General features: G+C 43.3%; 1 pseudogene; it reads left to right on the top strand.

Annotated features, from left to right (window-relative positions):
- The first annotated feature begins 17,465 nt into the window (after positions 1-17,465).
- On the top strand, positions 17,466-60,757 carry LOC148148753 (uncharacterized; annotated as a pseudogene).
- Positions 60,758-72,089: the final 11,332 nt, after the last annotated feature.

Below are 72,089 nucleotides of genomic sequence, written 5' to 3'. Positions count from 1 at the left end.
AGATCAATAGCAGTGTGGTTATCCCTTATTGTGGAAGAGTTATTGAGGATAGTGCCTGCATTAGAAAGAAATTTCCTAACACTCTTTTCATTTTCTTGTTGATGATATTTCAGTTTTGCAACCACCAACTCACTGACCAGTGGAAATAAGACCATAGCAGAATTTGGCCCTGTCGTTCGATCGTTTCTCAACTCCATTCTCCTTTTTTTTGCCCCGTAAGCTTTCATCCTGTTACTAATCAAGGACCTATCTGTCTCTGTCTTAAAGGCAAAGTCAGAAGTCACATGACACCAGGTTATAGTCCAACAGGTCTATTTTACATCACAAGCTTTTGGAGGGACGCTCCTTCAACATAGAGTCATAGAGATGTACAGCAAGGAAACAGACCCTTCGGTCCAACCCGTCCATGCTGACCAGATATCCCAACCCAATCTAGTCCCACCTGCCAACACCCTCCCCATATCCCTCCAAACCCTTTCTATTCATATACCCATCCAAATGCCTCTTAAATGTTGCAATTGTACTAGCCTCCACCACATCCTCTGGCAGCTCATCCCATACACGTACCACTCTCTGTGTGAAAAAGTTGCCCCTCAGGTCTCTTTTATATCTTTCCCCTCTCACCCTAAACCTATGCCCTCTAGTTCTGGACTCCCTGACCCGAGGGAAAAGACTTTGCCTATTTACCCTATCCATGCCCCTCATAATTTTGTAAACCTCTATAAGGTCACCCCTCAATCTCCGACACTGCAGGGAAAACCCCTAGCCTGTTCAGCCTCTCCCTAAAGCTCAAATCCTCTAACCTTGGTAACATCTTTGTAAATCATTTCTGAACTCTTTCAGATTTCACAACTTCTTTCCGATAGGAAGGAGACCAGAACTGCATGCAATATTCCAACAGTGGTCTAACCAATGTCCTGTACAGCCGCCACATGACCTCCCAACTCCTGTACTCAATACTCTGACCAATAAAGGAAAGCATACCAAACGCCTTCTTCACTATCCTATCTACCTGCAACTCCACTTTCAAGGAGCTATGAACCTGCACTCCAAGGTCTCTTTGTTCAGCAACACTCCCTCGGACCTTACCAGTAAGTATATAAGTCCTGCTAAGATTTGCTTTCCAAAAATGCAGCACCTCGCATTTATCTGAATTAAACTCCATCTGCCACTTCTCAGCCCATTGGCCCATCTGGTCAAGATCCTGTTGTAATCTGAGGTAACCCTCTTTGCTGTCCACTACACCTCCAATTTTGATGTCATCTGCAAACTTACTAACTGTACCTCTTATGCTCACATCATAATCATTTATATAAGTAACAAAAAGTAGAGGGCCCAGCACCGATCCTTGTGGCACTCCACTGGTCACAGGCCTCCAGTCTGAAGAACCACCCTCCACCATCACCCTCTGTCTTCTACCTTTGAGCCAGTTCTATATCCAAATGGCTATTTCTCCCTGTATTCCATGAGATCTAACCTTGCTAATCAGTCTCCCATGGGGATCCTTGTCGAAGGCCTTACTGAAGTCCATATAGATCACATCTACTGCTCTGCCCTCATCAATCCTCTTTGTTACTTCTTCAAATAACTCAATCAAGTTTGTGAGACATGATTTCCCATGCACAAAGCCATGCTGACTATCCCTAATCAGTCGTTGCCTTTCCAAATACATGTACATCCTGTCCTTCAGGATTCCCTCCAACAACTTGTCCACCACCAACGTCAGGCTCACTGGTCTATAGATCCCTGGCTTGTCCTTACCACCCACCACACTAGCCAACCTCCAGTCTTCCATCACCTCACCTGTGACTATCGATGATACAAATATCTCAGCAGGAGGCCCAGCAATCACTTCTCTAGCTTCCCACAGAGTTCTTGGGTACCCCTGATTAGGTCTTGGGGATTTATCCACCTTTATGTGTTTCAAGACATTCAGCACTTCCTCCTTTGTAATGTGGACATTCTGCAAGATGTCACTATCTATTTCCCTACAGTCTATACCTTCCATATCCTTTTCCACAGTAAATACTGATGCAAAACACTCATTTAGTATCTCCCCCATTTTCTGTGGCTCCACACGAAGGCCGCTTTGCTGATCTTAGAGGGGCCCTATTCTCTCCCAAGTTACCCTTTTGTCCTTAATGTATTTGTAAAAACCCTTTGGATTCTCCTTAATTCTATTTGCCAAAGCTATCTCATGTCCCCTTTTTGCCCTCCTGATTTCCCACTTAAGTATACTTTATACTCTTCTTAGGATTCACTTGATCTATACTGTCTACACCTTGCATATGCTTCTTTCTTTTTCTTAACCAAGCCCTCAATTTCTTTAATCATCCAGCATTCCCTACACCTACCAGTCTTTCCTTTCACCCTAACAGGAATATACTGTCTCTGGATTCTCATTATCTCATTTCTGAAGGCTTCCCATTTCCAGCCATCTCTTTACCTGCGAACATCTGCCCCCAACCAGCTTTCGAAAGTTCTTGCCTAATACCATCAAAGTTGGCCTTTCTTCAATTTAGAACTTCAACTTTTAGATTTGGTTTATCCTTTTCCTCATTATTTTAAATCTAATAGAACTGTGGTTGCAGGCCCCAAAGTGCTCCCCCACTGACACCAACAGATTAATCTTTCGTATTCCCCCTCATCCTTTAAGTTTTATTGAGTACAGACCCAGAGTCTTCAACTGACAAGTCCTTCACCCCCACGATCATGCTTGTTAATCTTCTCTGGACACTGCTCCAAGGCCACAGATCCTTTCTTCAATATGGGGCCCAAAACTGCTTGCAATATTCCAAATGTGGCCTTATACAGCCTCAGCAGTCAATCCTGCTTTTGTATTCTAGTCCTCTCCAAATGAATGCTAACATTGCCTTCCTAACCACCAATTAAACCTGCATATTAATAAGTTTGCCCCAATTAACATTGTTTAAAACCTCATAGTTTTGAACACCTCTCTCCGTCATCCTCTTAATGTTCTCTGTCCTAGTAAGGTATCACAAGAGAATAAATGATTAACTGTGTACATGCTATCCTTTATGCCACTCCTTCTCTGCATATTTGGGACTCCTCATCACTGTGTTCCAGCATAGTGTTTACTGCTGCTTTTACTGCTTAGTAATTGACATGCAAATTCATTAGCCTTTAGTCATTTTCTGACATAGTTATGTATTCTACATTCAGATTAATGTAACTCTAGAGATTTATCCCACTTAATGCTTAATTCGTTGTTTCAGAAATATTAAAGAATCATTATTACAGAGGCATCAACTATTTGACCCAGAGAGGTTATAATCATGGAAGAAGAATGCAGTCCCCCCACCTTCAACCCCCCCACACACACACACTCCTTATTTCTACTTACTCAATCCCTCTTCTAAATGTGGCATGCACAGTCACTAATGTCTTCTTGGTATACATTTCTCCAAAGCCGGCATGGGTATGTGAAGGTAGCCATACTTTGGTCTCACTGGAAGAATCCTTTGAAGTAAACAAGATAGAGTTTTATTATAGAGGAGAACCTTGTCTCGAGTCTGACTCTTTCAAGGTCTTTAACTACTCTCCCTTTCAACTTTCATAATATCTAAAACTCTCTTTCAAACCCATTTACAACACCCATCAGACAAGATTGTTGAGCACTAAGAAAATTGCCACTCTGTCAGTAGGCATGCCTGCAAAGTAGATAAATTGAGCAGTCTGCTTGTATCATTTTCCAAATTGTGAACAAGATGTATTGCCCTTATTTGAAATGTTGCACGCCAGGTTCTGCTACGACACCTGGATGGATCCATCTCAAGATATTAATTGGCAGACATGAAATAATAAATACTAATCTGCTACTTCCAAATTTCAACTTGAGCTTTCTATGTTTCCACAAGTGTCAAATACTGTGTTGCCATAGTCACATCATCTGCCCATAACAAGAATTAATAGGAATTATTAAGAATTTACCATTCAAAGCTGCATGGAATGGATATTTCAATTTAACAATTGAACTGTAGAAGAACCTTATGACTTCTCTCATGGTTTCTGCATGGACAGAGACAGGCATGTATGTCAGAACGTATCTGTGGAAAATGAGACATTTGTTGACAATCCACCCACAATTTCAATGGAAGAGACTGAAATGGCAATGGCTGCCAGACATTGGAAAACTTTGACTTTTATTAAACAGCAGAAAAACAGAGAAAAGAACAAGAAAATAAGCTTCATTTGTTTCTGGGGTAAAAACATGCTCTCTTTGTAATCGGCAGATCATGAGAGACACTGGGAGTAGTGAGCTTAATTTGACTGTCAGATTCCTCCATGTCCCTTTCTACCAGTGACTTCCCAAGCAGCTGATCTTGACTGAGCCACTTACCCACCACCTCAAACTGAGACCCCAACTTCCTTCCTTCCCCTTTATGCCCTGTCACTGCAGCTTGGTGCTCCCCACCATTGTACTGTGGTCCCCCTTTCTGTGGTCCCACAACCGTAGAAGGACCAAGCTGTCGCGATGGAGCACAGATGGTATGAAACCCCTCTCTCAACATTCTTCTGTCCTCCTGTGCACTTCTGGCTCTCTCGCCTAAAATATCAAGATACCTCTTCCTCATTGTCTTTGTTCACTCCATATTCCAGAATGCTGTCTACCATTCCCAACATTGATCCTCTCCACATGCCTATCCCTACAGTGCCTCCTGTTCACTGTGCTTTCCACGCCAACCCCATGTCTCCCAACAATCCGTAAGACCATAAGAAATTGGAATAAAAGGAGGCCATTGGGTCTCTTAAGCCTGCTGGACCATTCAGTGGGATCATGGCTTTCCAACATACCTCACGTGCATTCTCCTGCCCTTTCATCGTATCCTTTGATTCTCCTAACAATCAAGAATTGTTCAATCCCATTCCACTAATGGCCAGGAGCAGCAGTCCCTTTGACTCAAGGGAGGACTGCTCTCCTTTGACATTGAAGCATGACCACTTTGTTAAAGTGTGTGAAGTGTTTGCCGTGTGGGCAGCTGGTGCATGTTATAGGAGTGAGAAGTAGCTCAGTACGGTACAGGAAAATGCCCACCACAGCTTCTTTCTGATCACTGCTGACCAGAAAAACAAGCGGCCTGGCTTTGTCCCTGCTCAAAACAACAAGGTGAGCCTTCAAGCTGTGTCAGAGACCTCATGAAGGCAAGGCCAGGTTGTTGTGAGCAGCCAACTGGTCATGAAGTAAGACAAGAGCCAGCAGTGCTGAGATGCAGTTTTGTCCAATCAATGGACCAGCAGTCATTGGACCAGTTGTGAAATGGGACCATGAAGGGATCATACCCAGCTGATTCTAAAGGAATTGCAGGAAAATTGAAAATTCCATTGATATTTTTCTTGTTTCTGGAATCCTCCCAAAAAGCTCCCAAAAGACAAGGATTTTCCAGGGTTCTGACTCATTGAACTTCATAGTAACCCAAGGAGCATGGGAGGATTAAATGCCTACTCTAACTCTTCGGTATCAGCTTAAATTATTCCCCCAACTCACATTGCCCACTACTTTCCAACTACACCTGCTCCCCACAACTGCTACTGCATGACCCAAATCCCCCATCCACTAATAGGAACCTCCCTTTCTGCTGGACCCAGCACACACCACATTCCCCAGACCTGATACCCCTATTCCCTGACTGGATCCAACGTCACTAGATCGTGCATCTTCCCCACCACCCCTTAACAACACCGGAGTCCAGTGTAGCACCATCTCCTGCCAGGTCCAATCCTCCACAACCCGATACCCACAACCCCAAACTGGCCTGAACCTATCAGTCCGGATGGCACACTCCAACTTTCTAAGTCCCAACCACTCATCCACTGACCTGATCTGACCTCAACCAATAGCACCCAATCCCTGCCTGCCCACCCCCATGCTCCAATCTGTCCCAATCCAAGCCAACTCCATTCCCCTGACCTGACACATGCCCTTGTCAGCCTGACCCGAACATCAAAGTCAACAGATCCCATGCCAATACGACCCAACAATGCACCAGTGCTGAACACACCTCCCACCTCCACAAGCTATCTTTAGTGCTCATCTACTTAATCTGGCACCCTACCCCTATTGCACACCTGGCACTCTACACCCTCACCTACCTGGCATATTACACCCGCACCTACCTGGCACTGAATCCCCTCACCCCATTTACATCCAGTCACCCCTCAATCAACTCTCACCCTACCCAGCTCAGACATACATACTCAGACATCTTACATACTCAGACATTTATTGTAGCTTTCCAATCAGACATGTAAACTTCAGGATCTGAAGCTCAAGTGTTGTAGAAGGCAACATGGCTTCAAGCATGAACATTACCTTTGGTGGATTCGAGAATTGCTGATCTATAACAGAAGAGCTCCATCTGGGAACGTTCATTGCAGAAGTCATTACAAGGTAAGTGGGCATATTTTAATTTGAATAATGTCAGATATCTTGTTTTATCAAGCAATATTGATATTATATATGATAATATGGTAGCAGAGCTCCCTGTTCAGCCCTACTTTAGTTCCAATCTTCTGGCAGAGTCTCAATAAAAACATAAGAACTAGGAGCAGGAGTAGGCCATCTGGCCCATCGAGCCTGCTCCACCATTCAATAAGAACATGGTTGATCGTTTTGTGAACTTAGCTCCACTTACCCACACATTCACCATTACCTTGAATTCCTTTACTGTTCAAAAATCCAAATATCTTTGCCTTAAAAACATTCAGTGAGATAGTCTTAACTGCTTCACTGGGCAGGGAATTCCACAGATTCACATCCCTTTCGGTAAAGGAGTTCCTCCTCAACTCAGTCCTCAATCTACTCCCCCTTATTTTGGGGCTATGCCCCTTAGATCTGGTTTCACCCACCAGTGGAAACAATCTCCCTGCTTCTATCTTATCTATTCCCTTCATAATTTTATTTGTTTCTATCAGAACACCCTCATTCTTCTATTCAGATGAATATAGTCCCCATATACTCAATCTCTCTTCTTACGTTCAACTCTGGAATCAACCCAGTGAATCTCCTCTGCACCCCCTCCAAAACCAGTACATCCTCTTCGGGTAAGAAGACTGAAACTGTACGCAGTACTTCACATTTGTATTTGAAATTCTCTCTCTCTAGCTGGCTGAGGGATGGAGCAGCGGATCCAAAAGCTTGTGGTTTCAAATAAACCAGTTGGACTAAAACCCGGTGTTGTGTGATTTTTTACTTCATCATTTCAGTAAAACTGTTTTATTCCTTCTCCAATCATTCTGTGACCTTTTAAATATAATGCAGAGACCAGAATTACTCACCAAATTCGGTCCAACTATGGTTTTATGCAAGTTTTACCTCGCAAGTTTAACATAACCTAACTTTCTGTCTTTAGCAATGACCCCTAGTGGTTTATAAAATTTGATACAAGGGATTTTTTTTTAAACACGTGGATGGTTTAACCTGCCTATGTCAAATCATGAAATATTTACGCAACACAAATTCCAAAGCACTCTCAGTTAAGTGCAACATTGGTGAAGTCACTTGCAAACAGATATTCTGTCTAACAATGTCTCGTGTGTACCTATTAGAAAAAAAACCCTAGGACATTGTATACTGTGACTAAATGTTACGACATATCAATTTGCAGGTCACTCACTGGTTACAATATTTGTTCAAAAATTGACCTTGCTGAATAAGGACCAAAAAATACAATTGTTTATCTGTTTTTTTTTTAGTGCAACTATACAGATAAATATAGATCCTTTGAAATGCCATAAAATTTTTGAAATCTTAGAAAACAGTGATAAATAATGGTACATGTGTTGGCAGTTTGATAAAATGCAGCACACAAGATGTATTAGGTGGTCCCAGTGTTTCATACATTAATTTATGGCCTCCGACTCGTCAAGTCAGAGTAGATCTTGTACAGCATTAATGCTTTAAAAGTGGTGATTGCTGTGAGTGAGTGTTGATAGTGTCAGCTCAATCGCCCCTGCACCGAGACAGTGTACTGAACTGTACCTTTCATGACCTCAGGAGCTATCTAAGTTCTTCACAGCCAATGGCGTGATTTTGGAAGAGCATTTTCAACACAGGAAAATGGGCAGCCAATCGCGCACAGTCAGCTCCAACAAACAACAGTCAGATAAATGCCTTGGTATTCTATTTAAATACAGTCAGTTTTGCTACAGTGCATTTTTCATTAATTCGAATTGGCTGTAATGCAATTGGGTGAATAGGGAAGGCTGTTTCTAAAATGCGAACTTTTAAAGTGTGTCTTGGCTATAGTGTGATTCTATTGCCAACACCTCCTGTGTTATTTGTATTGTGCAATTTTTGTGTAGTGCAGGGTTGCACAAGAATGCAACTATGATTAGATTACTTACAGTGTGGAAACAGGCCCTTCAGCCCAACAAGTCCACACCGACTTGCCGAAGTTCAACCCACCCAGACCCATTCCTCTACAATTACCCCTTCACCTAATACTACGGGCAATTTAGCGTGGCCAATCCACCTAACCTGCATGTTTTTGGACTTTGGGAGGAAACCGGAGCACCCGGAGGAAACCCACGCAGATACAGGGAGAATGTGCAAACTCCACACAGTCAGTCGCCTGAGGCGGGAATTGAACTCGGGTCTCTGGTGCTGTGAGGCAGCAGTGCCACCGTGCCACCGTGCATAGTTCTATAACTATCACATTATAGAAAAAATGCCTGTATCTAAATGGAGGGCAGTTAGCTCCAGTGGCTGTTGCTTAGAGCTAATAAATTCAGTATTCATTAGCTGACTCTTTTTCTAGAGTAGTGCCCATTGTTAACCAACCAACAGGCTGGAAGGCATCCTTCTCTCTCCCAAAATTTATTCACTATTTGTTGCCAAAACAGTCTGTAGAGCCTCTTAGTCATTATCGTGGTGTCTTTGCACATACTTGCAAAGAAAATGCAAGAAGTACTTCAAACAAATGCTATTCTTCTCTAGTACTGATTATCAAGATAATGGATTAAATTTTAACCTGGTCATCCCGGGTAGATTGGCAGAATCTACAGTGGGTCAAGAACCCACCAATGTCTCCAGCAACCTATGCAACAGCTCTTTTACTGAGCCCTGACGTTCCCAGAGGCTAAGACTAGTAATAACTGGAGGTGAACTAGTCCTACTGGTCGTCCATTTTGAAGTGTAGACAAGGAGCCAGACCTGTTTGCAAGTTTTATTGACTTTTTCCTTCTGAGTAAGCTTAGATTTCTGGGTTGCTCTCCTAATCGCAGAGGCTGAGCATGAAGAACATCGGATCTGTGGAAAGAAGGATTTTGGCTCTCTTCCCGTTGGGTCAGAAAGGTTCAATTGGTCCTGAGCTCTATAGCTACAGGATTTGAGAGGAGTGCTTGGGAAGGTTGATCCTCCAGCACAGGGGCAAGATGACCTCTCCCCAGAAACCAACTTTAGATTTGTAGCTTTTTAACTTTAGATTACTTCTATCCAAAAGTTTCCAATATGAGGAGTACCTGCTCAGCTGGTTTAACTAGTGCTCGTCAGGTATATGTTTGTGGAGTAGAGGAATAAAGCTGACATCCACAAACAGAAGCAAATGAAAAGGCAAGGAGCTTGTTTCTCAATTTCTTCAGGCTTGCTTGGGAGAGATTAAAACAAAGCCAACAAATGATGTTTGTTCCTTCTAGCCTGGCAGATCACTTTAGGAACTCATTGTGACCTCCCTGCTGAGGTGGGCCGGTACAATGTTAATCACTTTTACCTCACAGCACCAGGGATCCAGGATCAAGTCCAGCCTCGGGTGAGTGTCTATGTGGAGTTCTCCCCATGTCTGCATGGGTTTCCGCTGGGTACTATAGTTTCCTCTCACAGTCCAAAAATGTACAGGTTAGGTGGATTGGCCATGCTAAATTGCCCACAGAGTCCAGGATGTTCAGGCGTGGTGGTCATGTTGTGGAGGTGCCGGTGTTGGACTGGGATGGACAAAGTTAAAAATCACACAACACCAGGTTATACTCCAAGAGGTTTATTTGGAAGCACTAGTTTTCAGAGCACTGCTCCCTCATCAGGTGGGTTAGCCATTGCAAATGCAGAATTACGTGGATAGGGTGGGCTGCTGTTCGGAGGGTCAGTGCAGATTTGATGGGCTGAATGGCCTCTTTCTGCACTGTAGGGATTCTATGTCTCTGAGATATTACCCTCAAACACATAATTACCAGTGGCATGGTTCACCCTGACCCTCTGGTAGTTATTCTTCGAGCAGATACCATGACCTCCCATGGCACTGCTGAGCACAAGGGCTTCCAGATTATAATTGGCCAGTAGCCCTTAATAGGTGAGACGTTTGCCCTTGGGGAACAACCTGCTACTGGTCTTACAGCTGTCTGATAGTCTTGAGGTTCAGTTGATCCTCCTTGGAAGAGGCAGCGAGTGTTCCTCATCAGCTGGCTGGCCAGCAGGTGAAAGCCCCAACATCATAACAGGATTTCACTCTCCCAGTAGGTTTCTGTGCTAACGAATGACAAAACAGCTGCCAGGGTCATATCTAAGCCAGCATTTATTGCCCACCCCCTCATCAACAGTGAGACAATGGTGATGGTTAAACAATTGACATGACAACAAGTAAGGTTGGATCAACAGCTTTGCCGGTTGTAACAGTTAAGTAATTTTTTCCTGACAGCAATTATTAAGACACCCCTGTGTGAGGCCCAAATGTTTAGCTGGGCAGATTGACAAATATGTCTCATTGCATTACAGCTCTTATCATCAATAACTTTTAAACACTGGCCCTTGAGTAACTGTTAAGAATATTTAAAGAAACCCTGGTACTTAATAGTTAATGCATGTGGGTGGGAAACATTGGGATTTTTTTCAAAAGTATTTCGAGGGTTAGGAATTCAAATTCCCCTTCGATGAATTGGGAAACTGAATTCGGAAAATCTGGCAAAATAGTACCGAGTAAATTGACCACGAAAGCTGTTGTAAAAATATATTTGGTCCTTCAAACCTGCACCTGATCTGTATTTGGATGTGACACCAATAAACTCATTATTGTAATTGGGAATAAGCCTTCTAAAAACACAACTATGCATTTTGGACAATGTACCACATTACAATAGGCGAACATTGTTCAAATGAATGATCATCACTTTCTGCTATTTTCTTTGGCTTGCCACAGAAGGAAAAAGAGGCTGTGACTTGAATGAGATTATACCAAGGATTTTGCAGTGGAGATGAATTATTGTTTAAATTCTAATAATGTCAAGATTGAACATCTGCATTCATAAAGGGAATAATGGACTCTTGAAACTAATGAACTGTTGGAAAATAAGAAGGTAAAGGACCTTGACAATGGCTAAAAGGGAAGTGAGAGAAAGTAATGATTGAAAATACATGTCTGCAATGGTGCCATTGACTGTTTGAAAGAGGCAGAGATTTGCAGTAATGGGTTTCTCTTCTCTTCAGTACAATGCTGCCTCCAATGAAATCATTAAAATAAATTGTTGCTGTGAACTTGATTAACTGGCATCTGAACCCAAAGTCTTGGTAAGGTTGCAGGTGCCCAAACAGCACTGTAGTTCCTCAGCACAAGGACTGCAATGGTTGAAGAGACGCCAACACTTTCTCAAAGGATGAGTAACAAATGCTGGCCCAGCCAACAACCAAAGAAAAGACATTTACTGGAATGGTACGAGGGATGAGAAACTCAATCATTTGGAAAGAGTGGAGAAGCTGGGATTGTTTTCTTTGATGGTTTATGAATTTATGAATAGTTCTGGTTTTGGAGTGGATAAGGAGCTATTCTTCAAATGGGAGAATTGTCAGCAATCAGAGGATAGTGATTTAAAATGATGAGCATCAGAAGTGACATGGCGAAATAATTACTTTCACACGGTGAGTTATTGTGGTCTGGATTAATGGTGACTGAAAGGCTGGTGGAAGCAAATACAATTATGACATTCAAAAATAAACTGGATATACACTTGAAGGGAAATATGTCCATTGCAATGAAGAGGAATGGGATTACAAAAGATGAAGTATTTATGATTGGTATTGTATAAGGTAATGGCTCTGAAGATCTTAATGATGGAAGCTTACATTAAGCTCCACCTAATCAAATGATGTTATATAGTCTTAAAGGGGGAGATAGGAAGAATTTTTGAGAAGATTTTGAGAAGATGGGAAGAATAGTCCTGGATCTCAAAGAAGATTGATGCATCATCTATGTCCCCCAACAGTCTCAGTACCAATTTCTGACTAGCTAACATATGTTGTACTTAGCTGCTGTCATGTAATAAACTACAATGCAGTTAAGACAAGATCCTCTCCTTGTTAAGGCACACTAGTAGTTTTTCCTCTATGATTGTAAACTAAATAGGCTCCAGTCAAGGAAAGGGAGACTGTGGCTGTAAAGAAGATCACTAAATCAATCCAGAACCTAAAGTGTTAAATTTAAAGCAAGCCCGAAGATCTCAGATTGTGGAACAGGCAGAGGGGATAACCTGAGTAACTATGTGCCTGTGAGGTTATTCATATCAAGCTAGACCTCTTGAAAAAGTAGGTTATTGTGATCCATCAAGAATTTCTTTCTCTATAGGTTCTAACAATAAACAATGGCAGTGTGATTTTGAAAGGCTGCAATGACGAAGGTATTAAAGCTGAAATGAAATATAAAGAACACGCATTGCAACAACTTGTGTTGATTGAGTAGAGAGTTGAGGTCATTGTGATTGTCCTCTTAAATGTTGAAACAAATACAAATTGTTTGATCAAGAAGGAAAAATGGACTGTGGGTAATTTTGCCTTTATATATTTGTTTGAATATTCAATTATTTTATCAGGTAAATTTAAAGAATGCATGCAAAACTAAAACAGAAATGTTACATTATAGCTGTACTTAATTTTCATATCCTCTATGAGAGAGTGTAATCCAAAATCGATTATTGTAATAAATATTCAGAAATAGGCATTAAATATTTGTAATCAAATACTTTTTTTTTCAAATTGTGGAGGTGCCTGTGTTGGACTGAGGTGAACAAAATTAGAAATCACATGACACCAGGCTATTGTCGCACAGGTTCGTTTGAAATCGGAAGCTTCCGAAGAGCTGCCCCTTCATCAGGTGAAATCGCTGGTGTCATGTGACTTCTATTTTCTCATGAACTCACAAGCAAATAACAACATTCAATCTTTGACCAATGTGTGCAGGAGGGCTTCCTGATACAGCATGTAGACATGCCAACAAGGGGCGAGGCCACATTGGATTTGGTACTGGGTAATGAACCTGGTCAGGGGTTAGATTTGGAGGTTGGTGAGCACTTTGGTGATAGTGACCACAATTTGGTTATGTTTACTTTAGTGATGGAAAGGGATTGGTATATACCGCAGGACAAGAGGTATAGCTGGGGGAAAGGCAATTACGATGTGATTAGGTAAGATTTAGGATGCATAGGATGAGGAAGGAAACTGCGGCACAATTGAAATGTGAAGCTTATTCAAGGAACAGCTACTGTGGGTCCTTGATAAATATGTACTAGTCAGGCAGGGAAGATGTTGTCGACCACGGAAGCCATAGCTTAAGAAGGAAGTTGAATCACTCTTCAAGAGGAAGAAGAAGGCTTATGTTATGATGAGACGTGAAGGCTCATTTAGGGCACTTGAGAGTTACAAGTTAGTCAAGAAAGACTGAAAGACAGAGCTAAGAAGAACAAGGAGGGGACATGAGAAGTCATTGGCGGATAGGATCAAGGAAAACCCTAAAGCTTTCTAAAGGTATATCAGGAATAAAAGAATGACTAGAGTAAGATTAGGGCTAATCAAGCACAGTTGTGGGATGATTTGGAGAGGCCGGTGTTGGACTGGGGTGTACAAAGTTAAAAATCACACAACACCAGGTTATAGTTCAATAGGTTTAATTGGAAGCACATTAGCTTTCGGAGCAACGCTCCTTCATCAGGTGGTAGTGGAGGGCTCGATCGTAACACAGAATTTATAGCAAAAATTTGCAGTGTGATGTAACTGAAATTATACATTGAAAAATTGATTGTCTGTTAAGCCTTTCATCTGTTAGAATACAGTGATAGTTTCACTTCTTTCATGTGTAAATCACAAAACATTTTTTTTAAAGTTGCATTCTTGGGTTAGATGTTAACAATGGTGATAACTAGACAATATGTTGAAGGCGTTGGCCCCCTGTGTTCTCTGTCTATGCCATGATGTTTAGATTGATTCTAATCTAAAAAGTGAGATAACAGAGTTTTACATAAATTCATGCAGTTTTTGAGCTCAGAGTTCTATATGAATGCATGCAGTTTTTGAGCAAAGTACAATGTAACTCTGCAAGTACAAATTCACCCCACAAAATATATGTGTGCATGTGGGTCTTTGTCTGTCTCTGTGTGTGTGTCAGTCTGGGGTAGGGGTTGTGAGTGTGAGAAAGTGTGTGTGTGTAGTGAGTGCAGAGTATCTTAAGTCTGTGCGGGGGTGCATGTGTGAGTGTGGGAGTCTGTGTGTCTATAAGGGTGTGTGTGGGTGTCTGTGTGCGCGTCTGTGTGTACCTGCGACCGTGTGTATGTGAGAGTGTGTGTATGTAGGAATATCTGTTTTGTGTATAGTGCAATGGTGATCATCTGTAATGTGACATGAACCCAAGGTCCCGTTGAGGCCCTCCCTATGGGTACCGAACTTAACTATCAGCTTCTGCTCGGCCACCTTTCTCTGCTGCCTGTCCCGAAGTCCATCTTGGAGGATAGTCACCCGAAGGTCCGAGGCTGAATGTCCTGGACCACTGAAGTGTTCCCCAACTGGGAGGGAGCCCTGCTGTCTGTTGATTGTTGTGTGGTGCCCATTCATCCGTTGTCTTGGCCGTTGCTCAGTTTCCCCAATGTACCAAGCCTCTGGGCATCCTTGCCTGCAACGTTTCAGATAGACAACGTTGGCTGAGTCACATGAGTACCTGCCATGTACAAGGTGGGAGGTGTTCCCATGTGTAATAGTGGTATCTATGTCCACAGTCTGACACGTCTTGCGGAATCCACCGTGACAGGGTTGTATGGAGTTGTCCTGAGAGCCGTGCAGTTTGCTACGAACAATGATCTGTTTGAGGTTTGGTGGTTGTTTAAAGACAAGTAGTGGAGGTGTGGGGAAGGTCTTGGTGAGGTGCTCATCCTCATTGATAATGTGTTGCAGGTCACGAAGAATATGACGTAATTTTTCAGCTCCTGGGAAGTACTGGATAACGATGGGTACCCTGTCAGTTGCAGCACGTGTCTGTCTCCTGAGGAGGTCATTATGGTTCCTTGCTGTGGCACATCGGAACTGGCGGTCGATGAGTTGAGCATTGTACCCCGTTCTTGTGAGGGCATCCTTGAGTACTTCCATATATCTGTCATGTTCCTCCTCATCTGAGCAGATCCGGTGTATGCGTAGGGCTTGTCCATAGGGAATGGCTGTTTTAATATATTTTGGGTGGAAGCTGGAGAAGTGTAGCATTGTGAGATTGTCTGTGGGTTTGCGGTAGAGTGTGGTGCTGAGGTGTCCATCCTTGATGGAGACGCATGTGTCCAAGAATGAGACAGTTAGGCGAGAGTAGTCCATGGTGAGTTTGATGGTGGGATGAAACTTGTTGATGTCACTGTGTAGTTTTATCAGTGACTCCTTGCCATGGGTCCAGAGGAAGAAAATGTCATCAGTGTACCTGGTGTACAACGTTGGTTGGAGATCCTGCATAGAGAAGAAGTCTTGTTCGAACCTGTGCATACAAATGTTTGCATATTGGGGTCCAAATTTGGTCCCCATGGCTGTTCCGTGTGTCTGGATGAAGAACTGGTTTTCAAAGGTGAAGACGTTGTGATCGAGGATAAAGCGGATGAATTGTAGGATGGTGTTTGGAGACTGACAGTTGTTGGTGTTGAGTACTGAGGCTGTTGCCGCGATGCCATCATTGTGGGGGTGCTGGTGTAGAGTGTGGAAGCATCCATTGTGACAAGGAATGTTCCCAGTTCGACTGGTTCGTGGGTGCTGAGTTTCTGTAAGAAATCCATAGTGTCGCGACAGAAGCTGGAGATCCCCTGTACAACAGGTTTCAAGATGCCTTCCACATAGCCGGAGAGATTCTCGCATAGGGTCCCATTGCCCAACATGATGGGACGTCCTGGTGTGTTGGCTTTGTGTACCTTTGGAAGGCAGTAGAAGTCGCCTACACGAGAAGTACGTGGGATGAGGGCGTGTAGGGAACTCTGAGGGACTGGATCCAAAGTTCTGATCAGTGTGTTTAATTCTCGGGTGTGTTCTTTGGACGGATCAGCTGGTAGTTTCCTGTAGTGTTCCTGGTTGTCGGTACACTTCCTTGCAGTAATCTCTTCTATTCTGAATGACAATGGCTCCTCCTTTATCTGCTGGCTTGATGACAATGTTGTGATTGGTTTTGAGAGCCTGGATGGCATTGCGTTGTGAACGGGTGATGTTTTGCTCTACTTGTGAGTACAGCTGATGAATCTGGCATTTATATATTTCCTGACAGTTTGAGCATACATGTCAAGCCCAGGGCAGCGGCCCTCCAGTGGGGTCCATGTTGACACCTTCTTTGGTCGTTCCTCTACAGATCCCTGTGATGACTGTTCCAGTTTATCAGTGGGCTCAGTGGGATCACTACCGGCACCTTGAAAGAATTCCCAGAGTCTCATTCGTCTGATGAACTCCTCTGTTCTGTTGCCAGAACCAACGGGTCCATTTTGGTGGTGGAGCAGAGGAGTTCATCAGACGAATGAGTCTCCGGGAATTATTTCAAGGTGCCGGCAGTGATCCCACTGAGCCCACTGATGAACTGGAACACTCATCACAGGGATCTGTAGAGGAGCGACCAAAGAAGGTGTCAACATGGACCCCACCGGAGAGCCGCTGCCCTGGGCTTGACATGTATGCTCAAACTCTGGATTAGTGGTGCTGGAAGAGCACAGCAGTTCAGGCAGCACCACTAATCCAGAATCTGGTTTCCAGCATCTGCAGTCATTGTTTTTACCTGTGTATGCTCAAACTGTCAGGAAATATATAAATGCCAGATTCATCAGCCGTACCCACAAGGTAGAGCAAAACATCACCCGTTCACAACGCAATGCCATCCAGGCTCTCAAAACCAATCACAACATTGTCATCAAGCCAGCAGATAAAGGAGGAGCCATTGTCATTCAGAATAGAAGAGATTACTGCAAGGAAGTGTACCGACAACTGAACAACCAGGAACACTACAGGCAACTACCAGCTGATCCGACCAAAGACTTTACCCGAGAATTAAACACACTGATCAGAACTTTGGATCCAGTCCTTCGCACGTACTTCTCGTGTAGGCAACTTCTACTGCCTTCCAAAGGTACACAAAGCCAACACACCAGGATGTCCCATCGTGTTGGGCAATGGGACCCTATGTGAGAATCTCTCCAGCTATGTAGAAGGCATCTTGAAACCTGTTGGACAGGGGATCTCCAGCTTCTGTCGCGACACTATGGATTTCTTACAGAAACTCAGCACCCACGGACCAGTCGAACTGGGAACATTCCTTGTCACAATGGATGTTTCCACACTCTACACCAGCATCCCCCACAATGATGGCATCGTGGCAACAGCCTCAGTACTCAACACCAACAACTGCCAGTCTCCAAATACCATCCTACAACTCATCCGCTTTATCCTCAATCACAACGTCTTCACCTTTGACAACCAGTTCTTCATCCAGCCACAGGGGACCAAATTTGGACCCCAATATGCAAACATTTTTATGCACAGGTTCGAACAAGACTTCTTCTCTATGCAGGATCTCCAACCAACATTGTACACCAGGTACACTGATGACATTTTCTTTCTCTGGACTCATGGCGAGGAGTCACTGATAAAACTACACAGTGATATCAACACGTTTCATCCCACCATCAAACTCACCATGGACTACTCTCGCCTATCTGTCTCATTCTTGGACACATGCGTCTCCATCAAGGATGGATACCTCAGCACCACACTATACCGCAAACCCACGGACAATCTCACAATGCTACACTTCTCCAGCTTCCACCCAAAATATATTAAAACAGCCATTCCCTATGGACAAGCCCTACACATACACCGGATCTGCTCAGATGAGGAGGAACGTGACGGACATCTGGAAGTACTCAAGGATGCCATCACAAGAACGGGGTATGATGCTCAACTCATCCACTGCCAGTTCTGATGTGCCACAGCAAGGAACCGTAATGACCTCCTCAGGAGACAGACACATGCTGCAACTGACAGGGTACCCATCGTTGTTCAGTACTTCCCAGGAGCTGAAAAATTACGTCATGTTCTTCGTGACCTGCAACACATTATCAATGAGGATGAGCACCTCACCAAGACCTTCCCCACACCTCCACTACTTGTCTTTAAACAACCACCAAACCTCAAACAGATCATTGTTCGTAGCAAACTGCCCGGCTCTCAGGACAACTCCATACAACCCTGTCACGGTGGATTCTGCAAGACGTGTCAGATTATGGACATAGATACCACTATTACGCGTGGGAACACCTCCCACCTTGTACATGGCAGGTACTCATGTGACTCAGCCAACGTTGTCTATCTGAAATGTTGCAGGCAAGGATGTCTGGAGGCTTGGTACATTGGGGAAACCGAGCAAAGGGTACGATAACGGATGAATGGGCACCACACAACAATCAACCGACAGCAGGGTTCCCTCCCAGTTCAGTGGTCCAGGACATTTAGCCTCGGACCTTCAGGTGACCATCCTCCAAGGTGGACTTTGGGACAGGCAGCAGAGAAAAGTGGCCGAGCAGAGGCTGATAGCTAAGTTCGGTCCTGATAGGGAGGTCCCTGATAGGGAGGTCCTCATCCAGGACCTTGGGTTCATGTCACATTACAGGTGATCACCATTGCACTACACACACATACAGATATTCCTACACACACACACTCTCACATACACACGGACACAGGTACACACAGACGCGCACACAGACATCCACACACACCCTTATAGACACACACACTCCTACACTCACACATGCACCCCCGCACAGACTTAAGACACTCTGCACTCACTACACACACTTTCTCACACACACTTTCTCACACTAACAACCCCCACACACAGACAGACACACACAGACAGACAAAGACCCACATGCACACATATATTTTGTGGGGTGAATTTGTACTTGCAGAGTCACATTGTACTTTGCTCAAAATCTGCATGCATTCATGTAGAACTCTGAGCTCAAAAACTGCATGAATTTATGTAAAACTCCGTTCTCTCACTTTTAGAATCAATCTAAACATCATGGCATAGACGGAGAACACAGGGGGCCAACGCCTTCAACATATTGTCTAGCTATCACCATTGTTAACAGCTAACCCGAGAATGCAACTTTAAAAGAAAGGTTAAAAATCACACAGCACCAGGTTACATCGTTACGATCGAGCCCTCCACTATCAACTGATGAAGGAGCGTTGCTCCGAAAGCTGGTGTGCTTCCAATTAAACCTGTTGGACTATAACCTGGTGTTGTGTGATTTTTAACTTTGTACACCCCAGTCCAACACCGGCATCTCCAAATCTTAAAAGAAAATGTTTTGTGATTTACACATGAAAGAAGTGAAACTATCACTGTATTCTAATAGATAAAGGCTTAACAGGCAATCAATCTTTCAATGTATAATTTCAGTTACATCACACTCGAAATTTTTTGCTATAAATTCTGTGTTACGATCGAGCTCTCCACTATCGCCTGATGAAGGAGCGTCGCTCCGAAAGCTAGTGTGCTTCCAATTAAACCTGTTGGACTATAACCTGGTGTTGTGTGATTTTTAACAGTTGTGGGAAGTTGTCTGTGGAGTCAGAGGAGATGGGGAAGCGCTAAAAAAATACTTTTTATCAGTATTCACACTAGAAAAAGGCAATGTAGTTGAGGTGAGTACTGAGATACAGGCTATTAGACTAGATTAGGATTGGCGTGCATAAAGAGGAAGTGTTAGCAATTCTGGAAAGTGTAAAAATAGATAATCTCTTGGGCCGGATGGGATTTATCCGAGGATTCTCTGAGAAGCAAGGGGGAGGTTGCCAAGCCTTTGGCTTTGATCATTATGTCGTCATTGTGCCAGAAGACTGGAGGATAGCAGATGTTGTTCCTTTGTTCAAGAAGCGGAGTAGAGACAGCCCTGGAAATTATAGACCACTGAGCCTTACTTCAGTTGTGGGTAAAGTGTTGGAAAACGTTATAAGAAATTGGGTTTATAATCATCTCAAGAGGAATAAGTTGAATAGGGCTAGTCAACACAGTTTTGTGAAGGGTAGGTCTTTCCTCACAAACCTTATTGAGCTCTTTGAGAAGGTGACCAAACAGGTGGGTGAGGGTAAAGTGGTCGATGCAGTGTATATGGATATCAATAAGGCTCCCTCAAGTTTGATAAGGTTCCCAATGGTAGGCTATTGCACAAAATATGGAGGCAAGGGATTGGGGGTGATTTCGCAGTTTGGATCAGAAATTGGCTTGCTGAAAGAAGACAGAGGGTGGTGGTTGATGGGAAATATTCATCCTGGCGTTCAGTTACTAGTGAGGTACCACAAGGATGTGTTTTGGGTCCACTGTTGTTTGTCATTTATATAAATGATCTGGATGAGGACATAGAAGGATGAATTAGTAAATTTGCGGATGACACTAAGGTCAGTAGAGTTGAGGATACGGACGAAGGATGTTGTAGGTTAAAGCGAGACATAGATAAGCTGCAGAGCTGGGTTGAGAGGTGGCAAATAGAGTTTAATGCAGAAAAGTGTGAGGTGATTCACTTTGGAAAGGCAACAGGAATACAGAGTATTGGGCTAATGGTAAGATTCTTGGTAGTGCAGATGAGCAAAGAGATTTCGGTGTCCAGGTACATAAATCCTTGAAAGTTGCCACCCAAACTGATAGGGTTGTTAAGAAGGAAAGCCATGTGTTAGGTTTTATTGGGAGGGGGATTGAGTTTTGGAACAATGAGATCGTGCTGCAGCTGTACAAATCTCTGGTGTGGCCACATTTGGAGTATTGGTCACCACATTATAGGAAGGATGTGGAAGCTTTGGAAAAGGTGCAGAGGAGGTTTACGAGGATGTTGCCTGGTATGGAGGGAAGGTCTTATGAGAAAAGACTGAGGGACTTGAGGCTGTTTTCATTAGAGAGAAGAAGGTTGAGAGGCAACTTAATTGAGAGATATAAGATAATCAAAGGGTTAGATAGGTTGGCCAGTGGGAGCTTTTTTCTGAGGATGACGACGGATAGCACAAGGGGGGCATAGCTTTAAATTGAGGGATGATAGATATGGCTCAGATGTCAGAGGTAGTTTCTTTACTCAGATAGTACTAGGAGCATGGAACACAGTGCCTGCAACAGTTGTAGACTTGCCAACTTTAAGGGCATTTAAATGGTCACTGGATAGGCATATGGCCGAGAATGAATTAGTGTAGGTTAGGCAGGCTTCGAATTGATTCGACAGGTCGGCACAACATCGAGGGCCAAAGGGCCAGTACTGCACTGTAATGTTCTATGATCTTCTATGTTCTATAATTCTTAAAATAGGATTAAACGTGCTGATATCGGTTTATCGAGACAAGTTGTTTCTGCTATAATTTACCTGCAAATGTAAAGTTTTGCCAATCTGAAAGGGGGCGGGAATAGTATCATTTGGATCCCATCCAGAGCTATTTATCTCAGCTGAGTTTTAAGCTGACAACAAATTCAAACAGATAGATTGATCTTGCTGGGATTTGAGTGCTTATAGCACAAATACCACATGATATCAATAGTGGTGCTTAATGCCACTCAATAAAACAGTGAAATGATCTTTTGGAGCAAATGGAGAAATTTCTACAGAAGCAAAGAATGTAAGAACTTTACTACTTTAAGAACTAGAACTGGAAATGTGTTGCTGGAAAAGCGCAGCAGGTCAGGCAGCATCCAGGGAACAGGAGAATCGACGTTTCGGGCATAAGCCCTTCTTCAGGAATGGGGAAAGTTTGTCCAGCAGGCTAAGATAAAAGGTAAGGAGGAGGGACTTGGGGGAGGGGCGTCGGAAATGTGATAGGTGGAAAGAGGTCAAGGTGAGGGTGATAGGTCAGACTGGGGTGGGGGCGGAGAGGTCGGGAAGAAGATCTCAGGTTAGGAAGGCGGTGCTGAATTTGATGGATTTGACTGAGACAGGGTGGGGGGAGGGGAAATGAGGAAACTGGTGAAATCCGAGTTCATGGGGGGAGGGGAAATGAGGAAACTGGTGAAATCCAAGATCATGGGGGGAGGGGAAATGAGGAAACTGGTGAAATCCGAGTTCATGGGGGGAGGGGAAATGAGGAAACTGGTGAAATCCGAGTTCAACTCAGATTTCACCAGTTTCCTCATTTCCCCTCCCCCCACCCTGTCTCAGTCAAATCCATCAAATTCAGCACCGCCTTCCTAACCTGAGATCTTCTTCCCGACCTCTCCGCCCCCACCCCAGTCTGACCTATCACCCTCACCTTGACCTCTTTCCACCTATCACATTTCCGACGCCCCTCCCCCAAGTCCCTCCTCTCTACCTTTCATCTTAGCCTGCTGGACAAACTTTCCCCATTCCTGAAGAAGGGCTTATGCCCGAAACGTCGATTCTCCTGTTCCCTGGATGCTGCCTGACCTGCTGCGCTTTTCCAGCAACACATTTCCAGCTCCGATCTCCAGCATCTGCAGACCTCACTTTCTCCTACTTTAAGAACTACTCATACAGACAGCAAGCAGGTGACAAAAGCTTGAACAAACAAACTCCTGAAAAGACCAAGAAAGTGTGTTTGCTTCAGATCTGGTAAGAAGTGCAGACTAAGGGGTGAGGCTAGAAAGTCCTCAAAGAACAGAAATTGCCAGTCAAACTCAGCAGGCCTGGAAGCATCCGTGGGAAGAAAATAGAGTTAACGTTTTGAGTCCAATGACTCTTCATCAGAAAAGCATTGTCAGACGAGGGGAAATGCTTTTAATTAATGGGCAGAAATCAGACTGAGAAAACTAGAAGTAAATAAGTGAATATTTACATCTCACAATGTCACAGTAAGTGAATACCAAAAGACATGGCTACATGAAAGAAACAAAGGGTCATTGACCAAAGTAGTAGCAATGGGAACATCACAAAGCAGAATCAAAAAGACCAAAGAGACATTTCAAAGTTGAAGAAGGCAGAGTTCACCAGAAGAAATTAACTACAAGACTTCGGAGGCCATGATAGAACCGACTTGAAGGTAAAAGACAGAGGGTGGTAGTGGAGCATTCTTTTCAGATTGAAGGTCTGTGACCAGTGGCGTGTCCCAAGGATTGGTGCTGAGTCGACTGCTTTTCTTCATTTATATAAATGATTTGGATGTGAACATTAGAGATATGGTTAGCACGTTTGCAGATGACACCAAAATTGGAGGTGTAATGGACAGTGAAGAAAGTTACCTCAGATTACAACGGGATATTGATCAGATGGGCCAAAGGGCCAAGGAGTGGCAGATGAATTTAATTTGGATAAGCATGCCTGGGTGGGACATATACACTTGATAGTGAGGGCTTGTGGTGTGTTGATGAACAAAGAGACCTTGGAATGCAGGTCTGTAGTTCCTTGAAAGTAGAGTTGCAGGTAGATGGGGTGGTGAAGAAGGCATTGGTATACTTGCCTTTATTGGTCAGTGCTTTAAGTCATGTTGTGGCAGTACAGGACATTGGTTGGGCCACTTTGGAATACTGTGCTCAATTCTCATCTCCCTGCTATAGGAAAGATGTTGTGAAACTTGGAAGGGTTGAGAAAAGATTGACATGGATGTTGCCAGAGTGGGAGGGTTTGAGCTTTGGGAGAGGCTGAATAAGTTGGGGGGATATTTTCCCTGGAGCATCCCAGGCTGAAGGGTGACCTTCTCGAGATTTATAAAATCATGAGGGGCATCGGTAGGGTGAATAGTTAAGGTCTTTTCCCAGGGGTGGGGGAGTCCAAAACTAGAGGGCATAGTGTTAAGATGAGAGGAGAAAGATATAAAAAGAACCTAAGGGACAATGTTTTCACACAAAGAGTGGTGCGTGTATGGAGCAAGCTGCCAGAGGAAATGGTGGACTGGTACAATTGCAACATTTAAAAGGCATCTGGATGGCTATATGAATTGGAAGGGTTTGGAGAGATATGGATCCATTGCTGGCAAATGGGATGAGATTATCTTAGGATGTCATCATGGACGACTTGAACCAAAGGGTCTGTTTCCATGCTGTATAACTGTATGACTCTATGGCTCTATAAATGAGAGATCCATAATTTAAACCAAGATTCTTGTAGGCAGGATTTATTAAGAATGCTTTATTTGCAGAAGTCATAGAAAAGAACATTCATTGGGCTGCAAAAGGTTGGAAATCATCCATTTGTTCCCCGGAATATGAGCAACCTCTATTTTGCTGCAGAAATTTGGAAGTCTTGATTTTGATCATAGAGTTATGGGAAAATACCCAACAAATAGTAAAGTTATACAGCAACATAATATAACAAAATTAAAAAGCTTTCAAACAAAATCAATACAGCATTGCTCTACTACATTGTTTAAATTGTTTATAACAAGGAAAGTAAAACAACATTGCTACTCACAAAATTAAAAGTCTTCAAGGCAAATAGATTACAGCAGCATTGAGATATTGTAGCAATTGAAAGCTTTAAAGTAAGATGAATCAAAAATTGCATTAGAAAGATATAGTAAGAAATAATACTGTCTTCAGGATTTAATATCTTAGATGGGTCAAATAGAAGTCAGAATTTGATATTTTGGGTACAATAGTTCTTAAGATACAAAAATACAAAATCACAAGCAGGACAAATAAGCACATTAGTGTAGTCAAATGACCTACAACAGAAAATATTACAAATTGTATGATGTAAGTTTGTGATTTACATATATTATAATATATCATATTTTAGAGTTTGGATATGAGTTAGTAGCATATGGGTTTTGGTCTGTGCGTCTGAACATTTGTGGATTTATGTAGCCATGATGATTAATGAGAGAGACATTCTGGGGATTTGTTGACATTAGGAGAAGTTATGAATGAGCAAAGTAAACAGTGTAGCATATTAGACTTTGAGTTAAAAGATTCTGAAATTGTTTTCTGGCTTCGGGGCTTGGAAGAAAGCTTTTGTATTATCAGTTTATGGCAGTTTTCAGGAGTATTGGCTGAAACTGAATGTTTCGATCAAGTATTCCTGAGAAAGTGAATTTGTGTGGCACTGAATAATGGGACGTTATCTCAATGTAAGGAGTTTAATTTAAAATTCCCAACCAGAAACATTTAATTAAAATCTTGAAGCTTAGAATATTTAGACTCAGCTGCATGAAGGCGCTTGGAAGAAGATACCAGATTTTCAAGACTAGGAAGTTAAGTCATACATGATGTGGGATAGAGAAGAGAATTTTCTCTGATGTTTGAGTATTATAATGGGATGTTTTGGGATTAATTGTTTGTACTTTTGCTAAGTGTTTTGAAATCTTTAAATTTGTGGAACAAGTAAATAGTTTGGTATATTCTATTTTATCTTCACTTGTTTTGTATAATAAACTTCAACTTAATTTTTAAACCCAAATCTGCATCATTGCTTTTCATTTAATAGAATCCCCACAGCATAGAAACAGGCCATTTGGCCCAACAAGTCCACACCAACCCTCTGAAGAGCATCACATCCAGACCCGTACCCTGAGCCCTACATTTCCCATGGATAATGCGTCTAACCTACCCAGCCCTGAACACTATGGGTAATTTAGCATGGCTAATCAACATAACTTGCACAACTTTGGACTGTGGGAAGAAACCAGAGCACCTGGTGGAAACCCAGACAGACGCAGGGAGAATATGCAAATTCCACATGGACAGTCATCCGAGTGTGGAATTGAACCGAGGTCCCTAGCACCGTGAGGCAGCAGCAGTAACCACTGTGCCACCCCTTCAGTGAAAAGCTACCAAGACTAAAACATCATATACTAAGGCAGATTTTCATTTTAATAAAATTCTGGTTGTCTTTCACTGAAGGAAGCATTGGCAATTCATTGTTTTATTTTCTCGCAAACTTCATTTTAATTATGTGTGATAGCCACACTCTAAAAGAAAAAATATGTTGTGACTTTACATGGATGTTAAAAAGGAAGAGGAACCATTTCCCTCCTTACTGGATGATAAGAAGCATTTTACCTACAAAATTTGCATTTCATCCAGCATAGAAATGGAAAGCAGAGCATGCTTTTTTGTTGAATTACACCAATTCTAGTCATTGACATAAATAAGCAGAAAATAAGCAACTGCAAATGCTGGAAATGGATGCAAATGTGAACTTATTTCATCTGTTTGCAGATGTTGATCGACAATTTGTGCATGTCCTACAATGTTTTGTTTGCTCCTGTCTCCATAAGATTGCTCGAACTTTCCAGGCCAAATTAAACAGCTTTGTCAGACAATTAGATCCTCCCAAAAAGAAGTAAAAAGAAATTGGCAGCGCAACAATCTCTGGAAACGTATCAGTTTCTAAACTAACATGCATACCAGAACATTTTTCATTACACAAGTAGAGGCAGAATCACGTTCTGTTAAATATTAAATTATAATCATGCATGAATATTTATCAAATGCAGCCATCTCATTATGTAAATGGATGTACTCACAGCTGATACCAAATATCATGAGAGCATGTTCCCTTCATAGCAGAAAATGAACAGGACAGCAAAACAACATTCTGGCAAACACTTTCACCTTTTAGACTGAAGCAGCAAAAGGAGAAGTGTTCCATTATGGTTTCTAATGTTGTAAATTATATGTGGTTCAGTAAATTATTTCCAAATTAGGATGCTAATAATGTGACAGCAACAAATGGATTCTTAATCAAAGAAAATGTGGGCAATCATAGCATTTATATTAACCAGACTTCCAGCAGGCCACAGTTAATGAGATAGAGAACAAAAAAAATGTTTACTTTAATAGTTAACTTTAAAGCATTCAGTAGTATGGCATAAATTCAAATGACAGAGAAGACTGCCATTAATTCAAAGTTGCTTGTATCTGTTACAGAAATTGCCATGGTAGCCCAGTCAATCTGTGTCAAGGAGAGAAGAAAATACTGACGAATCTTATCAACAACTTCTGACAGGCAATCCATGAGTACTGTCAGACACAACTATGAGATTGACATGTCAAGTTCATTCAGCCAATCCTTTCTTTTAGAGATTTTTGAAAGCCTATGTTGAAAGCAAATGCATGTTACAACCCTCTAAATGTTTTTGAAATCATAATTATGTGTGGGGTTTTTTTTTACTTGAGCATTCAGCATCTTAGACAACAGTCCTTCCTCAACTGACTCTGAAGATGCAATGGAGGAGCCATAGGTTGTGCAAGACGTACCTTAGGAAAACAACAAATGAACATTTGCTTTGCATCGGACCACAACATATTTCAAAGGATTGCAATTTGATGAGAGACTAAGAAAACTGCGCCAATAAGGAGTCGAAAGGAGGATGTAGACAGTTTAGACAAGTGGGCAAAAGCTTGCCAGATGGAATATAATGAAGGAGAAAATGAGGACTGCAGATGCTGGAGATCAGAGTTAAAAAGTATACTGCTGGAAAAGCACAGTAGGTCCGGCAGTATCCGAGGAGCACGAGAGTTAACAGTTTGGGCATAAGCCCTTTATCAGCAATATAATGTAGCAAAATGCAAGGCTATGTACTTTGGCACAAAGACTAAAGGAGCTGAGTATTATTTAAATAGAGAAAGACTACAGAAAGCTATGACAGAGAAACAAAAAAACCAATATACATGTTCAGCAGGTACTGGGGAAACAGAATGGAAGGTGGGACTACCTTTCAAAGGGAGTCGAGTATGAAAATAGGGAGATCTTGCTAAAACTATACAAAGTGCCATTCAGACCAGAACTGGAGTAATGGGAACAGTTTTAGTCCCCTTATGAAATGAAAGATATACTGGCACAATCGCAGAAAGTGCTGGAGAAGCTCTATAGGTCTGGCACACCTGCTGAGTTTCTCCAGCAGTCCCTGTTTTTGTTTTGGATTTACAGCACCTGTAGCTCTTTGTTTTTTTCTTAAAGATATACCAGCATTTGAAGCAGCCAAGAGAAGGTTAACTGGACTGATCACAGGCTTGGAGGGATTGTCTTATAATGAAAGGGTGAGTAGGTTGAGTATTAGAAGTCCGAGAGGTGAATTTATGCAAACACACGGGACTTTTCAGGGACTTGACAGTGTAGATGAGAAAAGAGTGTTTCCCCTTGTGGGAGACTCTATGACCAGAGGGCATCATCTCAGAATAAGGGCTGCACATTTAAGTCTTATAGGTTTATATGCTCTAGAGGTTGGAAGAATACAGAGTGATCGAAATGTAATATTAAAATTTCTGAAAGGTCTCGATAAGGTAAACACTAAGAGTTATCTCCTCAGGCTGGAGTATCTAGAACATTCCTGATGAAGGGCTTTTGCCCAAAATGTTGATTTTCCTGCTCCCCAGATGCTGTCTGACCTGCTGTGCTTTTCCAGCACCACTCTAATCTTGACTATATCTAGAACATGGAGCACTGTCTCAGCATAAAACATTGATCATTTAGGACTGTACAAAGAAAAAAAACATCTTCACTCATAGGATTATGAATCTTCAGAATTCTCCACCCCAGAAGTTTTCAGGTCAGTATTAACTAGGCTCTGATACAGAGATATTTTAGTCTATCAGGGAAGGAAGGAGTTAGGGGAATGGGCAAGAAAGAGCAGTCCAGGCAGAAGATTGGGCAGGATTGGTGAAACAGGTTCAAGGGACTATATGTGGCCTCGATATGTCACTATTTTTTATGCTGTTATGCTCATTTCTCATCACATACTTCAACAGAGCCGTGGCAAAGGAGGAAAACGTATTATAAGTTTCCTTGTATGTTAAGCGTGGTTCAGAAGATTGTTTCCAAGTTATGTTAATTTCCATGACAAACAAATCTATAATCAGAGGAAATTTGCTTCCTGGGAGTATAAAAATTAGAAACAGGAGCAGGCTAATTGGCATTCTAGAACAATGTGTCGAACTAGAGACTAGGCTATTTTGGATCTGGTGGTCTGTAATGAGTCAGGTTTAATAAATTAGTTAATAATCAAAGGTCCTCTACAAAACAGTAACTGTAACATGGTAGACCGCTATAGCCAGGGCAATAACATTTCTGCCTCTATCTTACTAATCAATGATGTGGAGGAGCCAGTGTTAGACTGGTGTGGACAAACTTAACAATCACACAACACCAGTTAAAGTCCAACATGTTTATTTGGAAGCACTAGCTTTCGGAACGTTGCTCCTTCATCAGGTAGCTATGAAGCAGGATCAAAAGGCACAGAATATATAGCAAAATGTTACAATGTCATGCAACTGAAATGATATATTGAACAAACCTAGATTACTGTTAAGTCTTTCATCTTTTAGAATGGGTTGCAGGTTTCAGTTCATTAATATGTAAATCCCAGAACTTCTTTTAAGTCAAATTCTCGAGATAACTTAAGGTTTTATATAAAAAAAGGTGACATCTCAGCTCAGGCAATGCATTAAAGGTGTGAGGTTAGAGTCTGTCTGTATCCCAATCTAATGTAAGGCTGGTTCTATTTCCAAAGTGGAATTTATAAAATATTACATATATTGACTGCCTGCAGATTGTGCATTTTTTGAGCAAAATAGAATGTATCTGCAAATATAGTTCTGCAAATGCAAGTTCACCCCATAGTCTTATAGATATGTGTGCATATAAGAAAGAGAGAGTGTGAGTTTGTGCATGCGAGTGTGTGCGTGTGACTGTGAGTGCACGTAAGAGAACTTGTTTTCAACTGAAAGCTTTACTGGAAAGAAATTTCAAGACTTTCAGATTAAAGTAGAAAAAGGTAGAGAAATGATAGATCTAAATGAGCATTAATACCCAGCTTTCCTTGGCTCCAAACTGCCTGCATGTGTTTCGGTGGCTCTACTTATTTAGTATTGCAGCCCAGACACTCTGCCATAATGCAAGGAAGAAAGCTGCAGAATCTTTATCGGCATCATCTGTCAGACAACTAACAAGTAATGTTGAAGATAATTGTCAATAGGTCCACTCAATTTATCTGTCAATCCTTTTTTTGCTGCCTCTTAAACGCATCTGCTGAAAGCGAATCCATGTTTCTACTCATGTAATACACAGGAAATTGCCATCTTAAGGACAGTAATTCCACAAGTCATTCAAGATGAAGATATTCCACAGCAAAGAATCTCATCTCTATTTATAACAACATAGAGGAGTTGCTGTGGCTTTTTATGTACACATTGATAAACAAAATAAATATTTTAGCTTCAGCAATCTATTATCTTTTTGATAAACATCTTAAGAACATGATTGTATAAACAGCCAACTAACCTCAAGCAAAAGAGATGATTTGTAGCATAGTTTAAAATCAATTGCCACTTGTCCTTTTGTAGCATTCAGGCAAAATATCTGGTTTCAAGCGTTCTTGCACATTTTAGATTGCATTTGATGTAATCCTGTCCCACTACAAAAACAATCAAACATAATAAAAAGTCAGGGAGTTGAGTAACCTCACAAAACTTATGTTTTATTCATTCATGGTGTGTGGGTGTCATTGGCTAAGTCAGAATTTATTGGTTGTCCCTCCAAGCCACTCATCATCCTGACTTGGAAATATAGGAGAAAGTGAGGACTGCAGATGCTGGAGATCAGAGTCAAGAGTATGGTGCTGGAAAAGCACAGCTGGTTAGTCAGCATCCGAGGAGCAGGAGTATCATCGTTTCGGGCATAAGCCCTTGGAGGGCTTATGCCCAAAACGACGATTCCACTGCACCTCGGATGCTGCCTGACCGGCTGTGCCTTTCCAGCACCACACTTTTGACTTAGAAATATAGTGTCCTTTGCTTCAATGTGGCCGGTCCTTGGAACATTCTCCTTAATGGTTTTGTGGATCTAACAACATCAGCAAGGTGGCTCATCCTCACCTTGTCAATCATAACCAGAGGTGGGCAGTAAATGCTGGCCCAGCCAGTGACACCTATATCCCCTGAATTGATTTTTAAACAGTGCCTTGGAGAAGGTAAGTGGTGAGCTGCCGTTCTGAACTGCTGCAGTCCTTCAGCTTAGGTATGCCCACAGTGCTGATCGGAATGGAATTCCAGGATTTTGACCCAGCTACAGTGAGGGAACAGTGACATAGTTTCAAGCCAGATGATAAGCGGCTTGGAGGGGCATTTGCAACTGCTTGTGTTCTTGTGCATCTTTTACCCTTGTCTTTCTCGTTTATGGTGTGTTGAAGAAAGCTTGCTAAGTTCCTGTAATGCACTTTGCACATAATGCCACCACTGTATGCCAGAGGTTTAAGGGAGTTAATGTTGTGGGGCTGGATGGGGTGCAAATCAAATGGCTGCTTTGTTTTGGATCATGTCAATCATCTTAGGGGTGGCACGGTGGCACAGTGGTTAGCACTGCTGCCTCACAGCGCCAGAGACCCGGGCTCAATTCCTGCCTCAGGCAACTGACTGTGTGGAGTTTGCATGTTCTCCCCGTGTCTGCATGGGTTTCCTCCGGGTGCTCCAGTTTCCTCCCACAGTCCAAAAATGTGCAGGTCAGGTGAATTGGCCATGCTAAAATTGCCCATAATATTAGGTGAAGAGTTAATGTAGGGGAATGGGTCAGGTGGGTTGCTCTTCGGAGGGTCAGTGTGGACTTGTTGGGCTGAAGGGCTTGTTTCTACACTGTAAGTAATCTAATCTTGAATACTTTTGGAGCTGCACTCATTAAGATAAATGGAGAGTGTTCTGTCTTGTGCCTTGTAGATGGTGGTCAGGCATTGGAGAAACAGGAGTGAGTTACTTCACTGCAGAATTCATAACCTTTCACACACACTTGCAACCAGCGCATTTAAGTAGCTTGTCCAGTTCACTCTGGGCAATGGTAATCCCCAGGATGCAGGAATGCTTAGATTGGAAATCTTGCTGGAACTTGTATGGTGTGAATGTTCCCAGTCACTTTTCAGCCCAAGCCTGGATGTTGCTCAGATCTTGGTGCATATGAACACAGACTGCTTCTGTATCAGAGGAGACATGATTGGTGGTGAACATTATGAAATCATCTGTGAAGATACTCACTGATAAACTCATGATGGAGTGAAGGTCATTGGTGAAACAGCTGAAGATTATTGGACCATGGCATTTCCCGAAGAGACTGCTGCCTAAAGGTCCTAGAGCTGCAATTACCGACCTCCAACAACCACAACCATCTTCCTTTGTGCTAGATATGACTCCAACCAGTGGAAAGATCATAGAACATAGAACATTACAGCGCAGTACAGGCCCTTTGGCCCTCGATGTTGCTCCGCCCTGTCATACTAATCTGAAGCCCATCCCACCTACACTATTCCATGTACATCCATTTGCCTGTCCAATGACGACTTAAATGCACTTAAACTTGGCAAATCTACTACCAATGCAGGAAAAGCATTCCATACCCTTACTACTCTCTGAGTAAAGAAACTACCTCTGACATCAGTCTTATACCTATCTCCCCTCACTTTAAAGTTGTGTCCCCTCGTGTTTGCCATCCCCATACTTGGAAAAAGGCTCTCCCTATCCACCCTATCTAACCCTCTGATTATCTTGAATGTCTCTATTAAGTCACCTCTCAACCTTCTTCTCTCTAATGAGAACAGTCTCAAGGCCCTCAGCTTTTCCTCGTAAGACATTCCTTCCACACCAGGCAACATCCTAGTAAATCTCCTCTGCACCCTTTCCAAAGCTTCCACATTCTTCTTATAATGCGGTGACCAGAACTGTACACAATACTCCAAGTGTGGCCATACCAGAGCTTTGTACAGCAGCAGCATAACCTCCTGGCTCCAGAAATCAATCCCTCTATTAATAATGGTCAAAACACTGTATTCCTTCTTACCAACCCTGTCAATCTGGGTGGCAACTTTCAGGGATGTGTGTACATGGACACCGAGATCTCTCTGCTCATCTGCACTCCCAAGAATCTTACCATTAGCTCAGTACTTTACATTCTGATTACTCCATCCAAAGTGTATCACCTCACACTTGTCCACATTAAACTCCATTTGCCACCTCTCAGTCCAGCTCTGCATCCTATCTATGTCTCTCTGCAACCTACTACATCCTTCATCACTATCCACAACTCCACCGACCTTAGTGTCGTCCACAAATTTACTAACCCACCCTTCTAAGCCCTCATCCAGGTCATTTATAAAAATGACGAACAGCAGTGAACCCAATACCGACCCTTGCGGTACGCCGCTAGTAACTGGACACCAAGATGAACATGTTCCATCAACTACAACCCTCTGTTTTCTTTCAGCAAGCCAATTACAGATCCAAACTGCTATATCTCCCATAATCCCATTCCTCCGCATTTTGTATAATAGCCTACTGTGGGGAACCTTATCGAACGCCTTGCTGAAATCCATATACACCACATCAACCTGTTTACTCTCATCTACCTGTTTGGTCACTTTGTCAAAAAGCTCAATAAGATTCGTTAGGCACGGCCTACCCTTCACAAAACCGTGCTGACTGTCCCCGATCAGATTATTCTTTCCTAGATGGTTATAAATCCTATCTCTTATAACCTTTTCCAATACTTTACCAACAACTGAAGTGAGACTCACTGGTCTGTAATTACCAGAGTTAGCTCTACTACCCTTTTTAAACAAAGGAACCACATTTGCTATCCTCCAGTCTCAGGCACTATTCCTGTAGACAATGATGATTTGAAGATCAATGCCAAAGGTTTGGCAAGCTCTTCCCTTGTTTCCCAGAGGATCCGAGGATAGGTCCCATCCGGCCCAGGGGACTTGTCTATTTTCACACACTGCAGTATTTCTAATACCTCTTCCTTGTGAACCTCAATCTCTTCTAGTCTAGATGCAAGTATCTCTGTATCTTCCTCGCCAACATTTTCACTTTCTATAGATCCTCCCTGCTTCCCACTGACAGTAAGTTTGCTCGGGCTTTTTGTTATCACACTCAGAAAAATGTTTTCACATCGCTTTCACCTTACTTCTAGAATTCAGTTCTTTTACCCATGTTTAAACTCAGGTTGTAATGAGGTCAGGGATTGAATGGAATAGCACATACTGAATATCAGTGACCAGGCTAACCCTTTATAAGTACTACATGTTAAGACTATCATCAACCCTTGCTACCACTCTGATGATCATGACTGGACTGATATGGCAGTAATTAGCTGGATTAGATTTGTTCACCATTTTACATAAAGGACATATCTGGGAGAATTTCTATATTGTCGGGTAGATGCTGGTGTTGTAGCTGCATTGGAAAAGTTTGGCTAGGAGTGCAGCAAGTTCTGGCACACACGTCTTCAGAACTATTACCAGAATGATGCCAATGCCAATCTGCTTTACAATTTGTTGGAGTTTTCAGCCATTGTTTGATATCACGAGAATTAAATCAGATTAGTTGAAGACTGGTAACTCTGATGCTGGAAGCTCTGTAGGAGGCTGGGAAGGATCATGTACTCAGCACTGGTTGCCCTCATATGGTTGAAGATAAGGATGTTTGTAGAGCCTCTTTCTCTGATTAGTTGTTTAATTGTCTACTGGATGTGGTAGAACTGCAGAACTGAGATCTGATCTGTTGACCCTATGACTGCTTAGATATTTCCAATGCGTGATGCTTCTGCACTTGAGCATTCGAGTAGATCTGCATTGTTAGTTATGTCTAGTGCTTCTTTTTGCCTGAAATCTTGCAAGGTTCATTGAACCGTGTTCCACCTCTGTCCTAACTGAAATTAATTTAATGTTTCTGTAAAATCAACTTCATGTTAAGTATGTAGGTAACATTCTCATATCTGAATCCTCGATTTTGACCAGGGACCACCATTAACACATATAAACACAAATACACAAATTCAGTATTTATCCGAATTTATGAAATCCTCAGTGGTGAACAGAATACCATAGAATCCCTACAGTGTGGAAACAAGCCATCCTGCCCAACAAGTCAACACTGACCCCCTGAACAGAATCCCACCCTGATCCTATTCCTAAACCCGGCATCTTTCCCATGTCTAATGCACCTAACATACACATCCCTGAAAACTATGGACAATTTAATCTGGCCAAACCACATTGCATGCACATCTTAAGACTGTGGGAAGAAACTGGAACCCCTGGCTGCAACCCACGCAGACATGGGGAGAATGTATAAACTCCACACAGACAGTTGCCTGAGTTTGGAATCAAATCTGGGTGTCAGGCACTGTGAGGCGGCAGTGCCTCCCACCAGAAGTAATCAGTGTTTGTGTACATTTATATGTTGCAACTCATTGTCCTTGGAGTAACTGCAAGTAGGTCAGAGTATCCCCACATAATAATGACCCACTTGCCATGAATGAAAATGTGTTGCTGGAAAAGCGCAGCAGGTCAGGCAGCATCCAGGGAACAGGAGAATCGACGTTTCGGGCATAAGCCCTTCTTCAGGAATGAGGAAAGTTTGTCCAGCAGGCTAAGATAAAAGGTAGGGAGGAGGGACTTGGGGGAGGGGCGTCGGAAATGTGATAGGTGGAAAGAGGTCAAGGTGAGGGTGATAGGTCAGACTGGGGTGGGGGCGGAGAGATCAGGAAGAAGATTGCAGGTTAGGAAGGCGGTGCTGAATTCAATGGATTTGACTGAGACAAGGTGGGGGGAGGGGAAATGAGGAAATTGGTGAAATCTGAGTTCATCCCTTGTGGTTGGAGGGTTCCTAGGCGGAAGATGAGGCGCTCTTCCTCCAACCGTCGTGTTGTTGTGGTCTGGCGATGGAGGAGTCCAAAGACCTTCATATCCTTGGTGGAGTGGGAGGGGGAGTTGAAGTGTTGAGCCACAGGGTGGTTGGGTTGGTTGGTCTGCGTGTCCCAGAGGTGTTCTCTGAAACGCTCCGCAAGTAACCGGCCTGTCTCCCCAATATAGAGGAGGCCACATCGGGTGCAGAGGATGCAATAGATGATGTGTGTGAAGGTGCAGGTGAATCTGTGGCGGATATGGAAGTTTCCTTTGGGGCCTTGGAGGGAGGTGAGGGGGGAGGTGTGGGCGCAAGTCTTGCACCTTCTGCGGTTGCAGGGGAAGGTGCCGGGAGTGGAGGTTGGGTTGGTGGGGGGTGTGGATCTGACGAGGGAGTCACGGAGGGAGTGGTCTTTACGGAATGCTGATAGGGGAGGGGAGGGAAATATATCCTTGGTGGTGGGGTCCGTTTGGAGGTGGCGGAAATGACGGCGGATGATGCGCTGTACATGGAGATTGGTGGGGTGGTAGGTGAGGACCAGTGGGGTTCTGTCCTGGTGGCAGTTGGAGGGGCGGGGCTCAAGGGCGGAGGAGCGGGAAGTGGAAGAGATGCGGTGGAGGGCATCGTCGACCATGTCGGGGGGGGAAATTGCGGTCCTTGAAGAAGGAGGCCATCTGGGTTGTACGTTTTTGGAAACAGCAGACAAAGGAGGCGCGGTAGTAGTTTGGCGCACCGACCTTTACACCACTAAGGCCAAACGCCAGCTCGCAGATACCTCTTCCTACTGCCCCCTTGACCATGACCCCACCCCCCACCACCAAACCATCATCTCCCAGACCATCCATAACCTCATCACCTCGGGGGATCTCCCATCCACCGCCTCCAACCTCATAGTCCCACAACCCCGCACCTCCCGCTTCTACCTCCTGCCCAAAATCCACAAACCTGACTGCCCCGGCCGACCCATTGTCTCCGCCTGCTCCTGCCCCACCGAACTCATCTCCGCATACCTTGACACCGTCCTGTCCCCCTTAGTCCAAGAACTCCCCACCTACGTTCGGGACACCACCCATGCCCTCCACCTGCTCCAGGATTTTCGCTTCCCCAGTCCCCAACGCCTTATTTTCACCATGGACATCCAGTCCCTGTACACCTCCATCCCCCATCACGAAGGACTCAAATTCCTCCGCTTCTTCCTTTCCCGCCGTACCGACCAGTACCCTTCCCCTGACACCCTCCTTCGACTGACTGAACTGGTCCTCACCCTGAACAACTTCACTTTCCAATCCTCCCACTTCCTCCAAACCAAAGGAGTAGCCATGGACACACACATGGGCCCCAGCTATGCCTGCCTTTTCATAGGATATATGGAACAGTCCATCTTCCGCAACTACACTGGCCCCACCCCCCACCTTTTCCTCCGCTACATCGATGACTGTATCGGCGCCGCCTCGTGCTCCCATGAGGAGGTTGAACAGTTCATCCACTTCACCCACACCTTCCACCCCGACCTCAAATTCACCTGGACAGTCTCAGATTCCTCCCTCCCCTTCCTCGACCTTTCTATTTCTATCTCAGACGACCGAATCAACACGGACATTTACTACAAACCGACCGACTCCCACAGCTACCTGGACTACACCTCCTCCCACCCTGCCCCCTGTAAAAACGCCATCCCATTCTCCCAATTCCTTCCACTCCCGCCGCATCTGCTCCCAGGAGGACCAGTTCCAAAAACGTACAACCCAGATGGCCTCCTTCTTCAAGGACCACAATTTTCCCTCGATGTGGTCGACAAAGCCCTCCACCGCATCTCTTCCACTTCCCGCTCCTCCGCCCTTGAGCCCCGCCCCTCCAACCGCCACCAGGACAGAACCCCACTGGTCCTCACCTACCACCCCACCAATCTCCATGTACAGCGCATCATCCGCCGTCATTTCCGCCACCTCCAAACGGACCCCACCACCAAGGATATATTTCCCTCCCCTCCCCTATCAGCATTCCGTAAAGACCACTCCCTCCGTGACTCCCTCGTCAGATCCACACCCCCCACCAACCCAACCTCCATTCCCGGCACCTTCCCCTGCAACTGCAGGAGGTGCAAGACTTGCGCCCACACCTCCCCCCTCACCTCCCTCCAAGGCCCAAAGGAAACTTCCATATCCGCCACAGATTCACCTGCACCTCCACACACATCATCTATTGCATCCTCTGCACTCGATGTGGCCTCCTCTATATTGGGGAGACAGGCCGGCTACTTGCGGAGCGTTTCAGAGAACACCTCTGGGACACCCGGACCAACCAACCCAACCACCCTGTGGCTCAACACTTCAACTCCCTCTCCCACTCCACCAAGGATATGCAGGTCTTTGGACTCCTCCATTGCCAGACCACAACAACACGACGGTTGGAGGAAGAGCGCCTCATCTTCCGCCTAGGAACCCTCCAACCACAAGGGATGAACTCAGATTTCACCAGTTTCCTCATTTCCCGTCCCCCCACCTTGTCTCAGTCAAATCCATTGAATTCAGCACCGCCTTCCTAACCTGCAATCTTCTTCCTGATCTCTCCGCCCCCACCCCAGTCTGACCTATCACCCTCACCTTGACCTCTTTCCACCTTTCACATTTCCGACGCCCCTCCCCCAAGTCCCTCCTCCCTACCTTTTATCTTAGCCTGCTGGACAAACTTTCCTCATTCCTGAAGAACGGCTTATGCCCGAAACGTCGATTCTCCTGTTCCCTGGATGCTGCCTGACCTGCTGCGCTTTTCCAGCAACACATTTTCTGCTCTGATCTCCAGCATCTGCAGTCCTCACTTTCTCATCCCTTGCCATGAATGTCCATTTGCTATTTTCAATTACAAATTTTGGCATTAAACCTTGGTGGCATTTATTCTAATTTGAATTCGGACTTGTAGCCATTAGAGTCTCATAAAAGGCCAGTCAGAAGCATATTTCATTCAAATAATTAATTCAGTAGTTCAGGAGATAGTAATGGGAAAGCCCAGCAGGAGGAGGAAAGACCAGCTCACAAGACAACCAAGAATTCCTTGGTTCTAATTGAAAGCCGTTGCCGGAGGCATTTTAGGATCAGAATTCAATTTGACCTTGGTGGGTTTTTTTTTATTTTAATCAGATTTCTCTGCAGTCATCTTGCTTGGAATCCGAAGCATTATTAATAATTCGCCAATTTCCTTCCAAGCATCACAGAATATTAAGCTGGAAAATGTTTTTTTTTTCCAGGACCCTCTCTTCACTCCACAGATTCCAAACAGACATCATTAAAAATTATTAATGTAAGGGATTCAGCTAAGAATTGGCAAGTTAGTTAAATCTAAAGAGAGAGAACATTACATGAGAACTATTGAATTGGCTTGAACTATGATATGGAGGTGCCAGTTTTGGACTGAGGTGGACAAAGTTAAAAATCACACAACACCAGGTCATAGTTCAACAGGTTTATTTGGAAGCACCTGCTTTTGGAGCGCTGCTCCTTTCTGATGAAGGATCGGCGCTCTGAAAGCTAGTGCTTCTGAATAAACGTGTTGGACTATAACCTAGCGTTGTGTGATTTTTAACTTTGGCTTGAACTAGTCATTCTGGCAGTAAGTTCCCGATCCTAATAATTTCTTGAGTAAAAAGAAAACTCATCTCTTACATTTGGTGTAGAGTTAAACATTGCGTTAAATAGACCAGCCTGTAGATTGGACGAAGACTGGGCGAGGAAAGCTCTCAGACTCTGAAGGAAGTCAGAAATGATGAAGGAATCCAGGAGGTGTTCCTGGTGTCTCTATCACCCCCGAACCTCCCGAATGATCCGAAGTGCACCCAACTCCATCTCCTCACAGACTGCGTTAGGGAACTAGAGATGGAGCTGGATGAGCTTTGGATCATTCAGGAGGCTGATGGGGTGCTAAAGAAGAGTTATAGGGAGGTAGTTACACCTAGGTTACAGGATGAAGGTAGCTGGGTCAGAGTCAGGAGAGGGAAAGGAAATAGGCAGACAGTGTAGGGACCCCCTGTGGTCATTCCCCTCAATGATAAGTCTGCCATTTTAAATACTGATGGGAAGATGACCTACCGGGGGAAAGCCATGGTAGCCTTGGCTCTGTGGCTCAGAAGGAAAGGGGGAAAAATAGGAGAGTGATAGTGACAGGAGATTCAATGGTGAGAGGAACAGGCAGGAGATTCTGTGGTCATGAGCAAGACTCCTGGATGGTACCTTACCTCCCAGGTACCATGGTCAGAAATGTCTAGGATCAAGTCGACAGGATTCTTACGGGGAAAAGTGAGCAGCCAAAGTCATGGTACACATTGGCGCCAATGACATAGATAGAGAATGGGAGGAGGACCTGAAATAGAATATAGGGAGTTAGGATGTACATTTGCTCGCTGAGCTGGAAGGTTTGTTTTCAGACGTGTTGGTGGGTTTGTGGGCTACCATGATGCCAACAGGTCTGAGTAGTGTTTTGTCTGCTTGTTTGGGTTTGTTGCTGAGAAATCAGCAGACTGTGTTAATTGGGTATCCATTCTTTTCGAATACACTGCATAGGTGCTCTACATAGTTCACCTATGCAGTGTGTGGTGGTTCATTGAAATAATGTTCTAATGCAACTTCGTTTGTGAGTGTTGGGATAATTGCTTCTGTAGTTCAGTATTTGATCAGTATGTGTTGTTTTCCTGGAGACACTGGTTTGCAGTTTCTCATTAGCTCTTCACTCTACCGTGACATCTAGGACTGACAGTTGTTGTACCTAGTATGGTGACGAAAGTCTGAAAACGAACCTTCCACTCAGCGAGCAAACCTATATCCAGAACCTCCAACCTGATCTACAAATCTTCACAAAGCTCGCTAATAGGGAGTTAGGTTGGAAGTTAGAAGGCACAATGACCAGAGTGGTAATGTCAGGATTGTTACCAGTGTCTAGTGAAGCTAGGAATAGAGAGAAATGATGAACATGCGGCTGCAGGTCTGGTGTAGGAGGAAGGGTTTCAGATTTGTGGATCATGGGGATACCTTCTGGGAGGGACCTGTTTAAGAAGGGCAGGTTGCACCTGAACTGGAGGGGCACCTATGTCCTTGGCGGAAGGTTTGCTCGAGCTTTTTAGATGATTTTAAACTAGATTGACAGGGGGATAGGAACGTAAGCTACAGATCAGATGATGGGGTAGGTAGTGAACAGCCAGATACAGCATGCAGAGAGTCTGTGAGGAGGGATAGGCACTTGATAGGGCAAAAATGCAGTCAGTATTCTGGGTTGAAGTGTGCCCATTTTAATGCAAAAAGTATCAGAAATAAGGATGATGAACTTAGAGCATGGATCAGTACTTGGAACTGTGATGTTGTGGCCATTACAGAGACTTGGGTATCGCAGGGGCAGGAATAGTTGTTACAGGTTCCAGGGTTTAGATGTTTCAAAAGGAATAGGGAGGGAAGTAAAAGAGGTGGAGGAGTGGCATTGCTAATCAGGGATAGTATCACAGCTGCAAAAGGGAGGGTGTCGAGGAGGATTTGTCTATAGGGTCAGTATGTGTGGAAATCAAAAACAAGAAAGAAGCAGTCACTTTATTGGGAGTTTTCAACAGATCCACCAATGGATCAGAGACACAGAGGAGTAGATTGGGAGGCAGATTTTGGAAAGGTGCAGAAGTGACAAGATTGTTGTCATGGGTGACTTTAACTTCCCTAATACTGATTGTAACCTCCTTAGTTCAAATAGTTTGGATGGAGCAGCTTTTGTCAGGTGTGACCAGGAAGGGTTCCTGACTCAATATGTAGATAGGCCGACTAGAGGGGTGGCCATGTTGTATTTGGTGCTCGGCAACGAACCATAGCAGGTGTTGGATCTCTTGGCGGGAGAGCATTTTAGTAATAGTGATAACAGCTCACTGACTTTAACTACGCTCATGGAGAAGGATAGGAGCAGATGGTCTGTGAAAGTAGTTAATTGGGGGAGGGGAAATTACAATGCTATTAAGCAGGAACAGGGGCACCTAAATTCAGAACAAATGTTCTCAGGGAAATGTACAACAGAAATGTGGAGGTTATTTCGGTAGCACCTGCTGATAGTGCTGGTTAGGTTTGTCCCACAGAGGCAAGGAAGGGATGGTAGGATGAAAGAATGTTCAGTAACAGGGGATGTGGAATTCCTAGTCATGAGGAAGAATGAAGCTCACTAAAGATTGAGGAAGCAAGGATCAGACAGGGCTTTAGAGGGCTGCAGGATAGCTAGGAAGGAACTGAAGTATGGACTTAGTTGAGCTAGAAGGGGGCTTCAAAAAGCTTTAGCAAGTAGGATTAAGGAAAACCCAAAGGCATTCTACGCTTATGTGAGGAACAAGAGGATGGCAAGAGTGAGGGTAGGGCTGATCAGAGACAGTGGAGGGAACTTGCGTCTGGAGTCGGAGGAGGTAGGGGAGGTCCTTAATGAATACTTTGCTTCAGTATTCACAACTGAATGGGACCTTGACGTTTGTGAGGACAACGTGAAACAGACTGATATGCTTGAGCAGGTTGATGTTAGGAAAGAGGATGTGCTGAAAATTTTGAAAAACATAAGGATAGATAAATTCCATGGGCCAGACAGGATATAACCAAGGTTACTACGAGAAAAGAGATTGCTGCGCCTTTGGCGATGATCTTTGTGTCCTCACTGTCCATTGGAGTAGTCCCAATGATTGGAGGGTGGCAAAGTGATTGCCTTGTTCAAGAAAGTGAATAGGGATACTCCTGGGAATTATAGACCAATCAAACTTATGTCAGTGGTGGGCAAACATTGGAGAGGATTCTGAGACTGGATTTATGATTACTTGGAGAACCATAAATTGATTAGAGATAGCCAGCATGGCTTTGTGAGGGGCTGGTCATGCCTCACAAGCCTTATTGAATTATTTGCAAATGTGACAAAAGACGTCGATGAAGGTAGAGCAATGGATGTACATGGATTTTAGCAAGGCATTTGATAAGGTTCCCCATGGTAGGCTCATTCAGAAAGGAAGGAGGCAGGCGGTACAGAAAAATCTGGTTGGCTGGATACAGGCTTGGCTGGCTCATAGAAGACAGCCTGCAGTCATGGTAAATGGAAAGTATTCAGCCTGGAGCTCAGTGACCAGTGGTGTTCTGCAGGGGTCTGTTCTGAGATCTCTGCTCTTTGTGATTTTTATAAATGACTTGGATGAGCAAGTGGAAGGGTGGGTTTGTAAGTTTGCCAATGACACAAAGGCTGGTGGACTTGTCGATAGAGTGGAGGGCCGTTGTAAGTTTGAACATAGAACATGGAACATAGAACAGTACAGCACAGAACAGGCCCTTCAGCCCACGATGTGCCGACCACTGATCCTGATGTATGCACCCTTAAATTTCTGTGATCATATGCATGTCCAGGAGTCTCTTAAATGTCCCCAGTGACTCTGCCTCCACAACTGCTGCTGGCAACGCATTCCATTCTCTCACAACTCTTTGTGTAAAGAACCCGCCTCTGACATCCCCTCCATACTTTCCTCTGACCAGCTTAAAACTATGACCCCTTGTGTTAGTCATTTCTGCCCTGGGAAATAGTCTCTGGCTATCGACTCTATCTATGCCTCCCATTACCTTGTATACCTCAATTAGGTCCCCTCTTCTCCTCCTTTTCTCCAATGAAAAAAGTCCGAGCTCAGTCAACTTCTCCTCATAAGATAAGCCCTCCAGTCCAGGCAGCATCCTGGTAAACCTCCTCTGAACCCTCTCCAAAGCATCCACATCTTTCTTATAATAGGGCGACCAGAACTGGACGCAGTATTCCAAGTGTGGTCTAACCAAAGTTTGATAGAGCTGCAACAAGATCTCACTACTCTTAAACTCAATACCCCTGTTAATGAAAGCCAAAACACCATATGCTTTCTTAATAACCCTGTCCACTTGGGTGGCCATTTTAAGGGATCTGCACCCCAAGATCCCTCTGTTCCTCCACACTGCCAAGAATCCTATCCTTAATCCTGTACTCAGCTTTCAAATTCGACCTTCCAAAATGCATCACCTCGCATTTATCCAGGTTGAACTCCATCTGCCACCTCTCAGCCCATCTCTGCATCCTGTCAATGTCCTGCTGCAGCCTACAACAGCCCTCTATACTGTCAACAACACCCCCAACCTTTGAGTCATCTGCAAACTTGCTGACCCATCCTTCAATCCCCTCATCCAAGTCATTAATAAAAATTACAAACAATAGAGGCCCAAGGACAGAGCCCTGTGGAACACCACTCACCACAGACTTCCAGGCAGAATATTTCCTTCTACTACCACTTGCTTCTATTGGCCAGCCAATTCTGTATCCAGACAGCTATGTTCCCCTGAACCCCATTCCTCCTGACCTTCTGAATGAGCCTACCATGGGGAACCTTATCAAATGCCTTGCTGAAGTCCATATACACCACATCCACAGCTCGACCCACATCAACCTCTCTAGTCACATCCTCAAAGAACTCGATAAGGTTTGTGACGCATGACCTGACCTTCACAAAGCCGTGTTGACTGCATTTAATCAAGCCATACTCTTCCAGATGGTCATAAATCCTATCCCTCAGAATCCTTTCTAACACCTTGCAGACGACAGACATGAGACTGACTGGTCTGTAATTGCCGGGGATTTCCCTATTTCCTTTCTTAAAGAGAGGAATTACATTTGCCTCTCTCCAGTCCTCAGGTATGACTCCAGTGGAGAGCGAGGATGAAAAGATCTTCGCAAGTGACGAAGCAATTACATTTCTCGTTTCCCAAAGCAGCCGAGGACAAATCTGGTCCGGGCCTGGCGACTTGTCAATCTTAATGTTTGACAAAATTTTCAGCACATCAGCTTCCTCTATCTCTATCCATTTCAGCATGCACACCTGCGACTGGGCTTGTATCCCCTTGAGTTTAGAAGACTGAGAGGGGATCTGATTGAGATATGTAAGATTATTAAAGGATTGGGCACTCTGGAGGCAGGAAACATGTTTTCGCTGATAGGTGAGTGCCGAACCAGAGGACACAGCTTAAAGATACAGGTTAGGCCATTTAGGACAGAGATGAGGAGAAACTTCTTCACCCAGAGAGTGGTGGCTGTGTGGAATGCTCTGCCCCAGAGGGCAGTGGAGGCCCAGTCTCTGGATTCATTTAAGAAACAGTTGGATAGAGCTCTCAAGGATAGTGGAATCAAGGGTTATGGAGATAAGGCAGGAACAGGATACTGAATAAGGATGATCAGCCATGATCATATTGAATGGTGGTGCAGACTCGAAGGGCAGAATGACCTACTACTGCACCTATTGTCTATTGTCTATTGTCTATGGTCAGGATGCAGAACTCAGGATGCAAGCTGGTAAGTGGCAGATGGAGTTCAACCTGGAAAAGTATGAAATGATTCACTTTGAAAGGTCGAATCTGAATGTAGAATTCAGAGTTAAAGGAAGGACTCTTGGCAGTGTGGAGGCACAAAGAGATCTTGGAGTCCATGTCCATAGATCCCTCAAAGTTGACACCCAAGTTGATAGGGTTGTTAAGAAGGCATATGGTGTGTTGGCTTTCTTTCAGAGGAGGATTGAGTTTCAGAGCTGTGAGGTTATGCAGCAACTTCATAGAACCCTGCTTAGACCACACTTGGAATATTGTGTTCTATTCCTGATGAAGGGTTTTTGCCCAAAATGCCGAATTTCCTGCTCCTCGGATGCTGCCTGACCTGCTGTGCTTTTCCAGCACCACTCTGCTCTAAACTCTGGTTTCCAGCATCTGCAGTCCTCACTTTTGCCTATATTGTGTTCAGTCCTGGTCACCACATTATGGGAAGGATGTCGAAGCTTTAGAGAGGTGCAGAGGAGATTCACCAGGATGCTGTCTAGACTGGAGAGCATGTCTGATGAAGAAAAGTTGAGGGAGCTTGGGCTTTTCTCATTGGAGCCAAGAAGGGTAAGAGGTGACTTGCTAGAGGTGTACAAGATGTTGAGAGACACAGATAGATTGGATAGCCGCAGACTTTTTTCTCATGGTTTAAATGTCTGTCATGAGGGGACATAATTTTGAGTTGATTGGAGGAAGGTTTAGGGGAGATGTCAGAGGGAGGTTCTTTACACAGAGAGTGGTGAGTGTGTGGAATGTGCTGCCAGTGGCGGTAGTAGATTCAGATACATTAAGGACATTTAAGCAACTCTTGGATCGGCACATGGAAGATAGGACAATGAAGGTATGTAGTTTAGTCTGATCTTCGAGTCGGATGAAAGGCTGCCATAACATCGAGGGCCAAAGGGTCTGTACTGTGTTGTACTGTTTTATGTTCTTTGTCCTAGACTCAGAGCAAAATAAACATTGCAGTAAATCCTAGAAGCTGCAGTTTTTAAGCAAGATAATAAGCCAGGAAATTTGTGAATACAGACATAATGATGTTCCAAATCATGAGGACTGGACAGAAGAAATAGGGAGAAACTCCCCACTTCAGAAAAAAATCATGAATTAGAGGGCACAGATTTAAAGAATTGACAAAAGAAGTGAGGTTCATGAGAGAAATACATTTTCACACCAAGGCTGGCTATGGTCTGGAATTTACTGTCTGAGAATATTGTAGAGCCAGATTCAATGGAATTTTCAATAAGGAACTAAATTCTTATCTGAAAACAAAGAATGTGTTAGGGTCGCAAAGCAAAAGTGGGGGAATGTCAGTAGCTGATTAGTTCATTTGGAAACATAATGGGTCAAGAAGACTCTTTCTGCCTTTTAACAATTCTGTGATTTTAATACTCTTGTGAATAAATCTGCTGCATACTGGAAACTAATATCAACCCAGTATTTCTTTGAGATATATAAAATAAACAACACTGGTAATATTTGTGGAAGCAATGAGGTGAATTCACTAAGCCCACACAAAAGACAAGAAAACATTATGAAGAATTCTATCTTTACAGAATTAATACATTGGATGGTAAGACTTGCATCCATCATTTCCATCTAAATTGGCACAGCAATATTAAATTGCTGAAGCTGGGATGCTCAATAGTCTTTGTAATAAACCAAACTGGTGTACTGATACTGAATGTTATATGGCTTTGACCCACTTTGCTTTCTTCATTGGCGCACTAGAGTTTGTTTGTGGAGAGTGGCAGTAGTCATACTGACAATGATATGATATTACTGAAGCCATCTGAATGAGAGTTTGATGGATGCTGGTGTTATCATCCTTGAAATTAGTTCAGGGAAAATCGATTACATGGGGTATTTGCTTGTATTTATCCCAAAGCAAAATTGGTCTGCTTTTATAAATGCCAGTTTATGGTCATATTACAATTTTGACGTAAATTTGCAAATTTAAGTGCCACTTCTTGTACAGAATATACAGGAATAATTATAGGTTATCGACCTGGCATCAGACTTGTGTCTGAGTTGGAAAGAAGGGAATAGCGAAACGGATGAGTAAAACGCTTTGTCATGTAAACTTTGAAACTCCAACACATTTGTTTCCAAGCATTACTTTTTTAAAATGCAATTGCCGAATGTATAAGGCACAGTTCACAGACATGAACAAATAGACTGACACTCTCAGTGCAGCACTGATGGAGCACTGTATTAGCAAAAGTGCTATCAATCAGATGACATGTAAATGAAGTAAAATGCTGATGAAACTCAAAACGTCTGGCAACATCTGGAGTGACAAACAGAGTTAATGTTTCAAGTCCGATATAACTCTCCTTCAGAATCATACTGAACGTTAAACATTAACTCTGCTTCTCCCTTCACAGACATGCTGAGTTTCTCCAGTTCTTTCTGTTTTTATTTCTGATTTCCTTTATTTGAGTTGGAAATGGAGGAAGCGATGTGAAACATCCTATTTGATTATTTGAAGTAGAGGAGTAGCATTCTCCCTAGTCTCCCAAAATATATTTAACAAAGACAGCAAGGGTCTTGAACATCTAAAGCTTTGGTTTAGTGCACTGCTGTGTGGCGTTGACATTTGAAGTTGGAGATCAATGATTCGGTACATTGATTGGTGTGTGTAGAACCTGAGAGGAGTCCCATGTAGTTGTGCGGCTGAGAGGCAATACTGGCTGTGGTTTTGGTTGGAAAGCCAACAAGAGCCCCATCTCTTGCCCCCTTTAGGGAAGGTTGCCCAATTAAATGCCCATCAGCCACTTAAGAATTTTTAAAAATCTCCAAGGGAACAACTTAAAATAAAATTACTTTTCTTGTTATAAGGATGACCAGTTATATACATTATCTACGTCAAGTTTTTATAACAGGTTTCTTAATAAACACATGAATTTGTTTATTATCAACATAAATTTTATTCAAATAAGCTGCAATCTACATGATCAGTAATATAAAAATTCAATGCTTATCCCTGTAAATATCCTTCAAAAACTTACACAACACACAATATATCTAAGGAAAAGAAAGAAAAATTGATTTCTCTGCAAAAAAATTGGTTGGTTATCTGAAAAAAAACATTTTCGCCAAGGGCTTTTTCTTGAAAGTAAAAGGATAAATCCAAAAATATCCTGGGATCTGTTGCTCTGATGTAGTCAAGTCACTATCATGCCCAGTTGTCTCTGAGCTCTTGTAGACACAGTTGAGGAAATACAATTTTGAGGTGATTGTTTTTTCAATCACTAATCGAAAAGAAAAATAAGCTTCACTGTGAATTGATGAGCCACCATGCCACCCACACTGAGCCATCAGATCTTCAAATTCTTGATACCTGACTCTTCAGTTCTTGAGGCAGCACATCAAGATTCCTCTGATGCTCTTCCAGATTAGAGAGAGCAGAATTCTTCACCTCATCTTGTGGTAAAGCCAGCTTGAAGAACTCATCAAAATTACTTCTGTTTACACAGTTCACCTAGCAGCATACAGGGTCATGAATGCATTTTTTGTTTGCAGAAATATTAAAAGATTAACCAGGAAGCATGTTCTTAGCAAACTTTCCCTCAACTCAGTATTTTCTAAGCAAACTTCCTTCCAAATCAGCTTCTTTGTAGCAAGGTTCCCTCCAAATACACCAGATAAGATAAAATCCTGTCAGCAATGATTGGAATGAGGTTGGCCGGTGGACCTCATGGAGTATAAATTTCCTGATTGGGGCTGTTAACTTGCTCCAGTTAGGGAACCCTGGCTGACAGATATAAACAGGACTGTCAGGGGTTCTGCTCACTCGAGGAGCCAGCTCTGTGCTAGCTGGGTCAGTGTCATGTATTATGCACTTGAAAATGAAGGGTGACTTGGTGAGGGAAGACTGGCCTTCATGGAGTTATTTCATGATCTCGGTCAGTCACTGTTTAACAGCCCCAGAAAGGTCTACAATAAAGCAAGCAATTACTGCCAATCATTTATATATCAATGAAGCCTTGTTGAAAAGAAAATGGGCCACAATTAACTTTCAAAAGCCACCTTTCAACAAACTACTTCTGGTATGTCCACAATAACTCTCTTTTCCACAACCTTCCAATACTTCATTCCTCCAAGCAATTTTAAATATAAAACCACATTGTGGCGTTATGGACCACCTGTAAATGTATTAGAAGAAGATATGCCTTTTTCCTCTTTCGCGATGCTTAACCAGGGGACCACCTCAAAGATTGAAGCAGATTAATATCTTAATATCAAGTGTTATTCCATTTTTCCAAAGATAGAGTCTATGTAACAGGCACAAAGATAACTGAAGAAACTTCACAGCTCAGGCAATATCTGTGGAGAGAGATACAGAGTCAATGCTCATGCCTTAATTTGATGTGATTACTTACAGTGTGGAAACAGGCCCTTCGGTCCAACAAGTCCACATCAATCTTCCGAAGTGCAACCCACCCAGACCCATTCCCCTACATCTACCACTATGGGCAATTTAGAATGACCAGATCACCTAACCTGCACATTTTATTTTGGACTGTGGGAGGAAACCAGAGCATCCAGAGGAAACCCACGCAGACACGAGGAGAATGTGCAAACTCCACACAGACAGTTGCCTGAGGGGGGAATTGAACCCGGGTCTCTGGCACTGTGAGGCAGCAGTGCTAACCACTGTACCACCATGCCACCCACTGTGACTGACCTCAGAATCACAGATTCCTTACAGTGTGGAAACAGGCCATTTGGCGAAACAAGTCCACACCTACCCTCCTAAGTGTATCCCACCCAGACCCATCCTCCTACCCTATTACTCTACATTTCCCCGGCTAATACACCTAACGTGTACACATCCCTGAACATTATGGACAATTTAGTCTGGCCAGTTCACCAAGCCTGTACACTTTTGGACTGTGGGAGGAAATCAGAGCACCCAAAGGAAACCCATGCAGACACGGAAAGAAGGTACAAACTTCACGCAGACAGTCACCTGAGGCCGGAATTGAATCCGTGTTCCTGGTGCTGTGAGGCAGAAGTGCTAACGGCTGAGTCACCGTGTTACCCACACAGCCACCATGCCATCAATACTGAGCCATCAGAACTTCAGATTCCCAGTACCTGACTCTTCCGTTCTTGAGGCAATATATCAAGATTCATTTGATATTATTTCAGATCAGAGAGAATAGAATTCTTCACCTGGTCTCACGGTAAAGCTAGCTTGAAGAACTCATCAAAATTGCTTCTGTTTACACATTTCACCCAGTACAATCATACAGAGTGATGATTGTACTAGGAACAGCAAGTTCAGCATATGCAGGAACATTCTTCAACAATACTGAAGTGGGAGATCCACATTGTTCTTTCTTGTAAGAGCCCAGAGAATTCTTCATCTGCATCTCGTGTTCCAGAGACATTGTCAAAAATGACATGCAGAAAACTTAAAGTTCTTCTTATCTCATCTTTCCGTGCAGAAATGTTTGTGGTGACTCCAGATGAAATTTAACTGTCCTGACTGTGAATCTTCCACGGAAAGCAGTAAGCTCTGTGGAGATTGTAATTGGTTCATCACAGTCCTTGTGAGTCTTTTGAAGAAGCAAATCAGTACTCTGCAATTTTCATGATCATTCATTTATGTCCTCATCATAGAATTGAAAATAAGTGCAGAAATCTCAAGCTCTTGTCCTTCTATTCCAATCAAATGGCGAGATTTCTCAGCTCTTCTTCTGTGGCCCATTCAGCAGTCTTTCATTGGCAGATCTGCTCCCACATGAAAGTGACGAAAGTGACTAGTGTCCTGTCAATGGAAGTGCTATCCTCATGATCAGCACTGTTGGGAACACACGTATATTTGTGGATCGCAAGAGATAGATCATGAAGACTTGCAATTGACTTAACATATACCTTTTCAGAATGCAAAATTCAAAAGGTCAGAAAAACGGGTTTCTCAGCTGTTTATAAGGAGAATGACTGACTTTGTGGAGAATACAAACAAAAGCTTCTTTTTTCAGAAGAGATAAAGCTGAAGTTTTATGACCTTTTTGGTCTATACATGCTAGACAAACGGACTGCGTTTGGAAAGAAGCCTTTGGACTTTTGGTTTCTGTTTTGTTGGTTTCTAACAGATGTTATTTTTCAGTTTACTGAAGTAATCTCATAAAAATCTGTTTTGTTCTGGATGGCAACAATAAAGAGAAACAACATGATTGTCAAACACAATTTTCCATTCTCGAATCCATGATGATGATGCTCAGACAGATCATTTTTATCCAAATATTTAATTACTACATCTTTGATGCTAGATTCTTGCATTTTCCCTTCTCCTGATAGCTCAGTAATTCTCTGCTGCCTGTTTTCCACCCTTCGTGGGGTATCATTTGCAAACTTCCAATCCTCAGGAATCATTCCAAAATCTAGAACTTTGGAAGATGACTATTAATACATCATTTATCTCTATAGTAACGTTCTTCAGTACTCTGGGATGTAGACTACCTTACCCTGAGTACTTATCAAGCTTAAGCCCCATTAATTTCTCTATTACGGCCTTCTGACTGACACTAATTTCCTTCAAAACCTCAATATCCTCAGTCAATTGTTTTCTAGTTTGGGAAACGTCTTGTATCTTCCTCAATGTAAACAGGAACAAAATAATCATTTTGTTTCTCTGTCATTTCTCTAGTCCCCATGATAAGTTCTTTGGACACTATTTTTAATGATATTCTTCTTTTGCACAATCATAGAAGTTTTTACAGTCAATTTTCATACTGTTTTGTTGGATTACATTTGTATTCCTTTCTATTCCTTTGCTTATCAGTTAATTGGATCTCCTTTGCTATATTCTAAACTCTTTGCAATCCTTAGATTTATTATTATTTATTATTTTTACTGTTACAACACTTTTATTTTTGCATAATCCTTAACTAGCCTTTGTTAGCCGTGTTTGACATTTTTGAGTTTTGACATCTTGAAGGTAAAGATGTTTGCTCTAAACATGTCAGAGTTCTTTCGACTGTTTGTTGCCTGAAAGACAGAACTTTCAAGGTATTTTCCCAATCCAACTCAGTCAACCTATGCGCAATGCTTGCACCATTTCAAATATAATACCCTTGCTTCGGATTGAGCTACCTCATGTTTAAACAGAATGCAAAATTCAAAAATGTTGTAGTCATTCATCTCTAAGTATCATTTCACAACAAGATTATTGATTAGCCCTTGTACATTACATAATACTAGATCTCTAATAGACTCTCCTCCAGTTGGTTCTTCAATATTTTATGCTGGAAAATCATCATACATACATCCTTCACTGCTTTAGTTGATCACAGTCATAGATTCATCGAGTCTGCAGCCTAGAGACAGGCCCTTTGGCCCAATTTGCCCATGCCATTCCATTTTCAAAATTCAACTAATCCGATCTGCCCGCTTTTGGTCCCTATCCTGACATAACGATCCCCCATCAATGTACCTGCCTCAATGTTTCTTAAATGACTCAATAAAGATGGGAACAGAGTTGTGAGGTGACAACACGGAGAGAAAATAAAAGAGAAATGGGAGATGGGACACAAACTGAAGGCTTTTTGAGCAGACAGGGAACTATGAGCAAAATCAACATGGGAGTCAGGGAGGGAAGCAAGCAGTCAGGAGTTACTTGGGAATACAGTTGAAACACAGAAAGTGGGTGTCACTAATAAGTTGAATTCTTAAGAATTTATGAGGAAATAGGAGAAAAAATACAAAAAAGATGCAATTTAGGATTTGAGCAGGGAGATCCTTTTCGGATGATTTGGGCTTGTTAACATTGTATTGACATTTTTCTGATTACACTTCCATAACATCACTCAACATTAAAAGATGTAAATAAATCTGTATTGTTCTTGCTATAATTAAAATTTCCCACAGTGTCAACACCATCTTAGTCAGAAACACACTTGTGCTGGTCAAACTTTTGAGTTATGCTTTGAAAGCAGGAAGTGCACGATGATTATTTAGCCTCCAAAGTCCTCAGGGACATAAACAGGCAGTTCAATCTGACTGTTACATATCAGTCATGTAGTGTGCAGCATAAATATGAGGGAGCAGAGAGAACGGTGGTTTCCAGGAAAATCATGCTGTTGGAGCAATTGAGTAAATTGTTCAGTAACTCTGACAGAATTGAACAGATGTTTCCGGAAAGTGGTGTGATATTAAAAATTGATTTATGGGTCTCAGATGATTTAAGGAGTTTGCACAGCGACTGGTTGATGCCTACTGTTCAACAAGGCTCTGAGATTTCAGTCTTTGTTCAGCATGTATGTTTTCAAATTGTGGTTTCTGGACTTACGGGGGCTTGTTTAGGTGGTGGGGCCTACAAAGGAATCTCAAGGGGTCATAGAATTGTATAACATGGAAACAAACCTTATGTCCAACTCATTCATGCTGACCAGATATCCTAAATTGAGGTTGATGACTTGCTTGCTGAGCTGGTAAGTTTGTTTGCAGATGTTTTGCCATCATTCTAAATAACATCAGTGCACCTCAGTGAAGCATTGGTGTTCTGTTTCTTTGCTATTTATGGGCCTGGGTCTGCTGGGGTTGATGGTGTCAGTTCTAGTTTTGTTGCTGGTTCTGTTTCTTAGTGGTGGTTTTTTGGGTTCCAACTCTACATATTGTTTAATGGGGTTCAGGGTTGAGTGTCAGGCTTTCAGGAATTCAAGTGCGTGTCTTTGTTCAGCTTATCCTAGAATGGCTATGTTGTCTCAGTCAAATTTGGTGGCCTTCATTGTCCATGTCTATGGATACAAGTGGTAGCTGGTCTTTTCTTTTGGTGGCTTATTGGTATTTGTGTACCCTGCTGACTAACTTCCTTCCTATTTGCCTGATATAATGCCTTTGGCAGTCTTTACATGGTAATTTGTATCTAACGTTGGTCCTGTTTGTTGTGGGTATGGGATCCTTTATACTTGTTAGTAGCTGTCATAGTGTGGTGATTGGTTTGTGGGCTACCATGATATGCAGGGGTCGGAATAGTCTGGTGGTCATTTCTGTTATATCCTTAATGTATAGCAGTGTGGCCAGTGCTTCTGGACGTATTGTGTCTTCCTGTTGTGATCTGACATGGAGGTATCAGTGGACTATGTTTTTGGGTATCCAATGTTTCTGAAGATGTCATGTAGGTGTTCTTCTTCGGCTTCACACAGGTCCGGGGTGCTGCAGTGTGCTGTGGCTCTCTTGAACAAGGTTCTGATGCAGCTCCATTTGTTGGTGTTGGGATGGTTGCTGCTGTAGCTGAGTACTTGGTCTGTGTGGGTGGCCTTCCTGTATACACTGGTCTGCAGCTCCCACTTGGCCATGTGTGCGACCATTCCTTCCAGGAAGGGGAGTCAGTTGTTGTTCTCTTCTTCCTTGGTGAGTTGTATGCTGGTAAGGATGTTGTTTACCAGTTGATGGGTTTCATCTAGCTGTGTGCATTTGGTAATGATCAAGCTGTCATCTACATAGTCAATCCACGTTTCGGCTGGATAGTAGGCAGTGCTGTGCTTTCTAATCTTTTCATGACTGCTTCTGATGTTAATCCTGACATCGGTGATCCCATGGGTGCTCCATTGATTTGTTGGTATACCAGGCCATTGAAGCTGAAGTGAGTCGTGAGGCACACATCCAGTAGGTTGAGGGTGCTGTCTTTGCTGATGGTATTGGTGTTGTCGGTTGCCTGCATTCCTGGTCCTTCGAGTAGCGACCCTAGTGTTTCCTTGGTTACGGGGATGTGTTGAGGTGTGGTAGTACAGTGTGGTAGTAGCTGTTTTCTGAGGCATTCATGCAGAAAGTGGAGTTTAGATTAGATTAGATTAGATTAGATTACTTTACAGTGTGGAAACAGGCCCTTCGGCCCAACAAGTCCACACCGACCCGCCGAAGCGTAACCCACCCATACCCCTACATTTACCCCTTACCTAACACTACAGGCAATTTAGCATGGCCAATTCACCTGACATGCACATCTTTGGACTGTGGGAGGAAACCGGAGCACCCGGAGGAAACCCACGCAGACACGGGGAGAGCGTGCAAACTCCACACAGTCAGTAGCCTGAGACGGGAATTGAACCCGGGTCTCTGGCGCTGCGAGGCAGCAGTGCTACCCACTGTGCCACCGTGCCGAGTTGTTCGCGGGTAGCTCTGTTGGTAGGCATTGGTTTCCCGTTGGCAGGCAAATCTGAGCATGTTGTGCCCGAAAGTATTCGAGAAGACTGGTAACTCAGGTTGTGGATGAGGTTGTCTCAAATACTCTGAACTCTTACTCTAAATTAATCCTAAATTAATCTAGTCCCATTTGCCAGCATTTGGCTCATATCCCTCTAAACCCTTCCTATTCATCTACCTGTCCAAATGCCTTTTAAATGTTGTAATTGTACCTACCAGCCTCCGCCATTTCCTCTAGCAGCTCATTCCATACGTGCACCATCCTCTGCAGGAAAAGGTTGGCTCTTAAATCTTCCCCCTTTGCCTTTAAACCTAGACCCTCTGGTTTTGGACTCCCCTACTCTGGGAGCTCTTCACTATATCCATGCCCCTCCCCCCCAGTGATTTTATAAATCTCTGCAAAGTTACCTCTCAGCCTCCTATGTTCCAGCAAAAATAGCCCCAACCTATTCAGCCTCTCCTCTCCCTGGAGCTCATTAAATTTCAGACGAATCTCCATAAAATGAGCATTTCACATTCCCGTGGACAATCTGTTTCCACGATTGTTTCATTAACACCACTTTTAGGCCTTTTTGTTTGAATCCCTGTGGTGATTCAATCATTTCTTGCTGCTGCAGACTACTCAAATACAGTTTTTCTTTGCCCAACCCTATGAAAATAACCTGGATGAGAATTAAACCAAAAGCCATAAATGTAACATAGTCACCAATGAATCTGAGAGAGAATTCAGAAATAACGTCCTCACCCAATGAGAGGTTAGAATATGAAACTTGCAACCACATGATGTGGTTGAGGCAAACTGCATGGGGATATTTAAGGGGATGCCATCAAAGAGAGAAATAAGGTGAAAAGCTGTTGTGGTCCATAAACATAGATACTGACCAGTTGGGTTTAATGGCCTGCTCCTGTGCTATGATACGAATATAACAAGTAGAAACAGGAGTAGGCCATTTGGCCCCTCAAGCTTGACCCGCCATTCAACAGGATCCTGGCTGATCTGCCTCAGGTTTAATGCTAACTCGTTACATCTCTCAACTCACTGATAGTTCAGAAATCTATCTATCTCAAATTTAAACACTTTCAGCGATGTAGCCACCACAATTCTCCAGGCTAGAGAATTCCAGCCATTCACAATCCTCTAGAAAAAAAATCATTATTTCTCATTTTTCAATGAGTGTCCTCTTATTCTGTAACTATCCATCCTGTGTTTGAGACTCCCCCATTACTAATATCACTATGCATACTTTATATATAATTTTCATTCTAAGTAATTCAATGTAACATTGTAGCTAGGTAATATAATTGCCATTCCATGCAATTCAGTTTCTAGTGGCATCAGGACATGTTAATAGAGTAGGAGAAAGTGAGGACTGCAGATGCTGGAGATCAGAGTCAAAAGGTGTGGCACTGAAGAAGCACAGCAGATCAGGCAGCATCCAAGGGCAGGAGAGTTGACATTTCGGGCATAAGCCCTTCATTAGGTAAGTGTTGCGGGGCTTGGGAGAAGGAGGCTGAGAGATAAATAGGAGGATAGGGTGAGGTAGCTGGGAAGGCGATAGGTTGATGCAGGTCAGGGGTGATGGTGATAAGTCAGAGTGGAGAGTAGAGCGGATAGGTGGGAAGGAAGATGGACAGGTCATGAGGGCGGAGCTGAGTTGGAACGATGGAACTGGGGTGAGGTGGGGGGGAGGGGAGATGTGGAAACTTGTGAAGTCGATGTTGATGCCGTGTGGTTGGAGGGTCTCAAGATGGAAGATGAGGCGTTCTTCCTCCAGTCATCAGGTGGCTTGGATTTGGTGGTGGAGGAGGCCCAGGACTTGCATGTTGGTTTGTGTGTCCCAGAGATGTTCCCTGAAATTTTCCATGAGTTGGCGTCCTGTCTCCCAATGTAGAAGAGATCACATCAAGAGCATTGGATACAATAGATGACCTGTGTGGAGCTGCAGGAAAATCTCCACCAGATGTGGAAGGATCTTTTGGGTCCTTGAATAAAGGTGAAAGACGAGGTGTGGGTATAGGCTTTACACCACCTGTGGCAGCGAGGGAAGGTGCTGGGAGTGGAGAGAGGGTTGGTGGGGAGTGTGGACCTAATGAGGGAGTCGCAGAGGGAATGGTCTCTGCTGAATGCTGATAGGGATGGGAGAGAAGTATACCTCTGCTGGTAGGGTCTGATTGTAGGTGGCAGAAGTGACCGAAGATAATGCGCTGTCCTACCTGTCCATCTTCCTTCCCACTTATCCACTCCACCCTGCCCTGTGACCTGTCACCATCATTCCCCACCTGCATTTACCTATCATCTTCCCAGCTACTTTATCCCCATCCCCACCCTCCTATTTACCTCTCAGCCACCTTCCCCCAACCCCTCCCGCACACGTTCCTGCTGAAGGGCTTCTGTCCGAAAAATCGATTCTCCCGCTACTCGAATTCTACCTGACCCGACGTTAGTATGGTAATTAAGAAAGCATCTAGAAAACTTGCTTTCATCAGTCGTGGCAGAGATTATAAGAGTCAGGAGGTTATATTGGAGCTGTACAAAACTCTGGTGCACTGTGTGCAGTTCTAGACACTACATTGCAGGAAGGATGTGAGTGCACTGTTGGGAGTGAAAAGGGGTTTCACCGGGATGTTGCCTGGGTGGCCTGTGCCCGAAACGTCAAATCTCCTGTTCCCTGGATGCTGCCTGACCTGCTGTGCTGTTCCAGCAATAAAGTTTCAACTTGGAGAATTTCAGCAATGAAGAGAAGCTGTATAAGCTTGGGTTGTTTTCTTTGGAGCAGGGAAAGGGTGACCTGACGGAGGTGCATAAGATTATGGGGGGACAGACAGAGTGCATAGGAAGCAGCTGTTACCTTATCAATATTAAGGGGTATAATTTTAAGGTGAAAGACAGGAGGTTTAAAGGGGATCAGAGGAAAATCGTTTTCACCCAGACAGTGGTGAGAATCTGGAATACACTCCCTGGGAAGGTGTTTGAGGTGGGAAACCTCACAACCTATGAGCATTAATGCTCTGGCTGAGGGGCTAATGTGCAAAATGACAAGGCAAGACTGGAATGATGTGAGCATCTAGGTAGGCGCTAAGTGAGTGAATGCTAGGAAAGGAAGTAAGTAACCCTGAGATGCTCCCTGGCCCAACTGGTGAGATTCATGCTTGTCCCTTGATGCAAATGATCCCTGAAAGCTGCTGGTTTGCTGCAAATTGGAAGTGTGCCACAATGGTGCAGAAAGGCTGACATGTGTCAGGTGCCAGTGTCCATGGGCAGGAGATGCATGTGGCCACTGCCCTGGGAGCATTCCCTTAGCCATGGGTCGCAGGTGTCCAAGATGGCAGTCGAGAGGAGCAAGCAGCAAACTAGAGTCTCCAGGTAGCTGCTCAGACCTCCATGGCAGGAATGCTCAGCATTCAGTGTCTGTCAGGTTTCCTGCAGTATGGAAGGAAATTACATATTAATGAGATAAGCTTTGCGATTGATGAGAGTGATAACAGGCAATAAACACCTTTAATGTCTTGTCATCCCTAGCGAGAATCCGATCTTGACATCCAGAAAATGCAAATAGTCAAGAAAGGCCTCACTGAACTTCTCACACAATTCTTCCAGATTTCATGATACTCAGGGCCCTATAACAGTTTGCCCTCTGCGGTGCGCCAATCACCTTAAACTCAGCAAACCAAGAGGCAATTACACAGCTTCAGAAATCTATATTTACTGAATAAATATAAAATGCAGACATATTATTTGATGTTATATGTGCAGGAATTGTAAAAGGCCTTTTTGTAAATCTATCAATACTCTTAGGAGAGGAGTGCAGCTAAAATATAAGTTCAGAAAATAGAAAATATCAATTTGGGACCTATTTTCCTGCACAATCTCTATGAGACAAATGCTGTAGTCATAAGTCCTCAACAGGAATTCCTTGCAGTTAAAAAATACTGGAGTCACATATAGTTTTGCACAATTGTCGGGCTGCTGAAATATTGCCTCTTGGTATTTTTATTTTGGATTACTGATGAAAGACATGTTTTGACAAAGCCTGGCATGTAACTGCCTGTCAACATTAACTGGTGCATTATTCATTGCAATATCTCTACTAATCATTGTCTCCTTGCCAAGTAATCAGTGCTGTCTTCTCATACTGTATAGATATTGGATTCTCCCCAAAACTGATGTTCTTGCAAATTGTCCTGAACCATGCAAGATGAAAGGGTTCAACGGACTACATCTTTTAGCAGCAATGCTAAAGTCGTGTACGAATAAATATATTTCTAATTTTGTAAACATATTCTTTCAGCATAGGACATCAAAGTGTATATCTAAATAATTACTTATTAGTACCCATCAGAACTGCCAGTTCTGCTGTAGCTAAATCCAATGTCATGTGGAGGAGAGGCAGACAATATGTGGGAAAAAAGCTGAGACTTGAACAGCTTCAAAAGACGATCCAAAGATTTTATTTCTTCAATTCAGTGGAAAATCTGGCAGGAGGTAGGAGACAAGATAGATAAGGACAATATGTTTTACAGGCAGCAAAAAAATTATTATGTGGAACAGAGAATGAAGGCGAGACAAAAATAATGGGACAATGCTGAGGGGTTACTTGAATCATCTGGTATTGATCAGCAGAACAAGAACTAACGTTGAAATGTGTCAGACATGACAAACACAAAACAGACACTAATGCTCTTTAACGATGCACATACAAAAAGGCAAAATGTAGTCAGCATTACTTCTGGAACTGAATAAGATTATATATGGCCAAGGAAGATGTGGTGTGCTTTCCCAAGTCACTTTGAGCTGCTTTGCAGCAAAACACATCGTTCAACCTGTGTCAGATTGTGTATTAAGAATTCAGTTTAATTGCTCACAGCTATTCAAAAATGTGGTAATTCACAGTGACGAAATTTTCACCTTTGATGGTAATAAACCTGAAGAGTTGGGACACCCTCATTTTATTGCATATTTCATCTGAAGCAAACACATCTTACATCAAAGCAAGATACATTAATCGCCTTGGCATTTTTAAAAAATTATTTTTTCATGGGATGTGAACATCACTGGTTACCTTTACTGAAATGAGCTTTCAACATCCGATTTCATAGTTAAAGTTAAATTCCATCAGAGCATTAGCTTGGGTGGCTGGATTACAAGCCCAGAGACACTCTATGATGCAACCATCTCTCTGGCACTGGGAGATAACAACAGCAACATGCAATCGTGTAGCGCCTTTCCAATAGTAGAAAATCTAAAGTGCTTCAAGGACCATTATTAAACCAGATTTGACACAGGTGAAATAACTCCATAGAGGCCAACACTCTCTTTTTACACATCTAGAGTCCTTGACACTGATCCAGCTCATTCAGAGCCAGCTTTCAGAGTGCCCAATATGTCTGATATTCCTGTTCTTATCTGTCAGGCAGGGCTCCTTGATTGAACAGAATTAACAGCCCTAATCCAGGAACTCATATTGTATGAGGTCCATCTGGTTGACCTCATTATAATCACTACATTCGTCCCCCTCTGAGTTTGAGAAAAGGGGGGGAGATTTTTTTTTGTAGCTCCTCCTGGGGTGTTTTAGCAATGGGTCAGGTTCCGCCAACTCTGCCTCTGATATGGGCAGCGTGTAATGCACAGTCGCTCACCTCTTGCACCTCGGAAGAAATTAATTTTCTTAATCAGGTGGCAAAGATGTCGAGGCAGCAACACCCCCTGTGTCCATCTCAAATTCTGAGGTATCTTCAACGCTTGAAGGAAAGGCAGAACCCATGGGCTCCAGAACAGTCAGAAAGGCTGTCGAGGAGCCAGGCATGTTTTGCTCCCACATTGTTTGTGAATTTGCAGCTTTCATATGGTCCATGATCTGGACTGTCGCACCGACCCGAAATTTATATGTCATTGGACGTGATCTCGAGTTGACCATGCCTTTTACCCATGCAGGGCCATTCCCATGGTTTCTACACCACCTTTGTCCCCTCAACTAAATTGTCTCTTTCACTTAACTAAATCGTGTGTCCAACATTGGTGATTCTGATCCCTTTTCACCTTTGCCTCCCACTCCCCACCGGCCCAGGAAGAGCAGATTTAACCTGGTATGGAATCTTGTCCCCATTAGCAACTTTACTGGATCTATCCCTGTAGTTGCATGAGGGATGGTCCTCTAACCAAACAGGAAGCAACGCAATTTGGTATCTAGTGAAGCTATAGGCTGTTTCTTTAAGCCTGCCTTCAATGTTTGGACTGCTCTTTCTGCCAGGTTGTTCAATGGAGCTGTCCTGAAATGTCAAATACCATTCAATTTTAGGAAATACTCTAACTGGTAAACAATGGCCCATTATCTTTGACAAACACCTTCAGGAGTCTGTGTATTGCAAAATATGCGTGCAATCTTTCTGTCGTCATCCCCATGTCTTCCACTTGAATTCTACACATGTCCAGCCACTTTGAGTTGTGTCCACAATAACTAAGAACATTGAGCCCATGAAATGACCTGAATAGTCGACATGTAACTGAGTTCAAGGATTATCCGGCCATTCCCATGTTTGTGGGGGAGCTGCCCAACGTGACTATGTCTGCATCCAATCTTGGCCATCAGACACAACTTCTTGCCAACAGCTTTATTTAAGTAAACCCTGGATAAGCCTGGTGGAGTTCATCCAATATTTGGCAGTGAGCTTTGCTCAGGCCAATCACTCTTGCTCCCCGTAATAATGTACTATCCTTTATTGTGATCTGGCCTCTCTGAGTCCAAATAGGTATCAATTCTCGTTGTGACAGCCCTTTGGTTTCCCCCATCAACACCAGCTGTTTCAATTTTGCCAGGACTGAACCTTTCTGTGTTCAAAGACTGATATTTTCAGCTGTGACTGGAAGTCTGACCAGAGCACATAAAACCAGTGGCAGTACCACTGGGGGAGTACCTGCCAGCGGGTGGCAGCTGAATGCACCTGCGTTTGCTACTTGGCCTCCTAGATGGTCTTCCAACTTGTAATTATACACAGTCAGTATTAGAGGCCACTGCTGAGTTCGGCCTGATGCTATGGGCAACACTGCCTTGTACTCTTTAAGCAGACCTAGCAGGAGTTTGTGGTCCATTATTATTATAAACTTAGATCCATATAGGACTTGGTGGAACTTCCTGACTCCAAACATGACTGCCAAACCTTCCTTCTCGACCTAAGTGTATTTACGCTCTGCATTAGCCAAAGTCTTGGATGCATACGCTATTGGGTGTTCCTCTCCATTGGGACACCTATGAGCTAATACTACCCCAAAGTCATACAGGGAGGCATCAAATATCAATATCAGATCTCGCATGGGATCATAGTGTGCCAACACCTTAGAGGATGATAACCAACAGCCACTCTCAGACAACTCACCAGGACAAAGGACCCGATACCCAGCATGAGCAAAACCAACGTAGTGTACAAAATCCCATGCAAGGACTGCACAAAACACTACATAGGACAAACAGGAAGACAGCTAACGATCCATATCCATGAACACCAACTAGCCACGAAATGATATGACCAACTATCCTTAGTAGACACACACACAGATGACAAGCAACATGAGTTTGACTGGGATAACACTACTATTATAGGACAAGCCAAACAGAGAACAGCCAGGGAATTCCTAGAGGCATAGCACTCATCCTCAGATTCTATCAACAAAAACATCGATCTGGACCCAATATACCGGCCACTGCAGCGGACAGCTGGATCTGGCAACTGGAAGCGGCAGAGACAAACCACTATAAATGCTGGAGGAAACAATACAGAAGTGCTTCACCGGAGGCTCCCAAGCACTGAGGATGTCACCTAGACAGGGGATGAAACGCCTGCAACACAAATTCCCAGCTCGGCAAACAGAACCACAACAAGGATGATAACTGTTTCTTCACTTCCCTGAAAGCTATGGCCTGGCTGTGTGACCATTTCCAAGGCTGACCCTTTTTTTAAGAGTTGCTGCAAAGGTGGTAGGATGGAGGCCAGGTTATGTATGAACTTTCTGTAATAACTCACCAGCCCAAGGAGACATGGGAGCCAGGGCATCTTTGATCTCCCTCACTTTATCTTCTAACAGGTATAACCCGGTCTTGTCGACACTGTCACTCAAGTAGGTCACCAAAGTTGCACCCTCAGTCTGTAAAAGATCCGCTGTACACGTTCTCAGTCTAGCCAAGGCTTTGCACAAACTTAAGAGTTGGAGTCCAGAGTGAATTTTGTTCATGACTTGTTTTGCGATTGGTGAAACAGCCTCGCTGGTATCGACTTCCATTAGAGCAGGGTGACCATTGAACAAGCCATTTATTTCGATTGGTTCTGATTTGGACGTTGCTAAGCAATTTAACTGTTCCAAACAAGCTGTAGGTGGACTTTTCGAGGTGTACACTCTCTGGATATTGTCCAATGAATTCTCTTATTCAATTTAGGTTCTAGTGTGACTTTTTTAAAAAATTATACAAAGTACCCATATAGAGGAAAACATAGCTGGTATAATTAGTAAGTTTGTGGACGATAAAAAGATTGGTGGAGTTATGGATAGTGAGGAGGATTGTCAGAGGATATTGATCAGTTGGAGGCATAGAACATAGAACATTGCAGCGCAGTATAAACCCTTTGGCCCTCGATGTTGTGCCGACCTGTGGAACCAATCTGAAGCCCATCTATCCTACACTATTCCATTTTCATCCATATGTTTATCCAATGACCATTTAAATCCCCTTAAAGTTGGTGAGTCTACTCCTGTTGCAGGCAGTGCATTCTACACCCTTACTACTCTCTGAGTAAAGAAACTACCTTTGACATCTGTCCTATATCTATTGCCCCTCAATCTAAAGCTATGTCCCCTCATGCTAGCCATCACCATCCTCAGAAAAAGGCTCTCACTGACCACCCTATCTCATCCTCTGATTAGATTAGATTAGATTAGATTAGATTACTTGCAGTGTGGAAGCAGGCCCTTTGGCCCAACAAGTCCATACCGACCCTCCGAAGAACACTCCACCCAGACCCATTCCCCTACATGTACCCCTTCACCTAACATTACGGGCAATTTAGCATGGCTAATTCACCTAACCTGCACATTTTTGGACTCTGGAAGGAAACCGGAGCACCCGGAGGAAACCCACGCAGACACGGGGAGAATGTGCAAACTTCATGCAGACAGTTGCCTGAGGCATGAATTGAACCTGGGTCTCTGGTGCTGTGAGGTATCAGTGCTAACTACTGTGCCACCATGCCGCCCACTCATTTTATATATCTCAATTAAGTCACCTCTCAACCTTCTTCTCTCTATTGAAAACAGCCTCAAGTCGCTCAGCCTTTCCTCATAAGACCTTCCCTCCATACCAGGCAACATCCTAGTAAATCTCCTCTGAACCCTTTCCAAAGCTTCCACATCCTTCCAATAATGCGGTGACCAGGACTGTATGCAATACTCCAAATGTGGCCACACCAGAGTTTTCTATAGCTGCAGGATGACTTTGTGGCTGTAAAACTCAATCCCTCTACCAATAAAAGCTAACACACCATATGCCTTCTTCACAACCCTATCAACCTGGGTGGCAGCTTTCAGGGATCTACGTACCTAGACACCGAGATCTCTGTGTTCGTTGCACTACCAAGAATCTTAACATTAGCCCAGTATTTCTGTTGCTCCTTCCAAAATGAATCATCCCACACTTTTCTGCATTAAACTCCATTTTCCACCTCTCAGCACAACCCAGCTGCTTATCTATGTCCCTCTATAACCTGCAACAATCAGCAGCACTGTCCACAACTCCACCGACCTTAGTGTCATCCACAAATTTACTAACCCATCCTTCTACGCCCTAATCTAGGTCACTTATAAAAATGACAAACAGGAGTGGCCTCAAAACAGATCTTTGCTATACACCACAAGTAACTGAACTCCAGGATGAACATTTCCCATCAACCACCACCCTCTGTCTTCTTTCAGCTATCCAATTTCTGATTCTCACACGTTCCAGAATTGCTAACACCTCCGCCTTGCAAACGTCAATCCCATCTAGTCAAGTAGCCTGTATCTCAGTATTTTCCTCAACAACATTGTCTTTTTCCGATGTGAACAGTTTTGAAAAATATTAATTTCGCACCTCTCCTATCTCCTCAGACTCCACACACAACTTCCAAGTACTAGCTTTGATTGGCCCTAATCTTTCTCTAGTCATTCTTTCATTCCTGATATAGCTATAGAAAGCCTTAGGGTTTTCCTCAATCCTATCTGTCAACGACTTCTCATGTCCCTTCCTGGCTCTTCTTAGCTCTTTATTTTGATCTTAAGCACCCTAACTGAGCCTTCACATGTCGTTGTAATATAAGCCTTCTTCTTCCTTTTGACAAGAGCTTCAACTTCTTTAGTAAGCCGCAGCTCCCTTGTTCAACCACTTCCTCCCTGCCTGACAGTTACATACTTACCAAGGACACGCAGTAGCTGTTCTTTGAATAATCTCCACATTTCAATTTTGCCCATCCCCTGAAGTTTCCTTCCCCATCCTGTGCATCCTAAATCTTGCCTAATCACATCATAATTGCCTTTCCCCAAGCAATAACTCTTGCCCAGCATTATATACCTATCCCTTTCTATTGCTAAAGTAAACATAACCGAATTGTAGTCACTATCACCAAAATGCTCACCGACCTCCAAATCTAACACCTGACCAGGTTCATTACCCACTACTAAATCCAATGTGGCCTCACCCCTTGTTGGCTTGTCTACATGCTGAGTCAGGAAACCATTCTGCACACATTGGACAAAAACTGACCCATCTAAAAAACTTGAACTATAGTATTTTTCCAGTCAATATTTGGAAAATTAAAGTTCCCCATAATAACATACGCTGTAACTCTTGCTCCTATCCTGAATTATCTTTGCTATCCTTTCCTCTACATGTCTAGGACTACTCGGAAACCTATAGACTTCTCCATTCCTGTTTCTTATCTCAGCCCATACTAATAATATTGTCCTTGACAAAAATGCCACACCTTTTACCATCCTCGCGGTTTTTACTGAAACATCTAAATCCCGGAACCTGCAGCAGCCATTCCGATCCCTACTCTATCCATGTCTTTGAAAAGGCCACAACATTGAAGTCCCAGGTACCAACCCATGCTGCAAGTTCACCCACCTTAATCCAGATGCTCTTAGCATCGAAGTAGGCACACTTCAAGCCACCTTCCTGCTTGCCAGTAAACTCTTGTGACCCTGAAACCATATTTCTGACCTCACTACTCTTAACCTCCTGGTCAGAAAAAATTACAGTTGGAGTTTAATCTAGACAAATGTGAAGTGAAGCATTTTGACAGGTCAAGTACAGGTGGAAATTATACAGTGAATGGCAAAACCCTGAGGAGTATTAATATACAGAAAGATCTGGGTGTGTAGGCCCACAGGTCACTGAAGGTGGCAGCTTGAGGTAGATAAGGTTGTAAAAAAGGCCTATGGGATGCTTGCCTTCATTGGAACGAGCATTGAGTACAAGGATAGACAAGTAATGCTGCATCTTTATAAAACTTTAGTGAGGCCACACTTAGAATATTGCATACAGTTCTGGTCACCACACTACCAGAAGGATGTTTTGGAGAGGGTACAGAAAAAGGTTGGCCAGGATGTCACCTGGTATGGAGCATTTTAGCTATGAAGAAAGGTTGGATAGACTGGGTTTTTTTTTCACTGGAACACAGGAGGTTTGAGGGATGAGGGTTTGATAGAGGTTTATAAGATTGTGAATGGCATGGATAGAGTGGAAAGTAAAGGATCTATTTTCCTAGGTTGGGGGGGTGGGGGGTGGTGTGATGTTTAAAAGAGATGAGCAAGACATGTTTTTCACACAAAGGATGATGAGTGCCTGGAACACGCTGTCAGACGACGTGGTGGAAGCAGACACAATAGCAGCATTCCAGAAGCACCTGGGCAAATCCATAAATAGGAAGGGAGTAGAGCGACACGGATCCTGTAAGTGGAGGCAGTTTTAGTATGGAAGGGCAAAACGTGTCGGCACAGGCTTGGAGGGCTGAAGAGCCTGTCCTATGTTGTATTATTCCTTGTTTTCTTGTTCTTTGTTCTGTCAAACCACAACTGGAAAACCATGAACAGCTTTGGGCTCCTTATCTGAGGAAAGACAGACTGGCATTGGAAGCAGTCCAGAGAATGTTCACGAAGTTAATACCAGGTCTGGAAGGACTGTCTTGTTCGGAGAGATTGAATCGCTTGGTCCTGTTGGAATTTGGAAAATGAGGGCTAATTTTATTGAAAAATGCAAGATTCTCAGAACACTTGACAGAGCAAATCTGGAAAAATCATTTGCCTGCATGGGACAGTTGAGGACAAAAGAGCATAATCTCAGAATAAGGAGTCGCAGAAGTTTAAAATAGAGATGAGGTGGAATTTCTTTTTTCAGAGAGTTGTGAATCTGTGGACTTCATTGACGGAGAGGGCTGTTGGGGTTGTGTCATTAAATATATTCAAGGTTGGGATAGGCAGATTTTTAATCAGTAAGCGAATCAAAGGTCATGGGGAAAAAACAGCAAAGTAGATTTGAGGGTTATCATTATCAGACATGATTTCACTGAATGGCAGAGGAGACTCTATGGGCTGAATGGCCTACTTCTGTTTCTATGTCATTGCTATTGTCCTTTTTATTCCATGACCTTTGACTTCCCTCACAAGCCTGCTGTGTGACACTGTGTCAACTGCCAAATTTGGAAGTCCACGTAAACCACATCTTGGTCAGTCTTCCTGTCATCAACCCTTTTACCTCTTCAAAAACTGCAATGAGTTAATTATGTATAACTTTCACTTAACAAATTCATGCTGAGTCTTCCAAATCAAGCCATACTTTTCCATGTGACCAGTTGGAGAAAGTGAGGGCTTATGCCCAAAATATCGATTCTCCTGCTCCATGGATGCTAGGCGAAAGTGAGGGCTGCAGATGCTGGAGATCAGACCTTTTCCAGCATCACTCTGTTCCTCGGATGCTGCCTGACCTGCTGTGCTTTTCCAGCCCCACATTTTTCGACATGTGACTTGTGGTTCTACCTAAATAATTGTTTCCAGAAGATTTCACGCAATCAAACTAAATTGTTTCACTGATTTTCAAAGTTTGGGAGAAGATTTGTAGCTCGGGTGCTCGTTGTTGTGGTTCTGTTCGCCGAGCTGGGAATTTGTGTTGCAGACGCTTCGTCCCCTGTCTAGGTGACATCCTCAGTGCTTGGGAGCCTCCTGTGAAGGGCTTCTGTGATGTTTCCTCCGGCATTTATAGTGATTTGTTTCACTGATCTTTATAGCCTTTTTTTTATGAAGAGCATATTTTAACAATTCCTGAATCCTCTGGGGCAACCCTGAATCCAAGGACATAGGGAAAATGATCGCCAATACCTGTTCAATTTCCATTCTCACTTCCTTCAATCTCTGAATGTTTCGCATTTAATCCGGGTATCTTATGAACTTTTAGCGCCAGTAGCTTATCTAATACTAGCTCCTTTTCAGTTTTAATTTGTCTCTGTGTGGCTATAGCCAACATCTTACTTTCAGGGAGAACAATGGAAAGTTGTCATTTTAAATCTAAGTTATACCTCAAAGTGTAAGTCCTCTTCCTCACTATTAACAACCCTTGTTCCTAATTTATCATCTCTACAATAAAATCATGAAATCCATACAATGTGGAAAGAGGCCATTTGGCCCATCAAGTCTGCACCAACCCTCCAAAGATCATCCTACTCAGACCCAGATCCAGCCCTCCACCCTATCCCTGTAACCCTGCATTTACAATAGACGACACACCCTAACCAGCACATCCCTGGACAGTATGGATAATTTATCACAGCCAATCCACCGAACCTGCACATCTTTGGACTGTGGGAGGAAACTGGAGTATCTGGAGGAAACCCATGCAGACATTGAGAGAATGTGCAAAATCCATACAGACAGTCGCCCAAGGCTGGAATCGAAACTGGGTCCCTGGTGCTGTGAAGCAACAGTGCTGCCCTTAAACATTGATATCACTGCTATGTTTGCAGAAACATTTGAGATTTCCTTTCTTTGTGAGCTGTCCATCATTTCACATAATTCCTCTTTGTTTCTCATATTTAATTTTTCACTCCTTCTCTTCTGAACATCCTGTATTCAACTTGGTTCTCAATTGTTTTTCTTATTTGACTCCTGTCATAACTACTTTTTCTTCTCAAATTTAAATCCCATTTCATTTGTCATCCAGAGAGTTCTGCATTTGTTTGTGCTACATTCCCTTCTTGAGGGAATGTCTCTTGGTAATGCCCAACTAACTCTTCTGGTTCCCAGGTACCTGCTGGGTTAGTTTAAACCCTCCCCAGCAGCACTCGCAAAACACCCCACAAATAACTCAATCATCATTTGTACAGCTGCCATCTCACTCAGAGTTAATCCCAATGTGCCAGAATCTAAAGAACAAAGAAGATTTACAGACGAGGGACAGGCCCTTCGGCTCTCTAAGCCTGAGTCTATCCAAATCCACTGTCTAAACCTGTCACCCAATTCCGAAGCATCTGTATCCTCCTGCTCCCCACCTACTCATGCATCTGTCCAGATGCATCTTAAATGAATCTACCATGCCTGCCTCTACTACCTCTGCTGGCAACGCATTCCAGGCACTTATCACCCTCTGTGTAAAGTATTTGCCATGTATATCCCCCTTAAACTTTTCACATCTCAACTTGAATGCGTGACCTCTTGTTATTGAATCCCTCACCCTGGGAAAAAGCTTATCTCTATCCACCCTGTCTATACCCTTCATGATTTTGTAAACCTCAATCACGTCCCCCCTCAATCTCCTTTTTTCTAATGAAAACAATCCTAACCTACTCAACCTGTCTTCATAGCTAGCACCTTACATACCAGGCAACGTCCTTGTAAACCTTCTCTGCACCCTCTCCAAACTGTCCACATCCTTTTGGTAATGTGGCGACCAGAACTGTACACAGTATTCTAAATGCAGCCGAAACAATGGCTTGTACAATTTTAACATGACCTGCCAGCTCTTATACTCAATACCCTGTCCAATAAAGGCAAGCATACCATATGCCTTCTTGACCACTCTACCCACCTACACAGCCACTTTCAGGGTACATTGGACCTGAACTCCGAGACCTCTCTGCCCATTAACTTTTCCCAGGGCTCTTCCGTTTACAGTATATTTTACTCAAGGATTAGACCTTCCAAAATGCATCACCTCACATTTGCCCGGATTGAACTCCATCTGCCACTTCTCCACCCAACTCTCCTGTCTATCTATATTCTCCTGTATTCTTTGACAGTCCACTATGCTTTCTGCTACTCAATCAATCTTCATATCATCTACAAACTTACTGATTAGGCCAACAATGCCATCCTTCAGATCATTTATGTATATCACAAACAACAGTGGCCCCAGCACTGATCCCTGTGGAACACCTTTCTCCATTTCGAGAAACTCCCTGCAACTATTACTCTCTATCTCCTGTTGCTCAACCAGTTCTTTATCCACCTGGCTAGAGCACCCTGCACACCATGTGACTTCACTTTCTCCATTAGTTTACCATGGGGAACCTTATCAAATGTCTTACTAAAGTCCATGTATATGACATCAACAGCCTTTCCTTCATCTATCAACTTCGTCACTTCCTCAAAGAACTCTATTAAGTTGGTAAGGCACGATCTACTCAGTACAAAACACATGTTGCCTATCACTGATAAGCCCATTCTTTTCCATATATAAATAGATTTTATCCCTTAGTACCTTCTCCAGCAAATCTCCCACCACTGACATCAGGCTCACTGGTCTGTAGTTACCTGGAATATCCCTATTTGTACAGGGGGACAACTTGAGCAACTCTCCAGTCCTCCGGCACCTCACCTGTGTTTAAGGATGCTACAAAGATATTTGTCAGGGCCTCAGCTATTTCCTCTCTCGCCTCCCTCAGCAACCTGGGATAGATCCCATCCAGTCATGGGGATTTGTCCACCCTAATATCCTTTAGCCTACTCAACACATCTTCCCTCCTTACGTCAAACTGATCCAGAGTAAACAAACTTCTATCTCAAAGCTCAGCATTCATCACCTCCCGTTCCTCAGTGAACACTGATGCAAAGTAATCACTGAGAATTTTCTCAGGTTTGACACACAATCTTCTTTCCTTATCCTTTAGTGGACCAACCCTTTCTCTGATTAACCTCTTGCTTAATGAAAAGTCTTAGGATTCTCCTTAATTCTGCTTGCGAAAGTTATTTCATGACCCCTTTTAGCCCGGTTGATTCTTTGTTTAAGATTGGTCCTACTCTTCTGATATTCCTCCAAGGCCTGTTCTGTTCTTAGCTGCCTGGACCTTATGTGTGTTTTCCTTTTCCTCTTGGCTAGTCGTACGGTTTCTCCTAGACGAAAGTGAGGGCTGCAGATGCTGGAGATCAGAGTCAAGATTAGAATGGTGCTGGAAAAGCACAGCAAGTCAGGCAGCATCTTAGGAGCAGGAAAATCGACATTTCGGGCAAAAGCCCTTCGCCAATTTCCAGCACCACTCTAATCTTGGCACAATTTCTCTTGTCATCCACGGTTCACGAATCTTGCCTTTCCTATCCCTTGTTTTCAAAGGAACATGCCTATCCGCCACTATCTTTGAAAGCCTCCCACATCTCAAATGTGGACTTTCCTTCAAATAGCTGTGTCCAATCCACATTTCCCAGCTTCTGCCTAATTTTGATATAATTGGCCTTGGCCCAGTTTAGGACAACTTGAGCAACTCTCCA

The sequence above is a fragment of the Chiloscyllium plagiosum genome, unplaced genomic scaffold (genome assembly GCF_037043375.1).
Source record: "Chiloscyllium plagiosum isolate Xiang-an unplaced genomic scaffold, Cpla_swu_hap1 HiC_scaffold_11, whole genome shotgun sequence".
In the NCBI taxonomy this organism is placed as follows: Eukaryota; Metazoa; Chordata; class Chondrichthyes; order Orectolobiformes; family Hemiscylliidae; genus Chiloscyllium; species Chiloscyllium plagiosum.
The sequence above is the reverse complement of the archived record's forward strand: the minus strand, read 5'-3'. Positions and strand labels throughout refer to the sequence as shown.